This window comes from Schistocerca nitens, chromosome 3, assembly GCF_023898315.1.
Source record: "Schistocerca nitens isolate TAMUIC-IGC-003100 chromosome 3, iqSchNite1.1, whole genome shotgun sequence".
NCBI classification, from domain to species: Eukaryota; Metazoa; Arthropoda; class Insecta; order Orthoptera; family Acrididae; genus Schistocerca; species Schistocerca nitens.
Window position 1 is genome coordinate 187,681,405 of NC_064616.1, and position 50,485 is coordinate 187,731,889.

At 38.9% G+C, this 50,485-nt stretch overlaps 1 protein-coding gene across 2 annotated transcripts; it reads right to left on the reverse strand.

Annotated features, from left to right (window-relative positions):
* Positions 1 to 15,205: 15,205 nt before the first annotated feature.
* Positions 15,206 to 23,966, reverse strand: LOC126248131 (heme transporter hrg1-B-like). 2 transcript variants are annotated; one of them, XM_049948820.1, is made up of 3 exons: positions 23,866 to 23,963; positions 22,851 to 23,024; positions 15,206 to 15,748 (listed from the first exon to the last, which is right to left on the reverse strand). In XM_049948820.1, the coding sequence occupies exons 1-3, from the start codon at positions 23,867 to 23,869 to the stop codon at positions 15,603 to 15,605; spliced, it is 324 nt and encodes a 107-aa protein (XP_049804777.1). In that variant the 5' UTR covers positions 23,870 to 23,963; the 3' UTR covers positions 15,206 to 15,602. The 2 variants fall into 2 exon arrangements, with proteins under 2 accessions (XP_049804777.1, XP_049804776.1); XM_049948819.1 differs by having other exon boundaries at positions 15,209 to 15,748; positions 23,662 to 23,966.
* Positions 23,967 to 50,485: the final 26,519 nt, after the last annotated feature.

Below are 50,485 nucleotides of genomic sequence, written 5' to 3' on the forward strand. Positions count from 1 at the left end.
CCGCTCGGCTACAGAGACCGGCAGAAAACGAAGGATGAAATAAATATTTGCCTGTTTATTTCCGAATATGTGGCAATTTCCGAATGTGGGGTTAGGCAGGAACCTAAGAGGACAGCTTAAATTGCTGCGAGTGAAACGAACAGCAATAAAATCCATATTCTTCCTTATCACAAACATTTGACTGTTTATTTCCTAGGCAACACAAAGATCGTGAAGAGACCGATACTTCACATGTTACAAGCAATGGCACGTTTGCAGATACATTTCTGCCATTAAAGATATATGATTTGCTGTAGACTTCCTTCTTTAACATTATCTGTACCCGCTGTGTGACTTAACTGATACAGCTCACGAGATACAGCTGTGTCGGCTCGTACGGCTGTACCGCAGAGCCTGACAGCTCCCTGGAAAAGACTGCGGCACTGATTTCAACACAGCAGATCATCGAACGATCACAGCAACAAAAATTATTTATTATCACCTAACTTTGTATCACGTTTTGGATAATAAACTGATGTTTATAACAATAACAACTATTCTTTAGTAATGATAAATACTGCTGCGTGGGAAAAAAAAATATTTATGACCCCGAAAGTGACATTTCGTAAAAGTACAAATACTACAATAGAATGGCTGTCGTCCAAGGTGTTCGTTAAGAAACGGGGAGAAGGGAGCGCGTATGATGAGTAATATATTACTGAAACGCCAGAGGCCTATGGAGTCCGAATGGAATACCGAACGATTTGTCACAATGTGATGAAAGAGCAGACTGTATGACAAAAAGATAAGTTAAAGTTTCGTAATTGATTACGTCCTACCCCATCTGAGTAATTAAAAATGCATCTTACCCATCTAAATATATGGATGAAAGCTTGAACCGGAGGAAGCATATGAATGAGCTTCCCAAACAATCAAGTTCAGCTACTTTTGCTCTTCGTATAATTGCTGGTCTTGGTAAATGAAGAGTCTAGCTCCAGACACATTTTGCAGATTTCCACTCAGTAATGTGGTATGGTATAATTTTCTGGGGTAATTCAGCACTGAGAAAGAAAGTACTGATTGCACAAAAGCGAACAGTAAGAATAATATATGGTACTCACCTGTTGTCATTTACGAGATACCTTTTCAAGCAGTTGGGCGTTTTACCTGCACAATAATTCATACATTTGCTACTGAAATTAGTCAATTATCCATCACAATTTCAGAAGAATAGAGATGTCCACACCTACTACACTAGAGGAAAAGTAGCCTGTAAAAAAAATTAAAAAATAAACTAGTTTGTAAGTGTAGTGACATGAGCAGGACTAAAAAATGTCTTCATTAATGTTAACACTGCTCATATATCACGTGTACCTGGGAACTGACTTGTTCCACATCATTTCGACAAAACAATCGTTGAAATGATCTTGGGCTTGGAACACACAACTAACTAACATCACACATCCATCAACGTTTTCTGGAGAAGCTGTTCGGCTCCCAACGAAATGACTGAGAGGATTCGACCAAATTGCCAGACACATCAGGTGGGATGACATTATGTGTTTGGCAAATGTGTACTTTTACTTGGATAGCACACCCCAGAAATGGTACAACAACAACAACAACAACAACAACAACAACAACAACAAAGAGAAGTTCGTTAGCTGGGACAAATTCAACACGGAACCGCAATCAGCGGCAAGTTCACTTAAGGGAAGAAAAATTGAAGAACAAGGCCCAACGCCAAGGGAAAAAGACAGTTTTATGCACAGAATTTTTTGCCCCTACGCCACATTGTGAATCCAAATATGACTGACGCTTACAGAACCTCACACTTGATTAAAGGAATCGCAGAAGATATGTACCACGATCTTCTGGTAAAGGTTGTCACGACAACCAAGGGATTCACCAGGTGGTGCCAGCACGTCAAGGGAATGCGACGGAAAAGTGTCAAACTAAAGAAGTATGATTGGCTCCCAAAAATCGTCCCTACAGCAGTTGTGGAAGATCACAATTACCTCATCACTCTCATACACCAGGCAGTAAGAAAAGAAATACAGCAGTTTTTGGCAGTCACACTTGTTGGATCGAATAAGCGAAAGATAGAAACAGTGAATGTCAACCCTGCTGTGTCGAGGCCTTGCACTTACTCAGCAAGCGACCAACTACACACGCGGGCTATGCAGGTGACGAACCTTTCCGCAGACAACTGATACGTGAGGCTAGTATCCGCCCTGCCACCAGGAGGCAACCCCAGCGTCACCAGAGGTCAATGGGCACACATACCTTTTCTCTTCTGTGGGCCACTTGACCAAAAATAGTACCAGTAGTATCTGGCGCCTGGGCCATGATGGGCCTCTTCATTCCGAGTGAGCTTTCGCGTCAGTTACTGATTGCAAAAGCATTCCAACAATCACAATTTGACTCTGGAGCCACTGCAGCGACGACGTCGCCGTCTACTTTAACCTTCCTATACAGCAGCGGCCAGCGTGGCCTCTACACAGAAGAGACGTCGCCACCGACACCATGACCAGCAATTGGGCTTTGTAACATTTGTTTTGTTCTTGTTATCAGCTGCGCTGGACTAAAACTTTTTCTCGTCCTCTCAGGACTAACTTTGAAGCGTCCCTTGTGGACGCTGTGGCACACTTAGTGCAGGAATATCGGAGTGTGACCTTTCAATGTATTGTGACATAAACGGGCCTTCTACCTCAGATACCGTTTTGTTGTTTCATATTCTAGAAGTGGTCTGCATAATTTTTGTTTGTGTTTAAACCAACTCTCTTCGGAGAAAGTTTTTTATCATGCTGAACAAGGGCGTCCTGAGTAAAAGAAAAAGTGTTTTAGAATGTGCTCATTCTTTTTGTAAATGTGGAAAATGTAGTAGGTATTGTGTATATAGTTTAGTGTGTGAGGTATGCATTTCCCTGTGGACAGAAATTATTAATAGAGTATGAAACTACAAGACACAGCACAGCAGTTAAACCACTGGACTCACATTGGGAGGATTGAGGTTCAAACTCTCATTCGCTTATTCTGATTTAAGTAGTCCTAAACTGATCTAGACGAATGCCAGGATAGTTTCTTCGAAAATGAGGCTACCAATTTCCTTCCTGTCACTATCCTATCTGAGAATTGCACATCAATGATGATTTCATCACTGACAATCCATTAACCCTCCTATTACCAGGATTTTTTGGTTCACTTGGTACCACTTGAGTCGTAAACAATTCAAGTCATTTAGATGCGATACACTGGCAGTATAAAAACATACATTACACCCGTTCAACATATCAATCATCATTCGATTCTCATATATGTTACATTCAAAAAACAAAAATAAATGTAGATTGGGGGCATACTGTTCGCAAAGGTACTCAGTGCAAAAACAATGAACAAATTTTGATGTGTTGTGAATATGAAACTCAACAAAGAATCATTGGCTACAATTGACTTAGAGGGAGAAAGTTATTGGTTTGGAAATTACTTTGGAAACATGGGAGACAAATTTCCATGGGGTCATATTTACTCCAGTGGTACTACGCTGAAGCGCCAAAGAAACTGCTATAGACATGCGTATTCAAATCCAGAGATATTTAAACAGCAGAATACGGCGCAGCGATCGGCAACGCCGGTACAAGACAATAAGTGTCTGGCGCAGTTGTTAGATCGGTTACTGCTGATACAATGACAGGTTATCAAGGTTTAAGTGAGTTTCAGCGTGGTGTTATAGTCGGCGCACGAGTGTGGGACACAGCTTCTCCGATCTAGTGATGAAGTGGGGATTTTCCCGTACAACCATTTCAGGAGTGTACCGTAAATATCAGGAATCTGGTAAAATATCAAATCGCCGACATCGCTGCGGCCAGAAAATGATCCTGCAAGAACAGGACCAACGACGACTGAAGAGAATCGTTTAACGTGACAGAAGTGCAACCCTTCCGTAAATTGCTGCAGATTTCAGTGTGTCACCGTGCGAACCATTCAACGAAACATCATCGATATGGGCTTTCTAAGCCAAAGGCCCACTCGTGTACCCTTGATGACTGCACGACACAAAGCTTTATGCCGCACCTGGGCCCGTCAACACCGACATCAGACTTTTGATGACGGGAAACATGTTGCCTGGCTGGACGTGTCTCGTTTCATATTCTATCGAGCGGATGGACGTGTACGGGTACGGAGACCTCCTCATGAATCCATGGACCCTGCATGTCAGCAGAGGACTGTTCAAGCTGGTGGAGGCTCTGTAATGGTGTGGGGCGTGTGCAGTTGGAATGATATGGGACCCCTGATACATCTAGATTCATGTCCACTGTGCACTTAGGCAATTCCAGCAGGACAATGCGACACCCCACACGTCCAGAATTGCTACAGAGTGTCTCCAGGAACACTCGTCTGAGTTTGAACACTTCCGCTGGCCACCAAACTCCCCAGATATGAACATTATTGAGCATCTCTGGGATGCCTTGCAGCGCGTTGTTTAGAAGAGATCTCCACCACCTCGCACTCTTACGGATTTATGGACAGCCCTGCAGGATTCATGTTATCATTTCCCTCCAGCACTACTTCAGACATTAGTCGAGTCCATGCCATGTCGTGTTGCGGCACTTCTGTGTGCCCGCTGGGGTCCTACACGACATTAAGCAGGTGTTCCAGTTTCTTTGGCTCTTCAGTGTAGGAAGGGTATAACAATAGCTGAGTCAAGCATCCCTAACAATGGGTTACAAAAATAAGTGGGGAATATTTTCATTGTTGCGGGTGTTTCTTATAACAGCAGTTCAAGGTAATAGTCATCATTCTGTTTTCATAAATGTTACATTCACGGAACACACAAACAGTTTAAATTTGGCTCGATTGACCCCAGAGGTGCAAGGATAGTTAAACTGTAACCTTATAATCAGTATTTGCTAGTTGATTCACCGCTTTATTATTGATGAGCTAGTAAAACAACGAATTATCTTTGCGGATCCCGTGGGAGAGGGGGGTGTCATGAACCCCAAAGAAGTTTTTAGAAGAAGCATTTACATTTTTACGTACGAGGTGTCTTAAATAATATGAAAAATTTGTGTTTTGGTAATAATTTCATTTCTTCCTCTACATCAGTATTAACCCCTTCAAAATATTCCCCATTAGATATTATTTGTTTATGCCAGTATCATTTCTGATCATTGTAACACTTCTGGAACTCAATCTGTGTGACAGCTTTTAGCTCTCTCCGAGATGTGCTTTTTTAATTTCATCTATGCTTATAAAACGACGACCAATTAATGTTTTCTCTGCAATCAGAAAATAGTCAAATGGGACCATGCCTGGGAAGATGGTTGCTGGCACCTCATTACGGTATCTTTCTTGGCCAAAAATTCACGTACAAGCAATGAAGTGTGATCACTTGCATTATCGTGATGCCAAAACCACGGTACATTAGTCACAAATTTGGGTGTTAAGGCTTTGAACTTTCAAGTAGTACTCCTTACTGATCGCTCGAGCTTGTAACAAGAACACATTACATTGTTAACATTGAAGAACAGAGTGTGCATAGCCTTCACATTTGACCTCGTTCACATTTGACCTCGTTCACATTTGACCTCGTTCTTGGCGATCCAGACCACTTCTTTCACTGGGATCACTGAGATGTCATATCCGTACACCCATTTTTGTCGCCTGTTCATCTTTGTTATCATCTAGCGACTCCTGAGTTACTAACATTCGCGCCTGTTTTAGTTCGTAATTCAAGAATTTTTGAACAAAGTTTGCTGTCAGGAGTTTCATAAATAAAACATCCAGCATAACCAAAACACAGCACGAGCCAGTTGATACACCTTCCAACTCTGACCCGAACGCATGTGCAGATCAGTTGGAAAATTATTTTATTGGCTTGTTTTCACTTCTCTGGCTCGTGCCGACTCACTTCAATCGTCCAAGTGTATCACTGCCAGCATGGCTGCTATTCGGATTCCAACTGTTGGCGGTATAATGCTCTGCAAAACAAATTGAGTAGGTCGGCGAGTGTTGTCGCAAGAGAAAAGTAAGGTATTTCGTTATTTTTCACTATACTGTTTAACTGAACGACGATTTCAATATGAACCGAAGGAAAGACAGGCAACGACTGCTAGAGAACACTGAGAGACTCGAACATGGATTTGCCGCTTGTCATGAGCGATTGCCCTAACCGCTTCGGCAACCCAGAGACGCTCTCTGACAGACGGAAATTTCCAACTTATCCTCACACTACTGGGTAGTGGACCTGCCCATTAAACCTCTATACTCGCGGCATTCGCTGATTGCCGTATGAGTTCGAGTTACTGCATGTATGCATCTGCACACGAGGGATAGTTGAGGCCGTCTAGTCCTATGTATACACTTAAGGAAAAAAAAAAAAATCGCAACACCAATAAGGAGCTGTGCGGCATACGTGAAAGTTGGTAGGCGTGTTTCTACATCTGAAAGATGTTCAAATTTCGCGCCAGTCGCGTAAGCGTGGGGGCTCGTAGCGCCATTATGGGGATGCAAATCGGGTATGCTTTAAATGCACGTTGTAATCGTGAGCGTTAGTTACCTTTGAGACTGAATGTGGTGAGTTGATGTTCGTCAAGAATGCCTTTAAGGCGACAAAGACACAGCTATCAGCACCTCACTGAGTTTGAAGGAGGTCGTGTAATCAGCCCCGGATCTACGATATTTCCGAACCGGGACATAAACATAGCAAAAGCCTTGCAGACAAACAAAAATTACACGAAGCGAAATATAGTGTGAGGAGGCCTATGCGAGAGGCGTTCACTGAATTCTAAAGTAAAGTTCTATGTACTGACTTGGCAGAAAATCCTAAGAAACTTTGGTCTTAAGTCAAAGCGGTAGGTGGATCAAAACAAAATGTCCACACACTCTGTGACCAAAATGGTACTGAAACAGGATGACAGACTAAAGGCCGAAATACTAAATGTCTTTTTCCAAAGCTGTTTCACAGAGCAAGACTGCACTGTAGTTCCTTCTCTAGATTGTCGCACAGATGACAAAATGGTAGGTATCGAAACAGGTGACAAGAGGATTAGAAAAACAATTAAAATCGCTCAAAAGAGGAAAGGCCGCTGGACCTGATGGGATACCAGTTCGATTTTACACCGAGTACTCGAAGTAACTTGCCTCCCTTCTTGCAACGGTGTACCGTAGGTTTCTAGAAGAGCGTAGAGTTCCAAAGAATTGGAAAAGGGCACAGGTCATCCCCGTTTTCAAGAAGGGACGTCGAACAGATGTACAGAGCTATAGACCTATATCTCTGACGTCTATCAGTTGTAGAATTTTGAAACACGTATTATGTTCGAGTATAATGACTTTTCTGGAGACTAGAAATCAGCATGGGTTTCGAAAAAGACGATCGTGTGAAACCCAGCTCGCGCTATTCGTCCACGAGACTCACAGGGCCATAGACACGGGTTCCCAGGTAGATGCAGTGTTTCTTGACTTCCGCAAGGCGTTCGATACAGTTCCCCACAGTCGTTTAATGAACAAAGTAAGAGCATACGGACTATCAGACCAATTGTGTGATTGGATTGAAGAGTTCCTAGATAACAGAACGCAGCATGTGATTATCAATGGAGAGAAGTCTTCCGAAGTAAGAGTGATTTCAGGTGTGCCGCAGGGGAGTGTCGTAGGACCGTTGCTATTCATAATATACATAAATGACCTTGTGGATGACATCGGAAGTTCACTGAGGCTTTTTGCGGATGATGCTGTAGTATATAGAGATTGTAACAATGGAAAATTGTACTTAAGTGCAGGAGGATCTGCAACGAATTGACGCATGGTGCAGGGAATGGCAATTGAATCTCAATGGAGACAAGTGTAATGTGCTGCGAATACATAAAAAGAAAGATCCTTTATCATTTAGCTACAATATAGCAGGTCCGCAACTGGAAGCAGTTAATTCCATAAATTATCTGGGAGTAGGTATTAGGAGTGATTTAAAATGGAATGACCATATAAACTTAATCGTCGGTAAAGCAGATGCCAGACTGAGATTCATTGGAAGAATCCTCAGGAAATGCAGTCCGAAAACAAAGCAAGTAGATTACAGTACACTTGTTCGCCCACTGCTTGAATACTGCTCACCGGTGTGGGATCCGTGCCAGATAGGGTTGATAGAAGAGATAGAGAAGATCCAACGGAGAGCAGCGCGGTTCGTTACAGGATCATTTACCAATCGCGAAAGCGTTACGGAGATGATAAACTCCAGTGAAAGGCTCAGCAAGAGAGATGCTCAGTAGCTCGGTACGGGCTTCTGTTGAAGTTTCGAGAACATACCTTCACCGATGAGTCAAGCAGTATATTGCTCCCTCCTATGTATATCTCGCGAAGAGATTATGAGGATAAAATCACAGAGGCATACCGACAATTTTTTTTCCACGAACTATACGAGACTAGAATAGAAGGGTGAACCGACAGAGGTACTCACTCAAGGTACCCTCCGCCACACACCGTCAGGTGGCTTGCGGAGTATGGATGTAGACGTAGAAGCTTGATAGTGCCCCCCACCCCCCACCCCCCTCCCATTCGAGCGTTTGAGACAAGACACAAAAAATTTTAAAAAATCTATTCTTTCAAAAATACGGTCATTTTGTAGCGCACATCTTCTGAAGAGTTTGATATATAAAACATATATGTTCGAGGAAATGTAAGACACGTTATTTGGTCTTAAGTATGCCAAAGTGTAGTGCCACGTCTCTTCACACAGCATTCTTCTATCACATGTCACTGTATTTCGCTCTGTGGAATTCAAACGTCGGTTTGCAGTAGGGTTTTGGAGCATATACTGTATTCAAACATTATGAATCACCTCGAAGGGAACGATCTATTGATACGTAATCAGCATGGTTTCAGAAAACATCGTTCTTGTGCAACGCAGCTAGCTCTTTATTCGCACGAAGTAATGGCCGCTATCGACAGGGGATCCCAAGTTGATTCCGTATTTCTAGATTTCCGGAAAGCTTTTGACACCGTTCCTCACAAGCGACTTCTAATCAAGCTGCGGGCCTACGGGGTATCGTCTCAGTTGTGTGACTGGATTCGTGATTTCCTGTCAGGAAGGTCGCAGTTCGTAGTAATAGACGGCAAATCATCGAGTAAAACTGAAGTGATATCAGGTGTTCCCCAGGGAAGCGTCCTGGGACCTCTGGTGTTCCTGATCTATATAAATGACCTGGGTGACAATCTGAGCAGTTCTCTTAGGTTCTTCGCAGATGATGCTTTAATTTACCGTCTAGTAAGGTCATCCGAAGACCAGTATCAGTTGCAAAGTGATTTAGAAAAGATTGCTGTATGGTGTGGCAGGTGGCAGTTGACGCTAAATAACGAAAAGTGTGAAGTGATCCACATGAGTTCCAAAAGAAATCCGTTGGAATTCGATTACTCGATAAATAGTACAATTCTCAAGGCTGTCAATTCAACTAAGTACCTGGGTGTTAAAATTACGAACAACTTCAGTTGGAAAGACCACATAGATAATATTGTGGGGAAGGCGAGCCAATGGTTGCGTTTCATTGGCAGGACACTTAGAAGATGCAACAAATCCACTAAAGAGACAGCTTACACTACACTCGTTCGTCCTCTGTTAGAATATTGCTGTGCGGTGTGGGATCCTTAGCAGGTGGGATTGACGGAGGATATCGAAAGGGTGCAAAAATGGGCAGCTCGTTTTGTATTATCACGTAATAGGAGAGAGAGTGTGGCAGATATGATACGCGAGTTGGGATGGAAGTCATTAAAGCAAAGACGTTTTTCGTCGCGGCGAGATCTTTTTACGAAATTTCAGTCACCAACTTTCTCTTCCGAATGCGGAAATATTTTGTTGAGCCCAACCTACATAGGTAGGAATGATCATCAAAATAAAATAAGAGAAATCAGAGCTCGAAAGGAAAGGTTTAGGTGTTCGTTTTTTCCGCGCGCTGTTCGGGAGTGGAATGGTAGAGATAGTATGATTGTGGTTCAATGAACCCTCTGCCAAGCACTTAAATGTGAATTGCAGAGTAATGATGTAGATGTATATTTTAAAGGAATGCATCAAACCTATATCCAGGGCAGTGCAAATTAAAATGCCAGTTTGACATTTATCCCCCTTAAAAACACTCACAGTTTATACTGGGTGGGATTATTTGTGTCCGGGAGAATAAGAACTCTTCAGAAAATCTGCACTCTTTATTGCCTATTTGCTAATAACTTTCTCGTTTGTGTGAATAAAATTAATTACAGGAAACATAAAACCAGTGAAGACAACAGACAAGTAAGACATTTCTTCAATCCTTAGGATCCAGCATTTTTCTCTCTCTAGTCTTGCTACAACTTTACACGGCGTGCTTTCCTTTCTGCGAAAGAATCTATTAGCTCATCGAAGCTCGTCAAACGGTTTGTTACAAGAAAAATCAAAATGCCATTGTCTAATGCTGAGAAAGCAGTTAATACGATTAGTACCCAACAGTGGTGTGGTTTCTCGAATTTGTCACTGCCTGCTAAATAAAACGAAATGAGCCTTTCTAATATTGACAATTTTAACACACGCCAAATAAGCGAGACTGTTTTGCACGTGTTGTCATTTTTTATCTACCTCATTTACATAAATAACTCGACAGAATATAATTCATGAAGCACAAAATGTACGAGTCCCTTTTTGTGAACAAAAAAGATTTTTTTTAGAATTTTTCCTCACCTATCTATAGTTTGTAAATCAAATTCAAATGCCGACATCACCAGCAACATCTCTGATTGTGATTTGGCAAATCATTCCAAATCATTTCTTTCACTTTATCCATGATTTCATTATATAATGATGTACTTTGACATTCAGGCCTCTCATCATCCTCATTGTCTTCACAATCTTCCTCTAAACACTTACACTACTTGTAAACCCTTGTTTCACTAGTAGCACACTCACCAAAAGCAATATTTTATGTTTCTGAAACTCTCTTGCACTTCATTCCATTCTTACATCAAAATTTAATACAAATTCCTTGATCCATATTTATAAATAAAAATAAATATATGACCTTTCTGACAGCTCACAACAGACTAAATATCATAAGGCTAACACTGTACAAGTATTTTCTTCAGACATCCAATGTAGCAACGAGGAGAAGAGAGAAAAAAAACTGACACATCAATCTAATACAACATATGAAATGACAAAATACCCATTAATTTTGGAACACACCTTGCATATTAGTTACCAAACTTCAGGGCTAACTTCTGGAGAACAAAGTAGCATGGAAACTTAAGTCTTGAAATGGCAACAGATTACAGCTCACATTTGATATTTTGTATATTTTAGGGTAATTATTTTTTTTATTATTACAGTATATTAAAAAGTTTTATATTTATAGTTATTAAAATTGTACAGCACACATCAGTGGCACGTTAAAAGTGAGGGTGACAGCAAGTTATATTTGTGAGGAGGGGGGTGGGGGGAACATGATCAGTAAACCCCCCCCCCCCAAATCAAGAATCAAGCCCTGGATCTGCCTGGGTTTCCCACATTAATTGAAGTTCTACCATTAAGATGTATGGTGACCCTTAATAGACCATATGGAGCTAGAAGATGAACAGAAGGCAGCAGTTTTAACACCAACTTTATTATAGTGGGACTGCAATTGCTAACACTGGCCAAGCTGCCCATCCACTCCTTACACACACCACAGAGAGAGAGAGAGAGAGAGAGAGAGAGAGAGAGAGAGAGAGAGAGAATACCAACACTGTTCAAATTTACTGGGCCAATCACCATTTGCTACTATTTGGTATCATATCCATCACAAAAAAATGTCATAGATGCAACAACCACCCAAAGAGGCTAACATTATGTAAACTGAAGTTTACATCTGCAGATTTTACCAGTACAACATTTTAGCAGGTACTGCACTTGTGCAAAGACCCTTTTTGGCATACAGATTACTGACACTGGATTTGTTGATCTTTTCACAACTAAACTGCTCTCTATTACTACTGCAACAGCAGCAAGTATAGCAAATAATGGAATCTTTCGTACTTTCCATATACTGTATATCAGGAACAATATGTTATTAAATTAGTGGGAGATTTGGAGGTACACAAAATGCAAAATTTATTAAACAGAACTGCCACCTCTATCAACAACAGTGTCTAAGCATCGAGTCAAACTGAGCTTTGATGACAGCTGCAGGTACGTCATTCCACACTGCTTCAACTGTACATCAGAGTTCCCGAATTGTAGCGGTTGGTGAGTGAAAATGTGCCAGTCTCTCTGCAATCTGTGACTCCACATTCTCAACAGGTGAGAGATCCACATAAGATGCTGCCGAGGGCAACAGTCCAACAGCCTCTATGTTGATGTAGGTGAGAAAAGCATGTGGAAAATGTCAGCTCACATTAAAAGATAACGTCAAGAAGACCTTGATGATAGGGCACACCCACTAGCCTTGTTGTTGTTGTGGTCTTCAGTCCTGAGACTGGTTTGATGCAGCTCTCCATGCTACTCTATCCTGTGCAAGCTTCTTCATCTCCCAGTACCTACTGCTACCTACATCCTTCTGAATATGCTTAGTGTATTCATCTCTTGGTCTCCCTCTATTATTCTTACCCTCCACACTGCCCTCCAATGCTAAATTTGTGATCCCTTGATGCCTCAGGACATGTCCTACCAACCAATCCCTTCTTCTAGTCAAGTTGTGCCACAAACTTCTCTTCTCCCCAATCCTATTCAATACTTCCTCATTAGTTATGTGATCTACCCATCTAATCTTCAGCATTCTTCTGTAGCACCACATTTTGAAAGCTTCTATTCTCTTCTTGTGTAAACTATTTATTGTCCACGTTTCACTTCCATACATGGCCACTAGCCTTATCACATCATAAACATAATGTTGGTTGTCCAGATTACTTGCCACGAGCATTTGAGGCGATAGTTTTGTGTACCCAGTTGCACGCCCTAACATTGTGCCAAATGCTGGACACATGACTATCAATGCCCTCTCACAATATTCTTTACCTTTGCTGTCTCCACAAATGAATACGTTCAACATGATGCTGTAGGTAGAACTCTGACTAGGTGGTGCCACCCATTTGTCCAGTGTTGCCAGTAGGTACACCACTGTCAGCATATCTCTCTGCCACTGTTCCGAGGAAAGCCACAACAATGGTCAACATACTGATGGTCCGCTGTGCTGTCTGTTTGGCTATTTATCTATCTGCAAACAAGCCTGTTTCCTGAGCCAAGGCACGTGATGTTGTTGTATAACCCAGCATGGACAAGCAAACGTGTTTATTCCCTCAGGCACTAGTCCAGTGGGGCCACAAAGACCTGCAGGACACTGAACATGGCCCCCATGAACCTGCCACTTCCATATTTGCACGACACTTGTGGGATCCCAAATCACACGAGCAACAATATTGGTGAATGAAAAACCAGTCTCAACAGGCTATGAACCTATTGTTAAATTCTGACATGTGCTGTCACATGTTTCTCCTCCTTACATGAGGCTTAACATGATCACATGAACAACCCAAAATTTAAATGTAATTTTTGAATGATAAACACACGGCATAATATTTCCTATTATATACAGAATTAAGACAGCATTACTCTAAACTATTTCTTCAGTGGTGCTTGAATCCTAATCATTTGTATACCCAAGTATGTGATATACTTCATGTAAGTTTATGATTTATTACACACTGCCTTCAAGGTGTTGCAATTTTAATACCCAGTAAAATGTCTCTAGCCCTATGTTTGTGAAATTGCAGTAAGAAAATTACTACTTACACTTTTTAATTTGAAAGCTGTGGTCATCGTATGAAACTCAGTTTCAACAGCCTTGTCAATTCCAGCTGTATACATAATCTAATGTATAAATTGTCTTTTGGGTATTCTGCAGCCTCTAAATATGTCCATCAAAAATTTGCTTGTCATCTAAAAATTTAGTTTTGTTGATATTCTCTAAAGAACCAAGATTCTATGTAACACAATAGCCTAACCTATGGTTATTTTGTTTGATCCTTTTACTTGTAGCAGAAGTTTTCTGGTCTTTCTGTGCTCTTATTCCTTCTTCAAACAAGGTAAAAATTCTGTGCAATTAACTAAACTGCTATGAATTCTCATGGCAGATTAAAAACTGTTCTGGTCCAGTACACAGTTTTTATCTGCCAGAGTTTCAAATCAGTATCCATTTTCAATGGTGGAAATTCATTCTGATTACTAAACTGTTATCTTCCTAAAATAAATGTAATGGTTCCCTTAGAAAACCACTTCAATTAAACAACAATTTCTCTGGTTCTTCAGTGATTTGTAGATGTGTTATCCATATTCTTATGTGTACAGTGTCGCAGTCATATAGGATCCTTTTAACTAAAAGAGTTGATACTTTGATACTTTTCATACTTTGAAAAATCATACGTACTCCAAATTACTTCTCTAATTCTTTGAAATATCAGTTTTGAAATGTGTTTACTGATAACTTCAATCACAATTCAACAGGTGAAGTTTTACTTTTGAAAGCAATCAAAACAAACATATACATAAAATCAACTGCTACATCCTTCACTTTCTGCAAGTCCTTTTCTGCATTAATATTCATAACTTGTCACATTGTCAACTAGGACATTCAGGAAGCATTTATTTCAGTTTTAACAAATAATAATGATGGAATCTGATGTACCCTTGCTGAAGAAATTTTTGCATCTTTTTCAAAAAAGAATGTGAGGAGAAGAACAACAATTTCAATTAAAACTGTGAAACTGTTAGGTACGTTTCCACCATACGATAAGAAAGTTCCTTGTTAACCACATAACACTAAAGTTTTCAGTATAGTTAAAAATTACCTAATACTTTATCTTCTTGGATATTACCTTTGTCCTTTCCCAAACCAATTATGGCAAAGGGGATACTCAGGTTTCACGATTTGCATTACCCACAATCAAAGCAGACTTGCAGCAGCCCTTCATACAGCTCTTAGGCAGCACAGGATTCAGCTCATGCTATTAACTGTGACTGTAACAGTCTGAATGTTACACTAAAACTACTGTATAAGTATTAATACAAACTTTGCAATGCAGAAATTTGATTTCCTTAAGGTCCAGTCTGTGCCTTCACACATTTCAGCCTTAAATCACAGTTAACTCCAATGCAACAATGACAAAATTGGTGGGGTAACAGAGAGAAGCAACTGAAAATAATAGTAGCCCAACTCTACTAAAATATTTATTTAAAAAAATTCTGTAAGGATATCAAAAGCACACATAAAAGCGTCAGTGAATAATCTTGAAAACACACACTTTCACAACATGTAAAAACATCTATAAAAAAAAAATCACAACTGAATGTTCCTTTAAACTGCAAAGATTAGAGTTGGAACTCACAGGGGATATTTTCTTACCTCCCTCTCTTAAAAATATATTTTCAAACACATTCACAGTTCAATACTACAGAGCTTTCCACAGTATCTTTTCCACCATTAATGTCAATATTACTCTTCCCTGTACATATGAAGTACCCTCAAGTTGTGGTTTAGGGATAAAACGTTTCACTGTTCTATAGATATATATATCACACTGCTCCCATGTCCAATACACATGCAATGAAATGCATTGGCTAAATAAATTTTATCATGCTACTGTGGATCATCACGCAGCAACTCCAATGATCTCAGGTATTTCCTGTATTTTGTGCAAATGACCATTATAGCAGCTCCCCACTTAACAGTCATCATAGTCCAAACAGCTGGTATTATTGTACTCTTTCCAACAGGAAACACAGCTGAAAGAATATACAGAAATAAACACACAGTAAGACAACTTTTAGTGTAGAAAAATAGAAATAAAATATAGCTTAGGACAATCATGTCAATAGTCGCCAAGATGCTACATTAAATACTAAGAAATGTCTATTACAACTGTGAAACTGGCATGTTCCATGTCATAGTGAGATGCTGCAATTATGATCCATGGAACACGCAGTTAACTAAATTATGATTCCTGATGCCCTGTAGTAAATACAGTTAACTGACATGGCAAATATTATAAATTAAAGATAGAAACAATTTTTTGCATGAACCATAAAACATCCTTTGGGCACTATATACCAAATATTCTAAGTTAATGTTATACATTCATCAAAAGAAATTTTCCACTGCAGTTTGATACTGGTCATGTGTGGGAAACTACTGATCCTTCCCATTCACTTTGAGCCATAATCTCATCAAATGGCAACCATTACCCACCCATCAAAATCTGATGTAGGCAATTTAAAATTGTGTTAACTCACAACCCAAGACACACCTTCCAGCCTAGCTTAGACCTCTGATCACACTACTGACATTACAAAAAACCACATACTATCAGTGATTGTTCTATCTGCACATATATGACTTCACATGCCCCATCTTTATGGTATGGATGAATGCAGACATCCTTTTAATAGGTTCAATCCCCACAGCTGTCTGCACTGATTCAGATGTACCACGATTGTTTTCAAATGGTAGGTAACATCTCTCAACACAACTGAACGTAAGATGATATTACAATAACTAAAATATTATAAATGCAAATTATATTAGAAACAACATTGTAAAACAAAAATAACATCAGCATGTAAGTCATTATATAAGAAATATAGTCTCAATATTATGCAAAGGAAAGTTGCCACTCACCATATAGCACAGATGCTGAGTCGCAGATAGGCCCAACAAAAAGAATGTGCCTATCTACGACTCAGCACCAACACAATATGGTGAGTGGCAACTTTCCTCTTCGTAATATTGTTACATTCCATCCTGGATTTTCCATTGTTTGAAGAAATATAGTCTAACACATACTATTTAAGTCAGAAGTTTACACTGCTGAGTTCTGATTTGTCTTAACACTTGTCAGGAATGTCTCCTAAGAATTTTGGCTGATGGGTATAATCACTTATAAATACCTTCAGAAATGAAAGCAGCGTTAGTTTCATGTTCCATGGATCAGTTTCACGATAAATTGTGATGATGTAGAATGAGCCATTTCCACAAACACCACAAATTAATTTGTAAATATGGCTATATGTCAAAAGCTTAAAAAAACAAACCTTTTATTAAATGTACATATGTGAGTTAGTAGTTCCTACCCACCACTTTTTTACACAATCATTACAATAATATTAAATCTTCTATGGAACAGAAGAAGTTGTCATGGAGAAACTGAAAGTTTGTTTTCATGTTTCACTCTGCTGTCTGTCTGACATTTTGCATCATAGGGTAAGTTATAAAATTTCTTTGTTGTGGCACTGTGCACCCCTTATGTGCTAAAGGCAACCTTAATGTGGAGTAATGAATGTCAGTTTTCCTTCTGGTATTGGAAATATGTAAATCATTGTTCCTTTTGAATTATAGTGGAATATTAACAACAAAATTCATGAAGGGCAAATACACTGTGAAGCAGTAGTCACAATACACAACCCTTTAAATGTCTACACGATGACTGTGGGTGAACACTACATATTTTTACAGCACATTTTTACACAATGACAAATTCCTTTCTACAGATGAGTTACCCCATAAAATTGTTCATTATGACATTACGCAATGAAAATATGCAAAACATGTAACTTACTGATTACCCGCAAGATTTTCAATAATCCTAGGTATAAAAGTGGTTGAACTAAGTTGTTTTAAGAGTTCCAAAATGTGCCTTTTCCAGTTTAAATTCTCATCAATATGGACACCTAAGAATTTTGAAGTTTCCACCCTATTTATTATTTCCTTACCATGTGTTACACTTATTTATATAACACCACTCAAATATACACACATATAATTGGTGTAGTACACCTAGATGCACAGAACTGAATCTGTTGTGTCTTTTTACATTTTAGAGTGAGTTTTACATTTTAGAGTCAGACGATTCACAACAAACCAGTCAATGATACTTTTAAGGACCCTGTTTATCATTTCTTCTGTTGCTGTATGTATGCTTGGACTGATTACAATACTAGTACCATCTCCAAAAAGAACTATTTCTGCTTGTTGTATATTACATGGAAGATCATTTACATGTATGAGAAATGATAGCAGACCCAAGATTGGGAACTGGGAAACTCCATATGTGAATTCTTCCCAATCACAAAAATTTCTCCATACTACACTGGCTGAATCACTAAATACAACTTTCTGCATTCTTTTGGTTAGATACGACATTACCCATTGATTGGCTATAACATCAATCCCATAAAACATCAATTTATCTAGGAGAATACTGTGATTCACACAGTCAAGTGTCTTAGATAGGTCACAGAAAATACCAACTGGCACTATTTTGCTATTTAATGCCTGTAAAATTTGGTGAGTGACCATGTAAATGGCATTTCAGTACTGCATCTTTTCTTGAAATCCAAACTGAGATTTCCTCAGGATATTATTGTTTCCAAGGTGAGAAATTATTCTAGAATGCATCACCTTATCCAAAATTTTGGAAACTGATTTCAGCAGCAAAACAGGTCAATAGTTATTGAGATCTCTCCTGTCACCTATCTTAAATAGGGGTCTGACAATGGCGTATTTCAGTCTCTCTGGAAACATTGAGTTATTGACACATTACATATTTTGGATAAGACGGGGCTTATTATATGGGAGCTAATCTTTAGTACTCTATTGTAACCACCACCAAAACCAGATCTTTTATTTTTGAGAGATATCTAACTTTCTTGATTTAAGAAGGAGAAGTTGGTAATACATTCATATGACTGAATTTTATGAGAGTTACTTTTCCTCAAACTGTTGTGATTTTTCTCCTTTACTGTTTATACCTATGCTTTCAACTATATATAAGAAATGATTATTAAACATATCTGCTACCTGTTACTGATCATTTATAGCCCTTCCATTTAGTTCAGTAGTGATGTTCTCCTGTTCTGTGGCATCATCCTGTCTTATTTCACTACATTCCACACAGACATAAGTCTGTCGTCAGAGTTACTGATTTCTGACATAATGCGCACAGTCTCTGATTTGTCAATAGCTTTTCTTAGGGCAATTTTGAGAAGTTTTGTTCTTGCCAACACATACAAATTTTATTTTGTTCAATACGAATTTCATCCCGTGGAAAATGTTCTTAAAAACTTTTTAGTGGAGTCATTAATTATTCTAACTGATTTCCACTGAGGAGTATCCATACTGTAAGGCACTATGTTAGTTTATTCTAACTGTGCATCACGATCACAAAGAGCATTTGTTACTGGGTAAATAAATATTTTCTAGCTTTGAGATTCACCAAAGAAAACATTATCAATTATGGCCCTAGTGTCTTTATCCACCCATGTCGGTAATTACCAAGATCAAATTTTAGAATCCAAATACAGTTTCCATATAATTTTTTCCGATCAGAATCCTTTAGAAAATCTGCACTGAAGTAACCACATACTATTAAATGCTTGCTGCTATCAGAGATAGGATAGTAAAGAACCCACATTCCTCAAACAATTCTAAATTTTGTAGTCAGTATCTAAATACAGTTACAATTAAAAGTGTATTAATTCACAAGCCCACACGTATGTGCTGACCACTACAAATTCTACTAGTCTCAATGTTTTTGAACTTGTGCTCAGTCTCAATATATGTAACAACTCCTACTTTTCCCATATTAGAACTGCACGAGTACGATGACAGTCTAATGTTTTATACGCAACCTACCTGACCCTGTGGTTATGTGATGCTCAGATAGCCACATGATATGTATATTTTCAGAGCTCTAAATTTTCCAAACAGACAAGAAGCTTCTCTACCTTACTACTATGTGGACAGTATATCATGGCAGTCAGCCATGACAGCAAACAAATGAGAACATTGGCTGCCCGAGTGGTGAGGAAGGAGTGGGAGAATAAGTCCCTCAACCCTCTGAGACGGCTGCCATCCTACATCCGCGTTCCGTGCTTCCACGGAAACAGGACTGACATAATGGTCAAAGGGATTGCTCTGACTACTTCTGTTATAGAGAGAGTTGCATTTGAATCCCTCTATGCAACAGGATTATAGTCTCTTCACTCATTTAAAATTAAGGAAAAAACAAGCAATCCACAACACAAAGCAAATTGGAGTACACAATGCATTTGGTAGTGGCTAGAGCACAACTGTTTGCTACAGTTGGCATAGTGGATCAGGCCCAATCACCAACGGTATCTTCTTACGCACCCCTAGTTCAAAACACTCATCACCCAAAACTGCCACGATGTAGTGTCTGCATAAAACTCAATCGTCTAATATTTTGATGAAATAAGGTAACCTTAATTTTTCTGTTCATTCTTAAGCTTTTTTGTGGGGCTCTTCAGTTAGTACGGTTTGACTTCTTTCAAAAAACAATGGGTGCCTGAATAATGTTTGTAACCTAAAAAGGTACCTCTCTGACCCCAATAACCACACCAATCTCTCATTGCGAGATCCCTCCCCCCACCCCCTTCAAGAAGCTCAGCCAACCTCTTTTTCCCCTCTCCTATTCAGGTGTAGACCATTTCTCCCAATTGTATATACAAATTAGATAAAATATACATTAAGATAATTGAAGAAAATGGGTCATAGAGGCTATAAAATCAAAACCAACATTTGATTTAAGATGAAAATGAGAAAGGAACCCCAAAATACATTGTGCTAAACAAGCCTAAAATGAGATAGCAGAAACAGAAATTAAGTTAAAAAGGTCGAATTGCAAACATCTGAAATTCATCAAAAGGCTATTTTCCCCTCAGCTCTTGGTTTTAATTCAATACCCTGCTAGCAGTAAGGCTGTTAGTGACAAAAACTACTAACTTAAGTGAACAGGCAAATTCTTGGAAAAATCCACTGCATTACAGCACAAAAACGGTGACTGCATGCTGAGACAACAACTGGATTTAATTTTGCCTTAAATACCAGATTCAAGTTTAGGTTGCTATAGTATTCCTATTAGAATCACAACATGTTTCATGCAGCTACTCATCAGGGCCAAACCATTATACCTCCACTCACATCTGGTGAGAATTTGAAAAGGTGATAAACATATTCAACATTTGTGGTGAAGGAATAGTTCATAAAATTTAGTTCTGAAACTGAACCCAGATTTTCACACACTACCACGGGCACGAAGACACCACTAACATATTCCTTTTATACTATCAAACAAACGTCTCATGTTATTCACTAACTGGCCAATTCTAATTTTGAATAATTAGGTAAGTACTGAAAATGCTACAATAATCTAACAGTTATATTACAAACAATAAACACTATCATGACATCACATTATTTGCCCACTGCATTGGAGGATCATGATACTGATAGTACAACTCAGATGCATACTCATGATGTACCAAGTACATGATAACATTCTATGTATAATTAGATGAAAGATATAAAAAAACCTAACCACTTCTAAGCACATTAAATGTGCATGACTAGAAAGACGGAAAGTATTAGCAGTCCTAGGTGGGGAAAAAAAACAAACCAGGATGCACTTTATGCATAAATGTACATCCTGATTGCACATTACTACACAATTAACAATGACTTGTTTCAGCCTACTGCCATCATTGGATCATTAGGAGTATTCCAATGGGAATACCAACATCATATAATTTGTACATGCAAGTAAATGACCATGTGCATTTGCACATGTAGCTTCATGTACTAAATATGTTACATTTGATCCCGTATCACAATACTTCTAATGATCTGATGATCATGGGAAGCCAAAACTGGTCATTGTAAATTGTATATTTGCAGATAAGACAGACATTTACGAATAAAGTGGCAACATGATCAACAACTTGTTCATAGACTTCAGGTCTTCAATCTGTAGGCCTAAACATGATATAGGTGTGGGCAATACTACCTTAAGAAATATCACAGCAAAAGCAGTTGTCTTAATTATTTCAAAATGCACCAGTGTGGCGACTGTTACGTTTAAAGGGCCAAATCTATACAAGAAATGCCACAAGGCCTAAGTGTGTAATTCTGCATCTCAGATGTACTTTAATGTCACACAGACGAGTGGGTTCTGTTTATAAGGACTTTTATGTAAATGTATTTTTGCCATGGTCCACAAAAATTTCAAGTAGTGATGTAGCAATCAACTGCACCCTTGTCATTTTCCAGACTAATACAGGTCCTTCATCCACAATTCTCAATTGGCAATCTTATGAATAGTTAAGCTCACCACATCTCAGAGTCAATAATGAAAATAAATAAATAAATATGCTCTTTAGGTACATCATGAGCACAGAAGATTCCAGTTCTTATTGACAAAACAAGAGGTATTATTTAACAAATTTTTCTGTCATATATGAAAGAGCTCGGATATGAACATAGGTGACTATTACGATAACTGTACTGGTAGTAAATTCTGTTTCATCTAGAAAGATTTTCTGCCATAACCTCAATCATTTGTAAATAAAAGTACAAAAAATTTCTCACAATTATATATAATGGCAGCTCCAAAATTTAGATTAAGTTCTTAAGGTGAAAAAATCCATTATTGTGACTTTTACACACCATTGTCCTCATTAAGTATGTCCCACTGCCAAAAACAGTTTTCAAAATGCAACTGATAGTGACGACACAAAATACTCTACACACTCCCTCCTCGTACTGTAGCTCTATTTACTACAGAAAATTTCCATAGCAGCTCACCACACATGTGCAATCAACACATGTAAATGCTAATATTTACAAGGAATTTTTCCCCTCCTTTAACTACATATGTGGCAGCCAAACCGAATGATTATATCAGTGTAACACAAAGATTTACGTGTTAAAGCAGTAAGATACTCTCACAGAGATATTTAATAAAAACGAACGAAAAAATTAGTATTACTTATTCTTACTGTTTTAATTTCAAACTCGTAAACAATTTATACTTACTTGTTTTGTAGTACAGCGTGAGAAAAATGTACCACACAAAGCCTGCTGTGCCCAAAACTGTGGCCACAAAACCAAAATCACATATCCTGTTTAATGTCTCAATTGAATGCCATAACGAAAGTCTTCCTCTTGCGTGCAGGTAATCCAAATGAAGAACAAGGGCTGCACAAACACCTATAAAAGTACAACCTGTAAATACTTGATAAATTAGAGGGGGGGGGGGGTAAGAAAATCTTGACAAGCTTCTGCATTAGATCTTCGGGTGAACGAAGTTCAGCAAATGCTATGCATATATCTACATGCGAAGTAATCTCTGGCTACTTGCCAAACGTAATCTTCTGGGGATTACTGCGCTTTTATCTTTCTATTACGGAGGTCCGAGGCTCAACGGATACTTGAGTGATTTTGGGCATCATTTCATGTCTCTCTCGTAACTACACACACGAAATAATAAGGTTCAATTTTCCACGAACACAGCTTGCACGAAGAAATTATTTTCAGGTACCAATGGCAAAACTTCTATGTTTATTAAACCTGCCACAAAGTGGCACTGCGCCTCCTTAGGTTCCGGTATGCCATAGGTTTATCAATCACAAAAATTACATATTTTACTTACACTTTTAAGAGCAAACAAATGTTTTGCTTTACCGCCAAAAAGCGCGCAAAACATCATTCACTGCATGCCACTGAATGAATGATAACGCTACCCGGACTCCACGTGATGGGTCTTGTCATTTAGTAACAATGTTTCTTCCTAAAGGCTCCTAAAAAATTATACATATGTTTTGTAAACAGTGACAATTCCATTTACCTGAAAATAGTCCCCAAACAGATGCTTCATAATTCCGATACGGATTCATTAGAAACACAACAAACGCCGCAAAACAGGCTACTGTTGCCAGAAGACAGAACGAAAGCAAGGCGATATTTTTAAAAGATAAGGCCATTATGCTTCACAAGTAACTTAAAATATCATTTCAGTCTACAAACACCAGTAGTAATTCACACCACTGACACATTCACCGCTTTCCTCCAACTGTCAGTAGCAAACACCGACCGCAACACGGTATTTCCCCCACACACATGACAATCACAAGTATCTACTGGAAGCGTCCTTTTCCAAAGTCCTTCTACCAAAGATAATAATAAAACTTCACCAAAGCCGTACGGTATATCGCATGAAAATGTTCTTGTTGGGCGGATATTAGAGGTTTCTGTACATAGATCCTTGTGGTATTACTTCAATCACAGAATATGTTCATTCTTTTGAATCCGCAGCAAGGCATCTCAGTTACTATATATAATACGAATTAAAATAACTACTGTTCAGTATCGATAACAGACTCCTACGCGTAAGGATTGTATTGAGGCTCATGTTACGAGTGGCGGGTTGCATGAACTTAACAGAAGCGCGCACTTAAAGTAAACTGTTTCAAAACCTCACGAAATTTGCTTTTGACATAAATAAATGGTCATTAATTACATTTTATTAGCCAAAAAAATTTCTCTATGATAGTACATTACCAATCCTTATTTTTTCATCAAAGGAAAGTCTTACAAATTTTGTGGGAATTGTGAAGGTAATACAATGAAAATCGGTGGCTCAAAATGTACAGACTACATAAGTTTGCCAACCCGGTATTTATTAGTTTCTCCATGTTCCATCTGAGCCACCGCGGGCACAGAGGATAGTGCATCTGCAGGGACTTATCCCTTGCACGCTCCCTGTGAGATCCACATTCCAAACATGTCCACACCACTACATTCGTAGTGCGCCTAATAGATGTTTGCCCATCATACTCATTACTCGTGGCAGATTAATCTACCAAGTCCCGTACGAGTTCGGACATAGCGTGTGCGTTCGCACAAGAAGGTCAATGGCCGGGAAGCCATATTTTAACTATATATGACGGTAGTATCTGTTCACGAAAGAACAGTTACCGTGTATGACCATGCAGCTTTGCTAGAAATGAAATGATAATTAAATGGACACCCTAGCTGCAAACAGGCGTTGTGGATCTCACGGGGAGCGTGCAAGGGATAAGTCCCTGCAGACGCACTATCCTCTGTGCCCGCGGTGGCTCAGATGGATAGAGCGTCTGCCATGTAAGCAGGAGATCCCGTGTTCGAGTCCCGGTCGGGGCACACATTTTCAACATGTCCCCAATTAAATACATCAACGCCTGTTTGCAGCTAGGGTGTCCATTTAATTATCATTTCATTTCTAGCAAAGCTGCATGGTCATACACGGTAACTGTTCTTTCGGGAACAGATACTACCGTCTAATACTAATGGCTTCCCGGCCATTGACCTTCTTGTGCGAACGCACACGCTATGCCCGAACTCGTACGGGACTTGGTAGATTAATCTGCCCCGAGTAATGAGTATGATGGGCAAACATCTATTAGGCGCACTACGAATGTAGTGGTGTGGACATGTTTGGAATGTGGATCTCACGGGGAGCGTGCAAGGGATAAGTCCCTGCAGACGCACTGTCCTCTGTGCCCGCGGTGGCTCAGATGGATAGAGCGTCTGCCATGTAAGCAGGAGATCCCGTGTTCGAGTCCCGGTCGGGGCACACATTTTCAACATGTCCCCAATTAAATACATCAACGCCTGTTTGCAGCTAGGGTGTCCATTTAATTATCATTTCATTTCTAGCAAAGCTGCATGGTCATACACGGTAACTGTTCTTTCACGAACAGATACTACCGTCATATATAGCTAATTCACTGTCATTAAACTTTGAGAAGACTCACTATATGCAGTTCAGAACCTGTAAGAGATTTCCTTCCAGCATGTGTATAACATATGAAGACATGCAGATCGAAGAGGTTGACAGTGTTAAATTTCTAGGATTACACCTCGATAATAAATTCAGTTGGGAAGGGCATACCACAGAATTGCTTAAGCACCCAAACAAGTCTGTATTTGCAGTGAGAATGATGTCAGATGTAGGAGATATAAATATAAAAAACCTTGCATACTTTACTTACTTTCATTCTATTATGTCATACGGGATCATATTCTGGGGTGATTCATCAACCTGAGCAAAAGTTTTTAGGGTGCAAAAGCATGTGATAAGAATCATTTGTGGTGTAAATTCCAAAAAATCATGTAGGAACCTGTTCAAGGAACTTGGTATTATAACCATTGTTTCTCTGTATCTTTATTCCTTAATGAAATTTGTTGCAAGTAATATATCTTTATTTCCAACCAATTGCTCAATACATAGTTTCAACATTAGGAATAAGAACATCTACATAAAGACCTAAAATCACTTACCTTGGTATGAAAAGGGGTCCAATATTCAGGTACACAGATTTTCAATAAACTGCCAGCAACCGTTAAAAACTTGGTTTCAGATAAAGCATGATTTAAACAGAGTGAAAGGCTTTTTGATAGGCAACTCCTTCTACTCTATAGATGAATATCTTAACAGAGACTGTGAAGTTAGCTTAAGTAAAAATGTCTGTTATATTTCAGTTTTGACAGCACTTGGTCATGACAGTCAAGATTAGGTATTTTTTGTATGATAAATGTATTAATAGGGCATAACAATGTTTCATTCTGACAGCGTGTTAATTCTGTAAATATTAGCTGTTCCAGTTAACTGCTTTGTATTCACCTACTTTGACAATCTCCTAACAAATGATCAGGGTAGTAAGTATTATATTCAAATGTTTTATCTTTTTATGTTATACTTTCTGACATGTTTCACACCCACAAGAATCATCTCATTTTTTGGGTCTATTGAATAAAAACTGAATCTAATCTAATCTAATGTAATCAACTATGATCCATGCATACCTTCATGTCCTCCCTTCACTCCACATGAAAAAATGAGTCAGCTCCCCCCCTACGATGAGTGGTACGTTCAGCTCAAAATAATGACAAGACATTACTATCATGTGCTTTAGATCTTAACACACGATTTTCTTTTAAAAGCACCACATCATGATGAAGTTTTGTAATGTGACAGGGTGTGGTTATTCCCTTTCATTATTAACCAGTACCATGAGGCCTCTAAGTAATATTTAATAGTGTAGCATCCATTATTCATGAAGAATGTTTTAATGGTCTTTTTAAACAAATATATTTTAGTTATCTTTTTTATTTTGTTGGGCAAATTATTGTACAATTTTATTTTGTGATAGAAAATTCTGTTTTGAGCTTTTTCTCCTTTGTAAATGTAGGCCCACACTGGTTCTTGTTCTATGATTATGCATAGAACTATTAGTGAAATACTTAGTAATGTTTTCTATGATATGCACAGAAGACTGGTAGGTGTACTCACTAGATGCAGTAAGGCTACCCAGTTTTTTTTTTAAATAATTTTTCACTAAGTCCCTTAGTACTGTTTCCAATTATTATTCTTATGACCCATTTCTGCACAAAGTGTGTCTATATTTTGTGTCTTTGATCCCCAGAGAAGAATCCCATAGCTAAGAATTGAGCATTCTTAGGAATATTATGTCACCACAAGACATTGGTTTGTTACAAAATGATGATAAAATAGTAAAATAAAATACTGATGACATTCTTTTTGCCAGTATCTTTGTGTGTTCATTCCATGTTAACTGACAATCAATGTTCATTCCTAATAACCTTATGTTTGTCATACAATGTATAGATTTATCATCTATACTTAATGTGACATAGTTGTTTTCCCTATTTATTCCAAAGTGCACACTATTTGTTTCTTCATGTTCAGTACTAATTTATTACATACTGTCCAATCATAAACATCCTTGAGGCTTTCATTTACTTTCTCTAAGAGGAGTTCTGGTGTTTTATCATGTCTATGATATTGTTATCAGTGATAAAACCCTTTTCTCCGTGTCTTACACTGTCTAGAAAGTCACTGACCCAATACACTATCCCGCAGCACATCTCTCATATTTACTGCTATTTTCTACTGTTATATGAATGATAGTGGGCTTTTTAATAACAGAGCTGACATTTCTTAATATTTTTAAGTTGTACAGTTATTTACCTGATAATTAACTGAGGATTGTAAAGTAATTATACAAGTGGAATCAATAATTATACATCTTATGTATACTCTGATTCCAGAAGAAACTGCTGAAGCTTCAAGTTTGGTATTCAACAGCTGTAATTCTCATTAGTTATTGTCTATATTTTCTTTGACATAACTGCATCTCTGTTATATATGCTAGAATCTTGTAATTGTCTGTTGTCTGCTTTAGTTTGTGTTTCATGAGTATTGAGACTTTGCTCATTAACATAACATGAAATCTTATAGTTCAGCCTGTGTAATATCCCGAAGCCACAAAAGGAAAACAGGGACTAGGTGCATGTTAGTTGAGTTGGGGATACACTTTGTGAACAGTAGAGTTTCAAAAAAAGATTAGGAGAAAGTGTTTGTGTGGTTGTCTTGTTACACACAGCTTTTAAGTAGTGTTCAGAGTTGTTCTGTGGAGCTCACAGAATTTCAGCATGGTCAATAGACTGGCTACCAGTACTATTGACATAACAAGTGGATTGTGGAGATTTGCATGATTGTGAGTACAACTACTGAAACTATTTCCAGTTCTTTACTTTAACTGCAGTGTAAATGTCAAGGAACATCCACAGCCAAAATGTGAGCAGACTAGGTCTGAATTTTATTTCTATAGACTAGAAACCACTGAAAATATCAGTCAGACAAATTATCAATGTTTCATTGACAGTCATACTAAAGACTTCAATAATCTGTTCACAGCAGGATATTTTGTGTGAGGGACTGAACACGCAACTACAATCTGCACAGCATATTAAAAAAATGCCAGACATTGTTTCATGTGGTGTGTACTGACATACTACTAAGTTCTGGAAAATTAGAAACATGTCCTGATGGTTGTAACAAATGTTACAAGTTTGGAATGTCTGGTGAGTGGATTTGAAAGGCTGCCTAGAGCCTGTAATTGTATTTGCATCTGGTGGAGTACAATGTTTTTATATCATGGAGAAGGGTTCAAACTTTGATTACTCTATATGGTTATTATGGTAGAGTTTGCAGTCTGCCAGAGAAGAACTGTTAAGGAATTATATTTCTCCATATAAACATTAAAGAACATTTGTACTCGCTTTACAATTTTTCAGAGAAGATATTTCATAGAAGCAATATAGTTGAGTACTGGCCTGGCCAAAATTAGCATCTGGAAGCAAATAATTATTGTTTGGTTGTTATACTCTTCAGTCAGGAAACTGGTCTGATGCAGGCTCTCTACACTAATTGTTGGGTCTCACCCACTTGTCTTGTATAGGGGGCCTAAGGGATGCTGCATTCTCAGAATGCTACACAGCAGTTCAAGCAAATAACATTAGTAGTTTTATTTCTATAAAGCAGATTGACAATACTTAACTTTAATGTACAAAATATTGTCACAAGCGATGAGTGACATGCAATGTAATTCAGTCCTTGGCTGTATGCAAAGTTACTGCAAGTTGACACACATCACTGATAACTGATCTGCGATTGCCGGTCTACAACTGTGCCTCTACTGTCTACTAATGTCCATATACTGAGCCGATCTGAGTGGCCAAGGCTGGCAGGAGCGGCACTTCTTGCAGAGGTTGCTCCCCAGCATGGCACGGTCCTATTCTGTGCACCGTTGGCCGAAGTTATTCCACAGCCTTCTCTGGTCTTCCATTCTTCGTCTGCATTCCAGAACTTGTGGTTACACCAGAACACTAATCAACCCTGTGCAAGTAACTTCATCTCTGCATAACTTTTGCAATCTACATGCACTTGAACCTGCTTACCGTAAGCAAGACTTGTTCTCCATCTCCAATATTACCTCCTCCCAAACAAGGTTCCCACCATTTACTAATTGATGATTCTTTGAAGCTTCAGGATGTGTCTTGTCCTACCAATTGAGACCTTCTTTGCAACAAGTTATGCCATAAATTCCTTTTCTCCTCAGTTCAATTCAGTGCCTCTTCATTAGTCACCTGATCTACCTATCTAAGATTCAGCACTCTTTTTAGTACTACATTTTAAAGGCTTTTATTTTGTTCTTGTCTGAAATGTTTATCACCCATATTTCATTTATGTATAATTTACACTCTAGACAAATGCCTTCAGCAAAGACTTCCTAACATTAAACTCATTATTCAATGCTAACAAATTTCTCTTTTTTATTAATAATTTTTTTTTAATGTTAAAAAACTTTTAATGCCTAGACCACAAGTTCCATTCTACAATTAAAGCATGATGACTAGATTTGGTTGCTCTCTACGAGCATATTCAGTGCATTCAAATCATAAAAAAAGATGAATATGCTTTGAAAAACATCATCATTAGCTACAGTCATGCAATGACATGCATTCGTACTATGGGCCAACAAAACTAGAACAGTATATAGTTAAAAGCTTCATTGAGAGTGAGCCATGTTGAAAATCATAATCTCACAAGATGCAGCTAATAAAGAAGGAAAATGGTCAGTTATAGTAGTAAAAATTCCCATTATTTACAATTTTACAACTGATATCATAGAAAGAAAAGTATTAGCAACAATAACAAGAATTGTCAGCTGTTCCATATTCTGGCTTACAAAGGAGTGATTTATCATGGTGTATAAAATGGTCATCCTTATAAAAATGCACAAGTTGAAGATCGAAAGTAAAATGCCATGAACCCAACCAGTATAAAAAGACATGTCAAATCTAACTGAACTATGCAAGGGCTCCAGCTGGCCAAGAAAAGAAGCCCACAAGACTGTTGTCTTCTGTAATTTTGCTTTTAATCTTCAACTTGTGCACATTTACTAGGATGACTGTTTTATAGTGCATTATGAATTACTCCTATGTAAGCCAGGCAATGGGACAGCTGACAGTTCTTGTTGCCATTGCATATACTTTTCTCACTATTACAGCCTTGTTGGTTACTTCGGTTGGCCAGCAGGAGCCCTTGCATAATTCAGTTAGTTTTGACATGTCTTGCCAGACTGGTTGGGCTTCAGTTAGTTTACTTTTAATCTTCAACTTGTGCATTTTTATAAGGCTGACTGTTTTATATGCCATGATGAAACACTCCTTTGTAAGCCAAGCTATAGAACAGCTGCCAGTTCTTATTACCATTGTATATACCTTTCCCACTATAATATCTGCTGTACAGCTGCAAATAATGGATATTTGACACAATTTTTACTAAAACAACTGGCCACTTTCCCTCTTTATTACCTAAATCTTGCAAGATTATGGTTTACAACATGGCTTGCTCTCAATGAAGCTTTAAACTACATACTGTTCTAGTCTTGTTGGTCCATAATATGAAAGCATGTCATTGCATGACTGTAGCTAATGACAATATTTTTCAATGCATATTCAAGTTTTTTTGTGATTCACATGCTCTGAATACAGTTATAGAGAGCAACCAAATCTAGTCGTAATGCTGTAATTGTAGAATGAAAATTGTGGTCCAAGCATAAAAAGTTTTTTAACATTAAATTTTTTTATTTATAAAAACGTTAAATTAAGTCCATTGTATCCATCCTGATAATGTCAGGACTCACTGAATCTCTCTTTTTTGGAAACTTTTCTTGCTGTTACCAGCCTGGGTTTTATGTCCTCCCTACTTCAGGCGTTATCATTTATTTTGCTACGCATGTCCCAAAACTCATCTATTACTTCTAGTGTCACATTTCCTATTTGAATTCTCTCGGCTTCACTAGATTTAATTTTACTCATTCCATTACTGTTGTTTTTACTTTAATTGCTATTCATCTTATAAATTCTTTTCAAGACACTATCCACTTGGGTAAGCTACCCTTCAAAGTCCTTTGTCATCTGTGACAGAACTGCAACGTCATCAATGAGCCTCAAAGTTCTTATTTCTTTCCTTCCCAAATTTTTTCATGATTTCCTTTTCTCCTTTCTGAGTGTACCAATTGAAGAACATCGAGGATAGGCTACAACATTGTTTCATTCCCTCGTCATCTGCTGCTTCCCTTTCATGCCCTTTGCTTCTTATAACTCCAGTCTTGTTTCTGTACAAGTTGTAGAGAGACTTTAGATATCTGTATGTTATCCCAGCTACCTTCATGATATGAGAAGGTGTATCCCAGCTGGTACTTTCTCTACATCTACAAATGTTATAACTGTAGGTGCGCCTTTCTTCAGTTTACATTCTAGGAAAATTTTTATGGTCAACATTGACTTGTGTGTACCTTCATTTCTCCAGACCCCTGACTGATCTTCCTCAAGGTCTGCTTCTACCAGTTTTTCCATTCTTCTGCAAATAATTTGAGTTATTATTTTTCAACTATGATTTATTAAACTGATCGTTTAGTAGTATTGACACCTTTCTGTGGTTATTTTCTATGGAATTGGAAACATTCAATTCCTCTTAAAGTCTGGGGATATTTTGTATGATTTGTATATCTTGCTTTGCAGGTGGCATAGTTTTGTCATGGTATGTTCTCCCAAAGATCTAGGCCATGCGGGGTAGCCGCGCAGTCTAAGATGGTGACTTTGAGAATTTTATTGGACATATGGAGAACTGTTTGTGTTACCTAACACGCCTAAAGTCAAAAATCGCACTGTGTGGAGATTTTAACATACACATAGGTGATGGAGATGCCAGAGAGAGGGTCTTTATGAGATTAATTACCAGTTATTGGTTGTTTATTGCAAATAAGTTCCCAACAAGGGGTGGTGCATGCCTGGACACCATAATCACCAACCTCAACATCTGGGATTATAAACTCAGTGTAGTTGAACCTACGATAGCAGATCACTGTGCACTAGTAATGGAAACCAGTATGAGGAGCAAACTGCAGATAAGCACATGGCATTCAAACTACACATTCAAAAGAAGATTTGTTAAAGAAGAGAGACTAAATGATCTCAAAGCAGCTCTATCTTGTGTAAACTGGCAGCACAAAATTGCAGAGTTAGTAGGCAGTGATTCTTTCTTATGTCTGTTCCAAACCTTAAAAGCAATATTTGATGACATGTTTCCAGTAAGACCAGTGAAGAATCCTCTGGACAAATCACAAGGCAGGCAGAAAGTTATCAATGTGAAACAATGGTACACCGCCAAGCTCAATAAATTGAAGTGTATTGTAACAATGTGCAAGGACCGAATGAAATCAGCTTTAGACATTCCAGCTAAAGAATTACATCACCGCAACTACCCAAAAGCCAAAAAAGCTTATAGGAAGGCAGTAGAGGAAGCAAAAAAGAAATATAATGATACATACATTAAAGAGGCCCAAAATCCTTGTAAAGCTGCCTGGAATCTTGTAAACGAGAACAGAAAGAAGACTACCTCCTGCTTAAATTCGTGTAGCCCTGATGACTTCAATGAATATTTTGTCAGAATAGTGGAAAAGACAGTGCGTGAAATTCCACACTCTGACCTAGATCCGACTGCAAACATAAGAAATGCAGACAGTTGCAGTATTCAAAACTGGAAGGAAGTACACCCTGAAGACATGATAAAAATTGTGAACTCCTGCAAACACTCAGAAAGTGTAGACATCTATGGCATGTCCTGCACACTGCTAAAGAAAATTATTGCAGAATTAGCTCAGCCACTAGCCATAGCAATAAACAAATGTCTATCTTCTGGTGTCTCCCCAGACTTCCTTAAACTGGCGCGCACAGTACCAATATATAAGAAGGGGGATCCTTGTGAGGTGTCCAGCTTCAGACCAATCTCAGTGGTACCAGTACTAGCCAAAGTTACTGAGTCTGTGATGCACCGCCAGGTACTGAGTTACTTTGAGGAAAACAACTTATTCCAAAACACACAGCACGGATTCCGCAAAGGGAGATCAACAGTGACAGCCACACTGGACTTATTAAAAACAATTTGACAGAGTTTTGAAGAGAGAGAGAGTGTGGCACTGACACTCTGTGACCTCAGAGAAGCCTTTGACTGCATCTCACACACAACACTAATAGCCAAGTTAAGATGCTATGGTGTAGGAGATGTTGGTCTATCAACACTCCAATCTTATTTGGAAAACCGAAAGCAGGTAGTATCAGTGCACGGAGCAACTTCTCTTGAACACAAACTGGAACATGGAGTGCCCCAAGGATCAGTCTTAGGACCTCTCCTATTCCTCATATATGTCAATGATATGAGCTGTAATAGTCAAATGTTCCAGTTTGCAGATGACACTACCCTTATTGCCAAAGGACATACAGCCGCAGAAGCTCTTGGTGCATCAAATTTGATGTTTGAAGAAATAAAAGAATGGTTCGTAATAAACAAAATGAAGATAAATGAAGAAAAAAACCAACATTTGATATGCAGTCTAACCAACATTGAAGATGAAGAAAACATGGAGACTGTCAGACTACTGGGCTTCAAGATTGACAGCAAACTCTCCATGAATGATCACACTGCATATGTATGCACCAAACTTTCTCGTGTGATATACCTCCTGAGGAAGCTGAAGAGGGTAACAACTCACCAGTTTCTCACAATAGTCTACCATGCACTCTTCCACAGCCACATTAGCTATGGACTGTTGTTGTGGGGACACTCCTCAGGCAGCAAAGATGTGTTGCTATTACAAAAAAAAAGCCATCAGGATCATATCCTCAAGCAAAAGACTGGACCACTGTAAGCCTATTTTCACCAGGCTGGGCATAATGGCTGTTTTCAGCCAGTATGTGTTTTTCTGCCTCATGTATATAAAAGAAAATCAAGGGAATTTTAGCATAAGACAAGAAATACATAATCATGACACTCGCTGTAAGAGGAACATTGAAGTGCCAAGGTGTCGCCTATCAAGTACACAAGACAGCTTTCCAATAGTCGCCCTAAAAATGTACAATCAACTGCCTCCAGAAGTGAAATCCCTGCCACCTGAATTATTTCGGAAAAAAATTGCTCAGGACTTGAAACAACATCCACTATATTCCTTGGAAGCATTTTTCAACAGCGGTTCTAGTGAATGGACAAAATAATAAATATTGTTATGTTTTATATATAATTTCGCCTAAATTTAATCTTCTTTTTATGTTAACTGCACATTTAATTTTGTCTTTTACTTAAAGTACATATTTTGCCAAAATGAAACTTTGTGTGTGTGATCTACATGGACTTGTAAACATTTTGCTTTATGGTATTTTTATTTGCTGCTATGAAGTTTTACTTTCCTGTTTAGTTATATTTCATTCCTGCTATGTTCGATGTGTTTTTGTGCACTGCATAAATATTTTCTTTTATTTGTAATATAAATTTTGTATATGATGTTGTATAAATGTTAGTTGATAAACATTGTATTTGTGACGCAGTCTGTCCAGCCATGGCTGGTAAACGACGAAGATATAGTAATAAAGTAATAAAGTTCATAAACAATAAATGATTATCTGAATAATATCTTCTCCTAGAAAGGTTTTGCAGTTCAGATTATGGTTTCCAGATCTTTGATTACCATTACAAATTATGTCTGAGATCCACTACTGTTTGCAGGTCTCTATCCTGTTTACAACCATCTTTCATTGTTCTTGGGCCAAGTGTTGGCAATAATTCAATTGTGCTTCATGCAAAATTACATTAGACTGCTTCCTCTTTTGTTCCTTTTCCCAAGTCCACGTTCCCCTCCTATTTCTTTTTCCTATCATTTCCTACTATTGAATTACAGTCCTCCATCACCATTAAATTATCTGAATAATTTTTTTTATCTCATCATACATTCTTTCAGTCTCTTCATCAATGGCAGAGATGGTAGGTATATAAATTGTTACTACTGCAGTGGAAGTTGATCTATTCCTCTCTTTAAATTTTCTGACCTACCTAGCCAGTTAAGAGATCTAAAATTGCCTACTCTAACTGATAGATCACCAGTTTTGCTTTTCCTGATGACAACCTCCACCTGTGTAGTCACCAGTGGAAGATCCAAAAGGGGAACTATTTTACCTCTGAAATATTTTACTCAAGAGGACACTATCATAATTAAGTAATACAGTAGAACTTCAGGGATGAGCCAAAACATTATGACCACTCCCCACTGTGAAGTTTTATGCTGGCTGGTGGAGCTGAGGGCATGTGACATGGTAAGAGAAGTGTATGTGTGAAGCAGGGACAAATGGCAAATCATCCTAGTGATGATAAGTGGCGCAAATGCTACTTTGACAAAAGCCAGATTGTTGTTGGAGCTACCCTGGGAGTGAGCATCTCAGAAATGGTGAAGCTGGTCAGCTGATCATGTATTACTCTCATGAGCATCCATGGATAGTGATTGAAGAATGTTGAAACCAGAAGTAGGTGCCCAGAAGTTGGACGTCCATATCTCATCGTAGAACAAAGAGATTGGAGGCTTGTGCACTCTGTAAAGCAGGATAGGCAGAGATCTGTGGTAGATATGATGACAGAGTACAGTGGTGGTGCAAGCACAAGTGTTTTGTCAGTAAATTTCCATATCATTCCAAAGGTGTAAAGTCCTTTATGGCTCACCCTGTACAATACAGACAACAACATTGTGGGGCAAGCTGGTCTGTTAGGATGTGGCAAAAGTTGACACCGCAGTGCCTAAGTAGAAGAAGACTACAGCCTTTCCACACTAGCCACCACAGATGTGTTTAATCCATGTGCCACAAGGCACAGCAAAGCCCAAGCAAGTGTACCCAAAAGCTTATAAATACCTAACCATTTTGTATCAAAGTCCTTTGTATTAGTATTGTAGCTGTACAACCACAAGACTGTGATGCTCTGTGTGCTATCCAGAATGCTGTTTGTGGACCACCATTTGGGTCTGTCACAGGGTAGTCTGCCCTGACGCAATGGGAGCTGGACCCACCACGACACTGGGCAAGCACAGGTCCTCTGCCTGCTGGACAGCACTGAGGGAATGAATCACAACAACACACTTGCAGCTGCAGCTGGCCACAGGGACTGGAGGCATCGCTGATAGAGGTAGTTGCATCATGCACCAACACTCGGCCGACACTGCACTCTGTCAGCATTTCTGGATGACATGATAGGAAGCTGCAGGTGCCTCACCTATGCTGCTGTCACCCATGTTGAACCCATGGCAGGTAGCCATAACAACAGTATTTTGGAACTTCTTGCACCCCTCTGGCTTCAGACCAACTCAGTGTCTTGATATTTTACATGTCATAGTATATGGCAACAAATTACCCCTGAATGTGGAAACTGTACTGAGGTTTGTGTGTCTCTGTATTGTCATTAATATTAAATTTCAATCTGTACAACCAATGATTTATCTTATGTTAGTTTGATGTGATGAACACTATAATTACAAAATATTTCATTTCCACGTACTTCCTGCCCCTTCCTTGTCAGTGTTGATACCTTCATAGTTGTATCTACCAATTTCACTCACAGCCTGCTAACAAAAATATTTTTGATAGAGTCAAAAAGGGAAAAAGTGTGATTTAGTAACACATATGCATCGTAAATGAGCAAAAACATTTTGCATATAGTGCCTATATTCTTGAACTCCCATGCTTCTCTTTCATGCCCTTTGACTCTTATAACAATCATCTGGTTTCTTTACAAGTTGCTTATAACCTTTTTCTCCTCATATTTTACCCATGCTACCTTAAGAGTTTCAAAGAGTATGTTGCAGTCAGCATTTTCAAATGCTTTCTCTAAGTCTACAATTGTTATAGAAATAGGTTTGCCTTTTTTTTAACCTATCTTCTAAGATAAGCTGAAAGGTCTGTATGGCTTTGCTTGTTCCTATATTTCTCTGAGAAACAGGCTGATCTTCCCCAAGGTCAGCTTATACAAGTTTTTCCATTCTTCTGTAAATAACTTGTGTCAGTATTTTGCCATCAGGTCTTATTAAAATGATAGTTCAGTAATATTCACACCTGTCAGGCCTGTGTTCTTTGGAATTAGAATTATAACATTCTTCTTGAAGTATATCATACATATTGCACAACAGATGGAGTAATTTTGTCATGGCTGGCTCTCCCAAGGACACTGGTAGTTCAGAGGAAATGTGGTCTATTCCAGGGGCCGTATTTCGACTTAGGTCATTTAGTGCTCTGTCAAACTTTTTTCTGCAGTTTTGTATCTCCAATCTCATTTACTTCCTTTTCCCTTTCTATTACATTGCCTTCAAGTTCATTTCCCTTGTATAGCCCCTCTATATATTCCTTCCAACTTTCAGCTTTACCTGCTTTGCTTAGTACTGGTTTTCCATCTGAAGCTCTCGATATTCATACAGCCACTTCTCTTTTCTCCAATGGCCTCTTTAATTCTTCTGTAGGCAATAATTATATTTCCCCTAGTTATACATGCATCTTTAGATTTGCATTTTTCCTCTAGCCATTACTGATTAGCCTTTTTCCACTTTCTGTGAGTCTCTTTTTTAGACATCTGTATCCCCTTTTGTCAACTTCATAGTCTGCATTTTATATTTTCTCCTTTCATTAGTTAAAGTCTGTATCTCCTTTGATATCCAAGAATTCCTACAACCCCTTGTCTTTTTATTTATTTGATCCTCTGCTACCATCACTATTTCATATTTCTAATGTACCCAATCATCTTGTACAACATTAATTTCACCTGTTTTGGTCTGTTGTTGCTTAATACTCCCTTTGAAACTATCACCTTTTCCAGGTCCCAGCTCCTTATTTTCCAACCTTTTTGCAATTTCTTCAATTTAAATCTACTGCCCATAACCAGTAAGTTATGGTCACAGTCCACATCTGCTCCTGGAAATGTCTTACACTTTGCAATCTGGTTTCAAAATCACTGTCTTACATATAAAGTAAGAAGCAGTCTTGGTTGTAGTGTTAAGTATTTTTAATTAGTATTATTTCCCAGTGATGGTTTTCACCTTTATTTAGGTATCTTCAGATTGGCCTATGGAAGAAATAAAAAATTTCATAATTATTTATTTATTTATTTATTTAGCATCCAATAGATCACACATGTGATATAGGATTTGTCATTTGATTACACGTAACACATAACAACACATACACATAATAAATTGACAAACATATACAAACAGCAAACAAATTACATACACATAGTACATAAGTAGTGTACAAGAACTTATTACCCAAAAAACAAAAGTACGTGCTCACGATAAACAATTTTAGATAATGAACTATGCCTTATACACAAAACGTGTTACGGATATACACAAAACGTATTACGGATATTTATCAGATTTTTCCTAAGTATCATAATTACAAAGTTGAAAACATCATTAAATTAGTCTGAATTTTTAAAAAATAAGTAGGCTACAGGTTTCAATCCACAGTCTGAGACAGGTATTCATTTACACTGTAGTAGCATTTTTCCATCAAGTATTTTTTTACTTCATGCTTGAAATTATTTTTGCCTTTCAATTCTTTAATTTGAGATGGAAGTGCATTTAAAAGCTTTATTCCTAAGTGGCTAACATGTTTCTGACTTCTAGTTTTTGCTACATAGGGAATGTGGAAGTCTTTACAATGCCTTGTATTGTGATCATGGTAGCTTGAGTTGGTTTGGAGATCACAGGTATTTTTACTTATCATTTCCAGGCATTTAAAAATATATATTGATGGTATTGTAAGTATCTTTAGTTGTCTGAATAAGGGTCTACAGTGAGTTTGTGGTGGGCTGTGTGTCATGATACGAATAGCTCTTTTTTGCATAATAAAAATGTCATTTAGTCTTGACCTGGTTTTTCCCCAAAAACTTATGCCATAGCTTGCAACTGATTGGAAATAACTGAAATACACTGCTCTAATACATTCTTTGCTGCATACCTTGGATATTATTCTTAAGGCAAAACATGCTGAGCTAAGTTTCTGAGTAAGATATACACTGTGTTCATTCCAGTTTAAATCTTGGTCAATTCGCATTCCCAGAAACTTTGTGGTGCACACTTTTTCTATTTGTTTGCTATCCAGCATAAGGCACATATTTTCCCCTTGACACTTGCTTCCATATTGTATAAAGTTTGTTTTCTTTGCATTTAATGTCAGCTTATTTGAATAAAACCATGACTGTATGTATGAGAGCGTTTTCTCTGCTGTAGTACAAAATGATTCTTTTATATCACTAATTATGATACTTGTGACATCTGCAAATAGTAGAATTTTGGCTGAGCTGTCTGGAGCCTGTGTATCATTGATAAAATAATGGCATGACCCAATGTGGTGAGATTGGATTACCAAGAAAATGTTAAACAATTTACTGATACTTGGTAACAATTGTGTACATGGAATACCACACATAAAATATCCCAGCAGGAAAATGCCATTTCTCAAAGCTTTTAAAACACTGTGCAGTAATAAGAAGGGAGCAGCAGATTACCTTATTAATACATGTGGTGAAGTCCAATGCAAACCAAATGGGATCAAGCCTACAGTAAAATAATAATAATAATAATAATAAACTTTACATCATAAACATGGCAGAGGTGTAGTGCATATTCTGTTTGCACACATCACACTGGATATGAAAACATAACAAGTCCCCTAAGGCTAGTGTTTGTAGCTCTCAGCAGATGGCACCTGCGGGATGTGAGCTATGATAGTGTTCAGTTGCCAAATCCTGCCATACCAACAAACCATAATAATTATTATAGATGAGTGGTGTTTTAAAAATATACTGATGAAATGCTTACATTAATAGCCAGAATAATCAGGGTGAATGAAAATTAGAAACTGAAGTATATAAATGGGAAAGCATAAAAGTACATAGGGGAGTTTGGAATACCAATTTTGAGAGCCCCGAGTAGCACTATAGCCAACAACATTGTGCATATCCAAATCTCCCTAAAACCAGAATCTCCTCCCCCCTAAAAATTGCAAGTACACATACTTAATGTCTGCATCAGATGGGCTGCTAGGACAACTAATGTGATTTTTACATATGTTTGCTTCATAGAGTTTGTTTACAATGAAAGTGCTGTAGCCATTCTTAATAGCAATGTATTTTAGGTTTTTAAGTTCTGCACTTGCCCTTTTTAGGTAACCTTTCATATGATCTGACTATATTCTTCCAAGAGATAGATGTTTGAGTAGTTTTCTCTGGCAGTACAAGTATTCAGTATATGTACATACAAAATGAGCAGCTGACCAGAGATAAATAACTAAGTTCAGGTGTGTACTTGCTTGAATGTGACGCATTGGCCAGACTGGCAGAACACTGAAAGCCAGATTTCAAGAACACCTATTAATTAAAAAAGGACAAGTTAAACATAACTCAGACTTTGCATAACATCTAAGGTCCAGTGACCATCACACTCCCCCGTTCCAAAATTTAAAAATCGTCCACGATGCTCAAAAAGGAAATAAAATTCAACACCCTGGAAGAAATGGGAATAGTTAAGCACAAGAGAAAACAGACAGGCGGCTCCTAAATGATCTGCTGGCTGGAAAGAACAAAGTGTATTTTGACACTATGAGATCACTGTTTAATGTTAACGGCCAAGCCTTGGGTGCTGTTTAATTGAATCATGGTGCCTACTATGGTTTTCAAAAGGTTATCTTTTTAATTCCTAATTTTTAAAGTTTACTGATTTTTATTTTTAGTATTATGCACACTGTGACTCTTGCGCTGATGTAACTCTCTGTTTCTAACAGGAAGGCTCATTAACATCTGGAAGTGGAATTTTTAAGATTGATTCTTGCCTTGTTGCAGTGGTAGCAGCGATTCCCATCAGATCACCGAAGTTTAACACTGTCGGGCTGGGCTAGCACTTGGTTGGGTGACTGTCCAGTTTGCCGAGCACTGTTGGCAAGCAGGGTGCACTCAGCCCTTGTGAGGCAAACTGAGGAGCTACTTGATTGAGAACTTGCAGCTCTGGTCTCATAAACTGACATACATCCAGGAGGACAGTGTACTGAACACACTCCCCTCCATATCAGCATCTAGTGACACCTGTGGACTGAGGATGACACAGCGGCCAGTCGGTACCATTGAGTCATCATGGCCTGTTCGGGTGGAGCTTAATTTTTTTTATTCTTGCTATCAGCTTTTGTATTGAGGGACATTTGAGTTTTATGTAGGGTGCCATATAGTTAACAGTGACAGTTTTTAATGTTGATGTCATTATATATTATATTTTATGTTTGTATTTGCAGTTATTGGCATCCCACTGAAGTATATTTTATGATTTACGTGCTGCACTTGCTTGGCATCTGGACATAGCACTGATGATGTTAGTCAGTACTGACAGATAGCAAGCATGACACAATCATGTGCATTGAGGGGAGGGGTGTAGATTCTGGTTTTAGGGAGGTTCGGGTTTGCACAATGTTGGTTATAATACTACTTGGGGCACCTGGAATTGGTATTTGGAGTTACCATTTATATACTTCAATTTTTAAATGTTATTTACCCTAATCATTCTGGCTAATAACCCATTAGCACCCAATTTACTTTTAGTTAACATATATTCTGTATTTTTGGAAAACTGTATCCTGGCAACCCAATTTATACAAATATGAAGAAAGTTTGTTCACTTGATGTCGAAATGTGATATTTTTGGCCATCCTCATTTGAGGACACTGGGTGTTTGGAAGTTGTTTTGCCATTACACTGCTTACAAGGAAAACTGACAAAGGATAAAGAAATTGGTAATAATAAACAAAAATAACATTTCAAAAATATTAGTTATTTTACAATAAGTAAAATTTACAGAAGTTTTAACATAAAAATTCTCCAAAACTGAAATTTCATTGAGGCCTGATATGATATTTGGGAAAGCATTTCATACAGAGCTTAACATACACTTGGTGCGATATATTCTTGGCTTTCCTTCGCAGTTCTCATACTGGCATCATCTTTGCTTTTCACACCTCTGGATGACGTGCAGCTTCTCGTCATATTGTATATCTGGTACATTACTCTTGGAAGGTGAGATGAGCTTTGTTGGTCATCCCTTAGCCGACCTCATTTCAAGACCTTTCTTACGGTATGTTCTCACAATCTGCCTTCTGAATTCTTTCACTGAAAGAGATGTTCCTTCACTGCATCTCCTGAAAGCCAAGTATGCATTCACAGCAGTCACATTTACCATACTCGTAAAAAGGCACGAGTAACACTTTTTACCACGCACTGCAAATGGTACATTTCTCTACTAGCCAGTCATGAAGATTGATGCTTCCCATGAAATTCTTGCATGTATTCAATACATGTGGTTGTGGAACACTGATCTTTTTTTTCTGGGATGAATTCCAATGTTGAATATTGACACAGTGTCAAAATTAGTTGCTAGTGCAACAATTTTATTGTCTTCAATTTTATGATCAGAACGTCCTTCTCCCTGTCAAATACGAACTCAAAATATCCCTTTTCTTTCTTTTTCATAACATTATCTGGTGATAGGGTGCATTTCCTTGTCCTGCTTTCTCTTATAGTTCTGCTTGCATGGAATTCCAGTTCCTTCAATTGGATGTGCAGGTCGTGACTAGTAAAGTAATTGTCAAAAAATACTTTGTAACTGTTCACCTCATTGATAAAGGACAACATTTTCAAAACTACTTTGGAACCCAATGGTAGATTTGCATTGTCATCATTCTGGTACTTCCCACAATACAGTAAGAAATTGTAACAGTAGCCATCAGTACAACATAAGGCCCAAAGTTTATATCCAGAGTGTATGGGATTCTGTCCCATAAATTGCTTTATAGTGTAATGTCCATAGTATTTCACAATCATTTCACCAACTGCCAGATTTTCCAGAAAGACTCCCCATTTTTGATAATTTTTTGCCAGAGGCTCTGCTAATGGTTTTATTTTGAAAGATTTGTCACCCTTGTTTTCATTGACCCTTTTATTATCTCTGAAATGTATTACAGATTTCATACATAAGTGTGCCCAAGTGTGTCCCCTCCCAGTGGAGACATGTGCACAGCAAAATTGTACTGGGTGTGTACACAGTGCCAGGACTTCAGTTCTGCTGTTGACTGGGATGATGACTTGTGTCGGCTGGAGTGCAAGAAAGAAGAAAGGAAATGGGGAGCAGGAGGGAGGACTGGCGAATGGTGGCTGATGTTTCAGAGCGAGGCGGTAGGTGTATGGGATAGGAATTTCGGAGAGAGATGCAACAGGTGCACAGGATAGCAATGCGACACTTTACCACTAGCAGTGGTGAGTTTGGGCAGCACACAATGATGATGATAATGATGATGATGATGATGTGAATGAGTGAATTGGCTAGGTGTGAATGAACAGAGGAACAGGAGAGTATGGGTAAGAGAGTGTAGGTACAGGAGAGTGAATTTATGGTCCTCATGCAGGGTGGAGGAAGGTGTGCAACATAGGGCTACTGGAGATTGAGGCCAGGACTAACATGGGAGCAAAGGATGTCTTGCAGATAGCTCCTATATACTTTACTGAGAAAAGCTGGTGCTGGGAGGAAGGATCCAGATGTCATGATTTGTGAAGCGGGTGTTGAAATCAAGCATGTTTTGCTCAGCAGTGTGTTCTGCCATTGGGTGGTCTTTTTGTTGTTGGCCGCAGTATGGTGGTTCCAGGAGCACAGTTGACCATCTTGTGTCAGAACGTGCTTCTGAGCATAACAAGCTCAATTTTAGTGGCTGATTCACAACTGTTGACATCTGTATCCTTCCCCCCAACACCAGATTTTCTGAACTACATAGATGGGCGTTGTCCATGCAACACACCTGTCCTTGCAACAAATCTGTTCTTGCAAAGCAGCTGTTGGCCACCCTTACCCAACACTCTCTCCCACACCCTGATATATATATATATATATATATATATATATATATATATATATATATATATATATATATATATATATATATATATATATATATATATATATATACACTTTCCTGGAAATGGAACCGCGGTGTTGGCCGTCGAATGGCGCTAGCTGCGCAGCATTTGTGCACCGCTGCCGTCAGTGTCAGCCAGTTTGCCATGGCATACGGAGCTCCATCGCAGTCTTTAACACTGGCAGCATGCCGCGACAGCGTGGACGTGAACCGTATGTGCAGTTGACGGACTTTGAGCGAGGGCGTATAGTGGGCATGTGGGAGGCCGGGTGGACGTACCGCCGAATTGCTCAACACGTGGGGCGTGAGGTCTCCACAGTACATCGATGTTGTCGCCAGTGGTCGGCGGAAGGTGCACGTGCCCGTCGACCTGGGACCGGACCGCAGCGACGCACGGATGCACGCCAAGACCGTAGGATCCTACGCAGTGCCGTAGGGGACCGCACCGCCACTTCCCAGCAAATTAGGGACACTGTTGCTCCTGGGGTATCGGCGAGGACCATTCGCAACCGTCTCCATGAAGCTGGGCTACGGTCCCGCACACCGTTAGGCCGTCTTCCGCTCACGCCCCAACATCGTGCAGCCGGCCTCCAGTTGTGTCGCGACAGGCGTGAATGGAGGGACGAATGGAGACGTGTCGTCTTCAGTGATGAGAGTCGCTTCTGCCTTGGTGCCAATGATGGTCGTATGCGTGTTTGGCGCCGTGCAGGTGAGCGCCACAATCAGGACTGCATACAACCGAGGCACACAGGGCCAACACCCGGCATCATGATGTGGGGAGCGATCTCCTACACTGGCCGTACACCACTGGTGATCGTCGAGGGGACACTGAATAGTGCACGGTACATCCAAACCGTCATCGAACCCATCGTTCTACCATTCCTAGACCGGCAAGGGAACTTGCTGTTCCAACAGGACAATGCACGTCCGCATGTATCCCGTGCCACCCAACGTGCTCTAGAAGGTGTAAGTCAACTACCCTGGCCAGCAAGATCTCCGGATCTGTCCCCCATTGAGCATGTTTGGGACTGGATGAAGTGTCGTCTCACGCGGTCTGCACATCCAGCACGAATGCTGGTCCAACTGAGGCGCCAGGTGGAAATGGCATGGCAAGCCGTTCCACAGGACTACATCCAGCATCTCTACGATTGTCTCCATGGGAGAATAGCAGCCTGCATTGATGCGAAAGGTGGATATACACTGTACTAGTGCCGACATTGTGCATGCTCTGTTGCCTGTGTGTATGTGCCTGTGGTTCTGTCAGTGTGATCATGTGATGTATCTGACCCCAGGAATGTGTCAATAAAGTTTCCCCTTCCTGGGACAATGAATTCACGGTGTTCTTATTTCAATTTCCAGGGGACCTAAGGTTACCTTTCACCTGACTCCATCAATCTCCTGACCCCACCGACACCCCGCACCCCTACCTTCTACCTTCTTCCTAAAATTCACAAACCCAATCATCCCGGCCGCCCCATTGTAGCTGGTTACCAAGCCCCCACCGAACGTATCTCCGCCTACGTAGATCAACACCTTCAACCCATTACATGCAGTCTCCCATCCTTCATCAAAGACACCAACCACTTCCTCGAATGCCTGGAATCCTTACCCAATCCGTTACCCCCAGAAACCATCCTTGTAACCACTGATGCCACTTCCTTATACACAAATATCCCGCACATCCAGGGCCTCGCTGCGATGGAGCACTTCCTTTCACGCCGATCACCTGCCACCCTACCTAAAACCTCTTTCCTCGTTACCTTCATCCTGACCCACAACTTCTTCACTTTTGAAGGCCAGACATACCAACAATTAAAGGGAACAGCCATGGGTACCAGGATGGCCCCCTCATACGCCAACCTATTCATGGGTCGCTTAGAGGAAGCCTTCTTGGTTACCCAAGCCTGCCAACCCAAAGTTTGGTACAGATTTATTGATGACATCTTCATGATCTGGACTCACAGTGAAGAAGAACTCCAGAATTTCCTCTCCAACCTCAACTCCTTTGGTTCCATCAGATTCACCTGGTCCTACTCCAAATCCCATGCCACTTTCCTTGATGTTGACCTCCACCTGTCCAATGGCCAGCTTCACACGTCCGTCCACATCAAACCCACCAACAAGCAACAGTACCTCCATTACGACAGCTGCCACCCATTCCACATCAAACGGTCCCTTCCCTACAGCCTAGGTCTTCGTGGCAAACGAATCTGCTCCAGTCCGGAATCCCTGAAGCATTACACCAACAACCTGACAACAGCTTTCGCATCCCGCAACTACCCTCCCGACCTGGTACAGAAGGAAATAACCAGAGCCACTTCATCATCCTCTCAAACCCAGAACCTCCCACAGAAGAACCACAAAAGTGCCCCACTTGTGACAGGATACTTTCCGGGACTGGATCAGATTCTGAATGTGGCTCTCCAGCAGGGACACGACTTCCTCAAATCCTGCCCTGAAATGAGATCCATCCTTCATGAAATCCTCCCCACTCCACCAAGAGTGTCTTTCCGCCGTCCACCTAACCTTCGTAACCTCTTAGTTCATCCCTATGAAATCCCCAAACCACCTTCCCTACCCTCTGGCTCCTACCCTTGTAACCGCCCCCGGTGTAAAACCTGTCCCATGCACCCTCCCACCACCACCTACTCCAGTCCTGTAACCCGGAAGGTGTACACGATCAAAGGCAGAGCCACGTGTGAAAGCACCCACGTGATCTACCAACTGACCTGCCTACACTGTGATGCATTCTATGTGGGAATGACCAGCAACAAACTGTCCATTCGCATGAATGGACACAGGCAGACAGTGTTTGTTGGTAATGAGGATCACCCTGTGGCTAAACATGCCTTGGTGCACGGCCAGCACATCTTGGCGCAGTGTTACACCGTCCGGGTTATCTGGATACTTCCCACTAACACCAACCTATCCGAACTCCGGAGATGGGAACTTGCTCTTCAATATATCCTCTCTTCCCGTTATCCACCAGGCCTCAATCTCCACTAATTTCAAGTTGCCGCCACTCATACCTCACCTGTCATTCAACAACATCTTTGCCTCTGCACTTCTGCCTCGACTGACATCTCTGCCCAAACTCTTTGTCTTTAAATATGTCTGCTTGTGTCTGTATATGTGTGGATGGATATGTGTGTGTGTGCGAGTGTAGACCTGTCCTTTTTTCCCCCTAAGGTAAGTCTTTCTGCTCCTGGGATTGGAATGACTCCTTACCCTCTCCCTTAAAACCCACATCCTTTCGTCTTTCCCTCTCCTTCCCTCTTTCCTGATGAGGCAACAGTTTGTTGCGAAAGCTTGAATTTTGTGTGTATGTTTGTGTTTGTTTGTGTGTCTATCGACGTGCCAGCGCTTTTGTTTGGTAAGTCACATCATCTTTGTTTTTAGATATATTTTTCCCACGTGGAATGTTTCCCTCTATTAATTTTTATATATATATATATATATATATATATATATATATATATATATATATATATATAGTAGAGGCACACGTGTGCATACATGCTCATGCAAACATGCGAACACACACACACACACACACACACACACACACATATATATATATATATATATATATATATATATATATATATATATATATATATATATATATATGTGTGTGTGTGTGTGTGTTCGCATGTTTGCATGAGCATGTATGCACACGTGTGCCTCTACTATTCAATCAGTTGTTGCGTTTACTCCTAAATTATTTACAAAATCTCAATTTCAAAGAGATAAAACAATGAATGGCATAACTGTAGGAATTGTACGCCACGACTTACTTGTACTTGCTCAGGTTCACTCTTAATGAATGCTGTGGCTAGCACCTGTATCAACTATCCTGATATCACCTTCCCATGCTTTGTTTAATCACAGTCAAAGACTGAATTAGTATCTCATGATTTTGACATGATAACTGGTATCATACTGAACTCATAAAACGGTAGAAATATTGGCATCAGTAGTAAAGAAGAGGTTTAGAGTCTACACGAATATGCATGAAGTTTTAATTATTCAGGGTCTATATCTTTCTTAATAGCCTCACATGAATTCCAGTTACACATCTTAACATGGTGATACTGGCTAAGATTGTTGTGTCACACACACTCAGTACTGAGTTTTTACAAAAATCTTCTTAACTTTGTAAAATATAAGTTGTTTTTAAGAAAAAATATATGCTTTGCATGGTTCATTTGACAGCATATGGTACATAGTGCACACTTTATCTTTTTGGGTCAGGATGTATTGCAATTAGGGTACCAGTACCTGCTTTTGGAAAAATGACGATAACACATATACTGCTTAGTAAGGGTGAGAAAATATACTCTAAAACCAGGACAATCTTTCAGTCACCTTTTTGGTTAGGGAAATATAGATATATGTAAATTACATGAACTCGTTGTTCTTATATGCTGTTATTGTAGTGTGACTGTTGTTGTTGGTTCACTCATGAACTCTGATGACTATTAAAACAATGTCCTTATCCTATGTCGGTAGCAGCTGTCAGTCATGTATGTGATGTACTATGGGCTAGTTCATTCATGAATTTCATATGGTATTCTGGCCTGGGGAAACTCCGCAAATGTGTGCACACAAAGAGTACTAAAGCTACAAAAGAAGGATGTAAGATGCATAGCAAAATTATCTCCTGCAGAAATAAATACAGGGAACTAAACATATTAGCAGTAGCATCACAGTACATATATGAAACAATTGTTTATATAAAAAGTAACCATTATGCATTGTTAATCAGAGCTATCCATGACTATAACACAAGAAATAAAAATGATCATCATATTGATGGAAATCGGCTCAAATTAATCAACAAAGAGCTTGTAAAAGCAGGATGCCTTCTGCATAACAGTTTGCCAGACTATATAGAGATAACAGAAAACATGTCTTGTTTCAAAAGTAAAATAAAATGTCAGTTGATGAAAACTTGTCCATAAACTGGCAAAGAATACCTTGAAACAAAAAATTAATTTTCATATATAACTGTGCAAATATATAAAAACTTTCAGAAAGCATAAAGTGACTTTAATCTTTGGTAATAACATTTTTATACGCTGGTTTTGTTGAGGTTATTTTTGAAGAAATCAGTCATTTTACTAACATATGCATGTAGTTATGTAATTTTGAAACATGTAATTTTTCAAATTTCATGTAAACATGATGTGTCCAATACCATTTTACAGATTGGTCCACAGACATAATTAAATAAAAAATATAAATGTAATCAGTGCAGAGATTCCATAATGGTAAAATCATTTTTACACTAGTAAAAATAGCATAATTGCTAAAAGGATATAATCCAAAAATGAAATAAATAGTTTAACATTATGTCAAACCAAGGTACAAGACTGGGAATTGTCTACATAGCTTCTATGTGTCTTACACAAACTTTTGACTTGTTTCTTTATTTATGTCTACTTGACTTGAGTTTCTGTCATTTGTTCATTGCAGACAATAAGTGTAAGGTTAATGAAGTCCACCACTGTGCATAAGGAATGAAATGAAAGTTAAAACAAAAACACAGTTTGCTGCCAAGAATAAGCTGGCAGTTGGTATTGTCAAGGAATTCTACAGGACATCAAATTTTGTAAAATGAAATCAAGATGAACTGCTGGGAGTCACCACTGGCAGTTTGAAGACATGTCGAAATCAGCCAGAGAGTGTCAGATGGTTAAATGTTTATTCTTCAGTTGTTCATGGACTGTCTCAAAAATTTCTACTCATAGAGCTCTGCATGTATTGCATTTTTTCTCAATGAAATCTCATTCCATGCTTAGGCTACATTACGTATTTCATTGCAAACACACTTATACATACATCTTATGAACCTCCAATTTGATCCAGTTTTGAGCTTCATTATTTTGTCTGGAACTGTTATTTCAAGTTTCATTGATACTGTGCCTCCTATTTGGTTAGGT

Bases quoted from the DNA above. Each gene is read 5' to 3' on its own strand.
- LOC126248131 (XM_049948819.1), bottom strand. From the start codon at position 23,797: ATGGCCTTATCTTTTAAAAATATCGCCTTGCTTTCGTTCTGTCTTCTG. The intron at 23,025-23,661 runs GTAAATGGAATT...GTACTTTTATAG, and splicing joins TGTTTGGGGACTATTTTCAG to GTGTTTGTGCAGCCCTTGTT. The intron at 15,749-22,850 runs GTAAGTATAAAT...ATATTCTTTCAG, and splicing joins CACGCTGTACTACAAAACAA to CTGTGTTTCCTGTTGGAAAG.